This window comes from Primulina tabacum, chromosome 5, assembly GCF_025594145.1.
Source record: "Primulina tabacum isolate GXHZ01 chromosome 5, ASM2559414v2, whole genome shotgun sequence".
In the NCBI taxonomy this organism is placed as follows: domain Eukaryota; kingdom Viridiplantae; phylum Streptophyta; class Magnoliopsida; order Lamiales; family Gesneriaceae; genus Primulina; species Primulina tabacum.
Window position 1 is genome coordinate 14126401 of NC_134554.1, and position 70941 is coordinate 14197341.

Here is a 70941-nt window from a genome sequence, read left to right on the forward strand (position 1 = left end):
TATTGATATTGGATAATAAAAATTGAATACAATTATACACATTAAATAAGAGTATATTAGTTAAATAGTTTGTTAACAGTGGAGGCAGACGAGACGGATTGAGTTTCATCACTCAAGCTATTGGATGTACAATTTGGATGTGTTTCATCATATCTAATATATGAGTGACATTTTATTGATATGTATGAAGATGAGCACAGTGAGTGGGTGAACAACATATGAAACTATACAATTTTTTTTAACTTTTATCAATATATAACTTTATGACAACATATTACGGGAATTGGCAGAGTCCATTCAGTGATAATAGTTGGTACAACGACCACCTTATTACCAAATTTTATTTGAAACGACAACAAGACATCAATAGAAAAATGGTCTCCATGATTAAAAATGATAAAGTAATATTTTTTTTCTTATTCTTAATTATATTATCATTAATACAAAAGTCCCTTGAGATGATAAAATTTTTTTGGGTTTTGTTCTTTTCGTTTCTTGAAATATGAATCGCTACACTATATTAGTATATTAATATCTTGATTTCTCCTGTATTTTAACATTTTTCTAAAATAGACCGCACTCTATTAATTAAATTAAATGAATGAAATATCAAATGAATATTAATATATCGATAATGGTATATAAATCTACGAAATTAATGTGACAAAGGCAATAATTCAATGTTAAAGTCAAAGAAAGCAAAACGTCATGAATGGTAAATGAATGCTATTATGGATTCCAACTGTCGATGTGGTTCATGATTTTAAAAAAATGTTATTTATATTTCTTTTTATAATACTAAAAGTAGCACGAGTATTAATATAGATAAAATAAAATGCAAATGACTTTTTAAATACTATTTATTAGTAGCTTTGAACCACTATATAATGCAAAATATTTATTCCAATAATATGTGTCAGCTCGACAAAGATAATATTTTTTAAAATTATTTCAACCGGAACGAAAGGGAATTTTTGTTGAATATTAATCAATTTATTATATATACCACCGTTATTTTTAATAAGGGCAAAAACTTGTGTGAGACGATCTCACGGGTCATATTTTGTAAGACAGATATCTTATTTGAGTCATTCATGAAAAAATATTCATTTTTATGCTAAGATTATTAATTTTTATTGTGAATATCGGTAGGGTTGACTCGTCTCACAGATAAAGATTCGTGAAACCGTCTCACAAGAGACCTACTCATAAATAAATATGTTAAATTGTACTCACCGCAGTTCTTATTTTGATCCATAAATAAAAGTGAAAATAACTTTTTTTTTGGTCCATTACTTGTCTCATTTCAGGTTTTGCTACATTAAATATTTGAAGTTGATATTTGTACAAAAAAAATCGATTTTTTTGGTCTTATTTCGTCGAATATTATGTGAGATCGGAAAATGCTGACTTACAACCATGAATTTCCAACGTGTCACCAGAAATTGTTGACATGTATGGCGACAAGTCAACAATTTGAAAAATATAGATGAAAATTAAAAGTTAGTATATTAAGACAAAAAAATTGACAAGTTAATAAAGTAAAACCAAAATGGGACAAGATAAAAGATAAAAAAAATTATTTTTTTAAATAAAATTTATGTTAATGGGATCAAATTTAGCAACGAGTCAACTATGATTCGCAAATAGCTAATTTATCAAGTTTGAAATATATACCTTTTTATTATAAAATAATGTTAATTTTTTGTCAATCTTTTAAAAAAGGATTTTTTTTTAAAATAAAAATAAATTTATATATGCCAAGTTGCATTCAATAAAATTGAAGCCACATGGACAGATTGTTTCCCATAACGATGATAGTGTAACTACGATAATATTACTTGAAAAGAGTCAAACCCATAATCTATTAATTATTTCAAGAAAATACGTTAATTTTTCAAGTATATAATAACAAAAAAATTACTTTAAATAAAAAAATTGCACCTGTAATACAATGATTAATTAACAGCCTAAAAAAATATGAGAAGTTCTAAAACCCTACCAATCTTACGTAAGATCAATTCAGTGACGTCATCATGAGGGTGTTTAGTCCTCAGTTAGTTAGAACACGCTTTTATATAATAATTTGTTCCTTCACAAATAACTAATTTTAGATACGTCCAACTAATGGTCGGTCTCCTTCATTCGGCATATTGTCCTTTAATGACCACAGCTGTGTTCATCAAGACTTTGGACAATATTATCCATTCACGTTATAATAAAAATTAGTAATTGGTTTGCTAATTTTCATCCTCATATATATATATATATATATGTGTGTGTAAGCACGCGCATGCCATTTTACTAGTAGGCATAATTGATGAACAACATAATAAAACTATATATATATATATATATATATAAAACATAACATCATCCGGAGTTAGAAATTTCAACTTTCACACCTATGAGGGGAGGGCCATTGGTAAAAACTCGAAAACTTTGAGAATGTTGAAATCATGTTTTTTTGTGTCCATGGTGAAATCATGTTTTTGGGTATATTTAATATTGGAAAATTTATATGTTTTGTGTGTACTAAGTAGTAACAAGAATTAGGTGGATTAAAGGATTAATATATAGCAAATGTAATAATGTTGTATTTGGATTTGATGATTTAAATTTCAGATAGTATTTGAAAGAATGATTTGAAATGATTTAATGTTGAGATGAATTTAAAATCCACTGCACCGAAATTTGTCAAGTAAATTTACCAAGACAAACAAATTGATTTGTAATTATTATGAATTTGAAATTCTTTTCTTCAACTTCATCAATCCAAGTAGAACCTTAGTAATTTGAGAGAATTGAAGAATGAAATACATTTGAAGCAGTTCGAAGCATTCATTGTTCCGAGACAGAGAAAAAGGTGATATCTATCTATATTCCTTTTGTTGGCCACTCGATCTAAGGGCTCGAACAAACTCCAACATAGTGACTCGGAAAGTTTGATAAAACCATGTTATCAAATGTTTTAAAATTTCGTCAATAATTGTCTCTCCGCTGTGAGAGACGCTGGAGGTTTAAACCTTGGAGACAACGAAAACTATCCTCTCCGGAGGTGATTATTGCGGGCCGATCCAGGATTAAGTTTAATGGAATATACAAGAATATCAAAACTTCTGTATTTTTTTAAAATTATGTGGATACTTTTATTTTTCTTTTCTAATTTTTCCCTGGATGGACATGCTTCAATTCCCCCACCAAATGATACGGACCATCGCAAGAAATTAAAATATTCCAAGTAAATAAATAAGGCAAGTTGCTTTTTTTTTTTTGGGTTTTCGGTAGTCATCCACTTCTGACGTTATATCCTTTGCTAGGAAAAAATCAAGAACATGAAGATAACATAGAATCCAGGAATGAATAGTTGAACATGCCTTTCATATAATTGAATTTCCATAAATACCCTCCATGGACCTTTTCTTTTGTCCACTAATTAAACAATTGATTATCATACCAGCTCATTCTTATATATATATATATATATATACATACATATATGTGTGTGTATATATATATGTGTGTGTATAACACAGGAACACACAGATACTTACATATGTGCATATATTTTTTTCTTTGTGAGACTTGAACGATAAAAAAGACGAAAGTGTTTTTTCTTAATTGAACTATACGATCAATATTGTTAGGAATTTAATGGGTAAAAGCAAATATTCCTTTTATTGTTTCTTTGTTCTTGCTCGTTTTCTTCTCCATGTAGCTCATGCGGCAGCTTTCAACATATCCAATATTCCATTCTCCAAAGGATTCAGCCCTTTATTTGGTGATGCAAACGTTATCCCCTCCGCCGATGATCGATCCGTTCGACTTCAACTCAACCAGTACACAGGCATGTATAAATAATTATATTATGTATTTGATGACATATTAGTTAATCACATGTGTAATTAAGTAATGGAGTCATGATCGGTTTTTTCGTAATGTTTTTTTCCCCCACATATTGATTGATTTGTTCACTTTACAGGGTCAGGGTTCAAATCTTCAGATCTTTACAGTCACGGCTTCTTCAGTGCTAAAATCAAGTTGCCATCAGATTACACTGCAGGAATCGTCGTCGCATTTTACGTACGTAACATGTGAAATTTAGCATCAATTGTCCTCATAATTTCCATTTCGTAGTTAGATGCGATATGATCATGGTATTAATCTTAATCATCTAATAGTTTTTATGAATCTTAAATTGCAGACAACAAATGGCGATTTATTCCCGAAATCGCACGACGAGTTGGATTTTGAATTCTTGGGAAATATAAGAGGGAAAACATGGAGATTTCAGACAAATATGTATGGGAATGGAAGTACAAGTCGGGGGAGAGAAGAAAGATACTACCTCTGGTTCGACCCTTCTCAAGATTTTCATCGTTACAGTATACTTTGGACCACCAAGAATATTATGTGAGTTCAATTTTTAAAATTTTGTACTTTTTCCACTTTATGCAATGAGAAAATTCAAATATATTAGAAGGATATATATAACCCCAAAATTTAGATGATTTTATTCAAAAAAATAAAAATAGATGATTTTCGAAAAATTAACTAATATAAAAAAATATATATGGGAACTTTTTAAATTCTATCGATGCCTCACGCGACTTGGTCATACAAGTTGCGATTGAGACTCTAAAAATGAATATATTATTTTATATTTTTATTTTATAAATTATTATTTATCTCTAGTTTTTTATGTGATCAATATTTACTATTTTTAAAATTTCAAAGGAATAATTAATTTGATTGGAAAATATTATTAAAATTAGATTATAGTATTTTTCAAAATTTCATAGAAATAGGTAATTTGTCAATTCATGCCAATATTTTACAATTTTTTTATTAATATCAAGTCAAATAAATATCGAACAGTATTAAATTAAAGACTGAGTAATGTTACCATGACAGTGATGACCTTAATTCATGCCTAATTGAATTGACTTTTAGGTTGAATACCAAACCTAGATAGATTCTAGGGTTTGCCAAGATTTTAGAGAGTTGTTTACATCTAAATCACTCATGCGTGCCTAGAGGTGTAATCCCAGTCAATAAGTTATGCTAGGGTAGCTGGTTAATTAAAATTGGTTAATTAAGCGGATGACATGTATTGATATAATCGATCGGGAATAATATTGAGTTACAATATATCGGTTCTTGAAATATTGAATACCGATTAATTAAATCGATTTTGATTTTCAAACCAAACAGAAACGCTCAAAATAATAGTTCGTATGCAATATTTTGATATTTGAAAAATACACATAAAATGCTTCAACAATACATCTAAAAAACATTAGCAATAATAAGTAAATGCTATAAATAGACACGAATTTATTTATAGATGTTCAGATATTAATAATTCTCATGTCACCCCTTCTTCTCCTTGAGAATGATTTACTAGAAAACTTTGATTTATACAACTCATCGTACAAATATATTTCGACTTAGGACTTATCTATTGCCTAATTAAAATATATACAAGGTATGCTGAATCAGCCTTGTAGTTTCGTGGTCCTTTACTAATATCTTAAATTCTGATTTAGACTTTGACTTGTGAAGATGATTTGTAGATCATCGTCTTATTTTCGTAACACATACTAAATCATTCCATTTGGATACCGAGCTTACCAGTCTGACTAAAATACAACTACTACTAATGCCCAACTGATCCTTACTGATCATCCAAATCAATGAGCTTTGGTGCAATCAGTTTTCCTAGATAACATCCGATTTAGTCCAACTGACATTAAATACGACTTTTCCCAAATTGAGCTTTTTGTTATTCGTTTTGACGGTTGATCGTTTGTATCAACGAGTTGTGAGTTGTTATTGAAAAACTACAGCTACCCAAATTTTCATTTTGGCTTAATTTGATATTTCGCTTTCATCTTGAGTTAGCAACTGCACACTTGAATAAACGTGTTAAAAACATAATAACATGTTTTGTTATCATCAAAATAAAGATTATTAGATTTTCTAAATTCAACATGTAGCCTATATGAAATCAAGATCCCAAATCTAAAAGAAGTTACAGGTTTGAGATCTAATTATAGCAAAACTCTTATCATATTTTGATCTTTAATTCATTAATATTCTTTTCAATATTTTCAGAGAAAATATTTATTTAAGTTTATTATTAGCAAACTTTCATATTTGCTACAATTTTTTTGTTTCGCTATTATAGATTCTACATTGACGATGTTCCAATCCGGGAGATAGTACGCAAGGAGGCAATGGGAGCTGATTTCCCATCAAAGCCTATGTCTTTGTACGCTACCATTTGGGATGCTTCGGATTGGGCTACTTCCGGTGGCAAATATAGAGCAAATTACAAATATGCCCCTTTCGTGGCTGAATTCACCGATCTTGTCCTCCATGGATGCGCCACCGATTTGTTGCAGGAGGCGGTCGCCACCGATTGTACGGATACAGATCATAACCGATTTGACGGGGCTGATTTTGCCAATATGACCCCAAAACAAAAGGTGGCAATGAGAAAATTTAGGGGTAAATATATATATTATTCATATTGTTATGATACAATTAGGTATCCTGTGCCACCACCGGAATGTAACGTTGATCAGGTTGAAAAGAAGCGATTTAAGGACACAGGGCGACTGAAGTTCGATGAGAAACACCACCACCGGAGGTTCAAGAACAGCGGCCAGGTTATGGGAGTTAGGAAATATGAAAATCAAGAGGACATGTGATAAAATATACATATATATGCATACTATTGTCATGTATAGTATAGGAAATTTTTTTTTCTTTTTATTATTATTTGTTTTCGGCGGTTTTTTTTTTAAAGTTAATAGTACGTTGTCGCAAAAGAAGAAATAATATATTTGTTTTGATTGATATTAGAAAAAGAAAATTATTATATCATTGATGACAAAAACTTGTGTGAGACGGTCTCACGGATCGTATTTTGTGAGACAGATCTCTTATTCGGGTCATCCATTAAAATATTATTTTTTATGCTAAGAGTATTACTTTTTATTATGAATATCGGTAGAGTTGACCCGTCTCACAGATAAAGATTCCTAAGACCGTATCACAAGAGCCTACTCATAGTTGATTGCATGAAATGTGTAAAGTGAAAAACATATTTGTGATCATAAAAATATATTCAATTTTATTATTTATTTTAGTCAAAAAATTGCGTGAGACGCTTTCACATGTCATATTTTGTGAGACAGATCTCTTATTTGGGTCATCCATGAAAAAATATTATTTTTTATGCTAAGAGTATTACTTTTTATTGTGAATATCGGTATGGTTGACCCGTCTCACAGATACAGATTCGTGATAGAGTCTCACAAGAGACCTGCTCATTATTTTATATGTACAAAAAAGTAATCTTGATACACATATTGAATATATTTACATCTGCTACTAACAGTTCAACCGTGTAGATTTTCATCCTCTCATAATCGCATTCAATTTTTATAACTTCAAAAATAATCTCTAGTTTTGAAAATGGGAAGGCTATGTTTGTTTTGTTTTAAGATCCCATTCTCATCTTTTGAAAAATGGAAATGATACATTTTTACCTCATTTCAAAATGCATGCATTTCTGTCACATTTTCCCTAGTAATTAATTAATCTTTGTTTTAATATAACTTTTTATTCCAAACTTCTAAGTTATTAAATTATTCCATCCCAATAATTTATGACTATTGATAATTTAAATATTGAACATTATTTTCACGATTTGATATATTTATTTTAAAATAAATAAAAAAATCTTCAACGAAAAAATACCGAACATGTGTTATGTTATCCTGGCAATACAATTTACACATTGAGATGGAATTTAAGCCCAGAGTAGATTGGGCCTACTTATGGCCCATTCTGTACACAAACTTGTCCAGTCCACATTCGTCGTCGTCGCCGCCGCGTGTATCGTCGTGATGAGGGGCTACAGCGGTGAAGAACTTTTTCTTGTCATTCTCGGAGATTCCTACTTGTCATAAGCAGCGTATTAGGCTTTGGTATTTTGCATGGAGATCGCTTTCAACTAGAGATGAGACGCAAAATTGCATTTTAAGCTTGATCAGCTCTAAGAATTAGACATCTGGTGATTTGATTCCTGAGAACTTCGCTCCAAGAATTACTCTCCGTATCCGTTTTTTCTTTCTATTTCTTGATGCTTAGGTTGTTTAAGTCTGTTACTGAGTTATTAGCCTCATGAAAGGTTTCATTTGCTCAAACATGGAGGAGGATTATAGCACCTAAATGCTATTCCATTCCATGCTCTGTTTTCTCACTGCAATTCTAGGTGTTCGAGGATTGCTTGAATTACCTCGTCTGGAAGCCTAACAGAATGATACTTGGATCAGGGTCCTATGAACGATTAGTCTGATGGCGTGGTTAGATTGCCGCCTTAGATGTGGAATTTGGTTCTCCCTTTCCGCAGACACTATGCTACAGGAAGATCTTTACGCCATGTCCCCGATACTTTTTGATATTGTGGATCCCTTAGTTTTTTTTTTATGGGATTTCATGGATCTAAAGGCCAACATTTGTTCTTGTCATACAGGGAGAAACGATCCAAGAGTAGCGTAAACAACAAGGCTTCCTTTCTGCACAAGCATTAGGCATAGGGATAAGTCTCTTGCACTAACTAATATGATCAGATGCCCTATGTTATTGATTCCATTGATTGTTCTCGACAGCCTTTTCCTTTGTAGATGCTAGAGTGCCTCTGCCCGCGCGCCTTCCTCGTAAAGTCTCACCTTTTGGGCTCTAAGAGGAAGATATACATATCTCTAACTGTCACCAGTAGTTTACCAGTATTTGAAATATCATTCTACCTAGCTCGTTAAAAATTTGGTGATCAGATAGTGATGCCCTAAGCTTCAAGAGAGGCACCCTTGAGTTTACAATGTACGGCATGAGAAGGGTAAATCATGCGAATATAAAGATACATTCTTTTATAATTGAAAAAAGAAAATAACGTGGATAAGTTTACAATATGTTCACGCCTTCGATTGATACAGCTGATAAAATATAAACTTATATTTAAGTTTGGTGATTATTTTACGGCACTCAGAGTGTGTGCAACCAAGTTGTTTGAGGCCTTGAATAATATTGTACGGGCAATTACAAAACACTGAACAAATTCATCTGTGTGTCATCTGGTCGCCCTCCTTGTTTGTTATAACACCCTTGTACCAACTCATGATTCTTGCTATGAACTCTGAAGAAAGAGCATAGAGTTAACGTTGCACCACATTTACTCAGAACTAGATAGAAACTAAAGGTAGTGAATATTGTCGATTTTCCCATACACTGGATGCGGAACCGTTGAGAAATTATAATTTGCCGACAAGCAACAAAAATTGATACGGCGCATATAAGTTTTAGCCTTCAGAGTAAATCAAAGTTTGGCAATAACATATAGAATATCTTTCAACTTTTATCACATTATTGATTTGATTAATATTTATCGTACCTCCATCATCAAGTGTTGAACGCTTTTGATTAATGTTTATCATACCTTCGATCATCATGAAGTGTTGGACGTTATTTCTTGAGACATTCTGTCTCTTACCATGTTCCTCGTGTTGACTTTGTGAAGAGGCCAGGTATATTATTGCGTCATAGTTTTTCTGAAAGTAGGAAAATGATTAGAGGTCGATGCTATGCTATCTTTTTCATTAGCAAACTAGTCTACAAGAATATGGAAAGAAAAAAAGCTGATCAATTGAGGTTTGTACTCTATGTTCATCAGATAGCTTGTCAAATTGTGACTGTAACTGCTCAGGTATATTCCTCTTCAGTTCCTTTATTAGAGCCTGCATAAAGCATGATAGAGTACTGGGAATTGTGCTTTGGAGGGATGGTAGTTGGAGGGGGGGTCAAACAGTTTCGATCTCTCTTACTTCGCATATGCAGTCGGGTGCTACATTATGCTCTATAAGATTTTGCAAGTCTCCACGGATATTGTAAAGCCTGTGGTGAGCCAATGGCTTCTTGCCATTAGATTTAGGTCCTTAAAAACAGAATCTGTAGTTTTCTAGTTGATGTATGATTTGATACTTACTGCTTTGGACTTTGCTCCTGTATCACGTTTGTTGCAAGATTGGCAATTTTATATTCCCATCCGGTCTGGATATCTTGGTCTTCCTCCAAGTTAGAACTGCAGCAAAAAATAGCACATTTAAGATGTGGAGAATCCGGAATCCAAAGTAGTAACCAATTTCTATGTTGGGTTTGAGGGATGTCAAAAAGCTCTAAATTAACTGCCATTATAGAATAAGTTATATATGAAGATTATGGCATTATATTACTTGAAGTGCCAAGTAGCTTCAAATGAGCGTATGGCTTGTCTTAGGTTATTCTTGGACATATTGGCAATTTTATTGGCCAACTGCTGTGGTAGCTCTATCCCTTCTTGTGTTGCTATGAACATCAAAACTTCGACAATCTGTCAAAGATAAATGCAGTGGTGAAAGAAAAACTTTGAAGTTCATGTTTTTGGTGAGCACGTGATTTTGAGGCTTGAAAGCATTAGGTTGCTACCTCTTCATTTGAAGGCTCAAGAAGTTGGACAACTGTGCAAAGTGGCTTTAAGGGCAGTAGCTTCGACATGTCTCTGCAGCAAAAGAATACTTTGTTACACCCTTTAAACTTCCCCAAGATCCACTTGATGTATATTAGGGCATCAGTAGACAGCTTGTCTGCCTCATATAGAATGATAGCTGCATGTACATTTTTATGGCATACTATGTTATTGGCTTGCACCTTTGAATTTGAATAATCATATTAAAAATGCGTGGAAATGCCTTTGCAGTTTTCCTGAGTGCATTGCAAGGTTTTATTGGACAGCATCTCGTTTTCCTCTTTGATAAGCTCCACAAGTATATGCTTCTCGTAGCCTTTTAATTCGGAGATATTGACTTCAATATGTTGGGTTGATACCATCCAGTTTACAAGGACACTACTCACTGCTTCTCCCTGTATAATGGATAATATAAGGTCAATGTTGGAAAACAGGCCGCCTTTCTTGGGCATTTCATATTTTGGCGTGCAGGTAAAGGAACCCATAGGAGATTCTACCACTATCCAGTTCACCTTTAAATACCCATGTTTTCGGCTTATACACTAACTAAGTGAATAACTTATCAGCTCTAGCTTCAATTTTATGGCTCGAAATCATGACCTAGTATTATTTTTAATGCTTGTATAAAAATATCAATAAATCTACTAAAACTCGGGAATTATTAAAAATATTTTGGTGTGAAATATGTTTAAACATGGTTGAGCTCGGAGCAAATTCCTTAATTTAGAATTTGAATCAAACATTGCTTGACTAGGCTTGAAAAACATGAAGCTAACTTGAATCCATGATAAAATTTTGAGGATGAGTCAGATGTGTTGTTCTCATGATTTCATAACTTGTGAGGTTTATCCTTTTAGTTATGAATCATTAGTGGAGCTACATCCATCTATCTGAAAAATATGCAACTGGAATTGAATGTTTGTTATGTGTCAGAGGTATTGATGAACGTCTCCCTGTTCTGACTTTTTAAGCTTTTAGATGGGGTGCCGATTCAATTGAATGGAACCAATTTTTGTGATCAACCTGTGGTTGACTAAACAACAGTCAGTAATACAAGTATTTTCTCAGTCTTCAAGATGTTTCATCATGTGCAAGTGCTACCAACTTTCGACCCTTAAGCTTTCACCATGTAAGAATTGCGTCAGTTTAATATGAAAATTACCTTCAGGTGAAATTCCTTGGATTCTTCTCTTGCCTGTGGATGATAAAGACAACGAGGTTCAAGTTTTTTCACCGTGAAATTCCATTGTTTTATCTTATCAGATGGATGACAGTTTTGTCGTACCTGTACTTTGTCTGGCCCAAAGGCCTCTCTGAGCAAAGCCCAAATCATGGTTCTTTTTCCAACCCCTGGGCTTCCCTCAAATATGAAATGACCACATTCTTCTGCTTTATTATGCCAATTCCTAACTCTACTCTGTAGCCGAAGTGCTGTTGTCCGGTTACATATAAAATCTGGAAGCAATATAGGCCGATACTTATCTGCCCACACATATTTCCTTTCATTCTCCATCATTTTTGTTGTCTCCTTGTTCTTATATGTAACTCCTACAGCTGCTGGATGTCTCGGCAGTAGAGAGGGTGATGATTCAAATGCTGGTCGTACTGGTGGTGATGTTCCGGTACATGAGAGCGGTATTGACAGCAGAGAGGGTTGTGCTTGTGCCGTTGTTTGTGTTATCTGTGGTAGAGGACAATGCACATCTCCTCGTCGTGATCCTTCAGATTCTTTCTCCCTCAATGGCTTCTCCTTGGCTGACAAGTTGGCAGTTTCCACGCCCAAAACGGAAGGAAAAGCAACTTTTTTCCTCTCATATTCTAAACCAGTTTTTGTAGATTTGTCCATGATCTGGTTATGAGTTCTAAGGGGGGCCAAGGGGGCTCGGTCCTCCACATTTTCGGGGGCTGCCGCTCTCTCATTGGAGTTCTTTTCATGTTTCTTCAAAGCAAACCAATTAAAACCCCATTCCTGCACCTTCACAGCAAAAGATGACCTGGAACCAGAACCAGCGGAACTTGTTGCGTGAATTTCCCTTCCAGGACTAGACCCTGATAATCGTTCTCGATTGATTACGAGTGAAAAGTCTGTCAAGCCCTTGTAGTAAGGGCTGCTGGTAGAAATTCTTGCTTCTTCAAGTGCATTTCTTCTAGGTTTCTTTGTCCCTGAAGTTAACAGTGACCCGCCAGCCAAGGAAGATGATACGGACTTACCAGGAGGAGGAACATAGGAGTGGGAGGGAGAACTTTGAGTGTTGATGTCAGGTGCAGATTTGGAACGTGGCATCAAGGGACTTGGCATCGAAAGACCTGAGATTGACGAGGTTCTTTCTGTTTAACTACTTAATTTGAGAATACAATTATTGTTTCATGGTCTGACTGATCATGCGGAATATAGGACACGAAAATGATCTGTTTTTGTTACATTAAATCGTTATTACCGAGGGGAAATTAACGTGATTTTCTATGACTTGCCTTACACAACTTTACTTTAATTTAAGCTTGGCATTCTGTTGGACCAAGATTACTTCCACTAATAACATCAAGCCTAATTAATTAAGAACATGATACATAAAAATTAAATTAAAGATAGGATAATAATGTTAGGATAAATAATTTAATATGATAAAAAAGAAATAAAAAATGATAGTTAAAATATAATATTGGACTTGATTGATAAATAATAGTTTGTTTGATTTGATCGATTAAATTTGAGATAAGACGATAAGTTATTATTTTTATAATAATTAAAATAATATTATTGATTAAGGGTTATATTATAATTTAAATTCAATTATTTGATTGAAGCAAGATAAATAATTAATGATTTGACTGATGTAAAAAATAAATAATTAATAGATTGATAAATAAACATGTCAATAAAAAAAGAGATACGATAGATAAGTTATCAATTGATTAATAATATGTCACTTGAAACGGTGCCAAAGAATATAAAAGGTGTGAATTGTAAAATAATTAGAGGTCCAATAAAATACTAAACGATTTTAATATTCTTTTGATTTTAGAGTAGGTTTCTCGTGAGACGGTCTCACGAATCTTTATCTGTGAGACGGGTCAATCCTACCGATATTCATAATAAAAATAATACTCTTAACATAAAAAATAATATTTTTTCATGTATGACCCAAATAAGAGATCCGTCTCATAAAATACTACCCGTGAAACTGTCTCACACAAATTTTTGCCATGATTTTACGTGACCAGACAACTCTAATTTTGGTGCGATGAACATACTAAATAAACTTATGGAATTAAGCGAGCAATTTTATTTTTACATTTTAATACATATTAACCACATTTCATAATGTGTTGTACAATGCCATAATTTTTCCCATATATAAAATGTATACTTAGGATAATAAAAAAATATTATATAAAGCTTAAATATTAGAATTTGAAAATGTTGAATCGTGAAGAAGAAATCTTTGCTAGAGTAAATTTTGTTTCTTTCTTCAACATTGTTCAATTATACTTGTTTTGTTTCGTTTATATTTAACTTATTTTATTCTTCTCGACAAATTGTTTTCCTGGTTCCAATAATATTTATTCCATTTATCTTTCAAAGTTCCTCCTGTATTTAATTTGTTCCACGTAGGTTTATATATTTTGTCTTGGTTGTCCTTTGGTTAGAACTAGAAGAAACTTATTTTGTATTTGTTTTCCATATATTTGTTTATTAGTTCAGTTTAATTATAGTTATATATTGTAATGATGTTTGAAAAAATTGAATTGCCAAGTTTCAATTTTAAATTATTATTTTTGTGCGATAATTCATTTAAGCCTATATATTTCATTTTTCACTATGTTAGTCAACCAAAATTTTCGACTAGGAGAAATAGTTCTTAAAGGCATAGTTTGATATACATGATAGATAAACATGTGATATATAATATAAAGATAAGTTAATGATAAATAAGATGTAGGGTATTATATTTAATGTTTGATATGATTTTAATAAGAGTGATTAAATTTATATATTAGATTGTAATGACAAAATTAACCTTATTATAATAAATTTTATAATTTCAAAGTTGTTGCTTGAGTTCATATTTTTACCTAATTTTATATTTATATAATATGATAATTAAGCCTTTGATTTTGTGAGTCAAGTCAAATATCAATTTTTAATGTTAATCGAGTGATACTAATAATTTTTTTTGAGATTTACAAAAATCATTTATATAATTATCTCGAGTTCATTTATATAATTATCATATTACATAATATATAAAAATAAATAAAAATATTTATTTAATTTTTAATTTCTACCTACTAGTAGAGACTAGAGATTTATAAAAAATAATTTATATAATTATCATCTAGTGGTACTAATTTAGAACTTGATCATATGTAGGATTTAAGATTTTTATATATTGAGGGCAATTAAGTCATTTGTAGTGTTTTTTATCATTAAATTAAAATTATCACATCTCATAAAAGAGATATTTATCCTTGTATAAAATTATTAATTACGTGCCCATGATATTATCATGTGCTTTCTAAAAAGGTACCAAATGTCAGATAAGGAGGATTATTTATCAATCCCTCTCTTGTCCAGTGTACCAAACTATACCAAAGGATACGTAAGATCATTAATTATGTGGAGAAAAGTATTCCCTCACACTCAATTTACAATGTAAGAATCTCATACTTTTCCCCACATCCCACATATCAGTGTAAAATCAGAACTCCACGTTCAAATGTGACACTACGTACGTGTAATATTTTAATTTTTCACTAATTAATTAACATGATACATGTCCTAATCATGCACAAATATTTAAATTGAGTGATCATTATATAATTATTAGCTCCAAACTACATTAATATATCATCTCCAACGGGTTATAAAATTTAAAGTTGTCGAGGATCTCTTGGGTTACTGTAGTAAGGGCGAAGCACCAAAACACTTAATTTTTAAAAATCCAAAATAATACATATAATATCAGTAAATCCCTTACCACACTGCGGTTAGCATGCTAAATTAAACAAAGACTATAAGATCTTCATTACATCCTAATTATAATTAATTAATTTGTAGTAAGTCGATGGAAATATATTTTATAGCTAGCCTTTAATCTCTCATGCATTAGAGAAATGCAAAGCTAGCTCCTTCCATTGATTCTGCAAAATTAATATGAATAAAATTTTAACAACAAAGAAAATTGAATTTTCAGTAAAACAAAGACATATGGAATTTGATAATATCAATTTTCTATCCAGTTAATTATTTTATGAAACAGAAACTTATAAAGTAAAAAAAAAAAAAAAAAAAAAACTGGTCCCCTCGCAGACTAGCAAACGCCTTATAATCAACCTTTTGTAGCAAGGCAAGACTTCATGTACGAATTTTACTGCCTACTTTAAAAATTTGGACTGTATCTAAAGTTTGACCAAGTACTCGCGCTTTTTGAATTTTATTTATTCTGTCAATTACCATGTAAAAATAAAAATAAAAAAATAATAATATAGTAAGGAGATACTACTTCAAGGTAATTATTTTACGCCATCATAATGCCAAAAAAATTAAAATACGACTGAAATCTCCGACCCTCGAGTAACTATGTTACTTTAACATGCAAGTCATACGTGGGAGAAAATACTCTTCAACAAAAAATGTAAGAAAATAATAATGATAATTTTTGAATAAATAGTTAATATTGTCCAAACACGTGAATTTTAGAACTATAATTGTGTCTCTATATGTGTGACGATGATGAAATATTTGAAAACGAATTGCTTCGATTCGATTCGATATCGAGTGTATTTTTTATTTTATATTTAACTGCTCTTAATTCTGAACAAATTCCTAGTTCAATCACTCCGAATAAGTATTTTCAATCGGTACAAAAGATAAAAGAAGAATGCAACAAGTTTTGAAAAGGTGGTGCATACCTAGCTAGCTAGCTAGTAGCTATTAGTTGGTGGAACGGCTGCATATTGTTTATCCACAACTTCAATAAGTTTGTTAGCTATTGCACTTGCATACACTATGGAACCTTCACAAATCTGCAAAATAATGAACACGTTTTTACAAAAAAATATATATATATTATTCGCCATGGAAAGATGATCAATGACAATGTTTTAAGCCTGAATTCATGTATGTGTGTGTGTATAATCCCGTGATGATATTATATATAAATGAAGCACACACCAGAAATATTGATATATGGAAAAGATAAACGTATGAATTGAGCACCTTGGAGTTGAACAAAAAGCTATAGTAATCACCGATAAGCCCTCCAGCAACATGGTGGAGATCAAGCTGAAGGTCATCCAAAACCTTTGATACAAAGAGCAAGCAATTGATTCTCTTCTGCTGAACAAGTTTCACAGTGACTTCGTCATCTACAATTCGAACATCGACCTCGGTGTTCTTCGATTTCCGGTGTAGCCATGAGCTTCTGAGTGATGAACCATTGTAAGGCTGCTCCATTTCACCTAAAGAGTTTGACTCATTTCCCTCCATTGATATCCCATCCTTTTCTTCTGTTTTAGGCCTTTTGAGTCTCTCTTTGCTACACCTTTTCTTCTCAGTCAGAACTTTCAGCTCGTTCACAGTTCTTTTCAGCTCGTTTATGTAGTCAATAGCATCCCCCACGATCGAGGCTCTATCGTTCTTGAATGGTTCTCACCAAAAATTTCAACATATCAGATCAAAGATCAATATTTGTGTCGTAAACTTTATGGACATACTTGAGTAAAATGGATTTTTCATTGCGTATAGATTAAGGAACAAGATCAACAAACGGAGAATGGGATATTATATACATACCTTAGTGGGATTTGGAATCAATTTCCTCAGAGCTTGGTACTTGTCACTGAAGAGAACTCTTCTGTGCTTTTCAGTATTAGTAAAATGTTTAGTTTCTTTCCCATTATTTTTCATAATGCAATCAATTTCTCCAGCGGAGAACTCGAAAACCCCATTATCAAAATGCCTCCCATCATTGCCATCTTGATACAGAACACCATTAACATGCTCTCTTTCATCCACAATCCCACCAAACAAAGACCCATTTTTTACACCTATTGCGTACCCTCCTCCTTGATGAGGCAAAGAATGGAAAAGCTCCCTCAAAAACGGAGGCTGAGGAGAATGATTTAAAGGCAATAAAGGGTCATACACAACACTACCCGAAGCCATGGCAGATACATCCACGGCAGGGTTGAATTCTCCTAAAAGACCGAGCGACGCCAAGAAACTGGAAGATTTGTGGGCTGATGAATCAGGATTATTAAGCAGGAAAGACGAAGAACATCTAGGAAATGGAAACATGTTAAGCAGATCTGGTGTGGTGGGATAGGGAGTATCTGGAATTGTATTTTGGATATCAGTGATATTTGGGTGATATTGGTACTGATTGTGATCGCCATTAAAGCTACACATTTCATGCCAGTTTGAGTTATGCACCATTTCCTGAATCAAATGAGAAGCAGTACTACTATTATTGTTATCATTATTGGTACCCTGGAACTCCAAATCAAGTTGTTTTTGCATCTCCATCTCCATAACAGCAGCAGCAGCAGCTTCTTGTGGGGAAATAATCTGAGAGTGAATCTGGATCTGTCCCTCCATTGAAAAATTGTGATTATTATCACAATTTGGGATCTGGCCTTGAGAGAAATCATCTTGTTCTTGAACCAATCCTTCCTGTAAACTAGCTTGAAAATTATCAAAACAATCACTTTCGTGGTCATACATCTTTTCACCAGCTTTGAACAGTTCTCTTGTCTCCAATATTTTGGGATGTTTTGTCTCTCTACAACCTCAAGAAAATATTAAATTGTTAAAGAACAAAAAAGTACCAAGAATCATAACTAATGAAATAAAAAGTATTTCTAACAGAGAATCATAGTTTTTGCAGACAACCAAGAATTATAACTAATGAAATGAAGAGTACTAATAGAGAATCATAGGTTTTGCAGACAAATATCAGCTTTAAAAAACCCTTAATGACTTCCTTATTTAACTTTTTTTTTTAATATCTTTTTATTGGTTTCCAAAATCAAGAAAATGATTTCTCTCAAAAAAAAAAAAAAAAAAGGGAAGCAAGGAAACGATATTCTAAAAAAAGCTAAACAAAAAAACAAGGAAATGATAGTAGGTAGGTATATGGGTTTTTTGTTTGAAAAAAAAATAAAAAAAATTTTTTGGCTGAATTCAAGAACTGTGAGTTCAGTTCAGATTTAAATCCATTGTTGCATACAGTAAAGACAAAATTGGTACTTTTTTTAGTGATGGAAAAGTGAAGGAGGAAAGGCTTTTGGTTATGGTGTGGGTAAAAAAGCTATCAGAAATTATTGATTTAGTTTCAAAAGGTAGGAAAGTTTGCTACATTGGGATGCCAATGGGAGGGTCCCACTCAAGATCTTCTGCAAATTATTCTCTTCTTTCAGCTTTGTTTTATTTTATTTTTTAAAAAGTTACTGTATATAGTCTAATTTTTATCATATAAGTGAAAATTGTATTTTTTGGTATTGTATTTTTGTGTTTCGCAAGTTTTATTTTTTATATCTTTAGATTTCATTTTTATTTATTATTTTTTATTTTGATAATTTTAGTCATTTTTCTAAACTAACATGCGCAGCAGTGACACATCGACGTTCTTGATTAAAAAGACAAAATTGTAAAAAAATTGCAAAAATACAAGAATGCAGTTTGATAACACAAAATACGAAAATCACAAAATAGAAAACATATAGGACCGAAAATTAAATTTTCTGTATAAGTAAATTCAGCATATCTAAAACAAAAAAAATAGGAATGAAAGAAGTTTTGCAATGATCCATATCAATCAATGTATCATTAATCATATCAAACTCACTATTAATATATGTAAGCGCTTGAATTGCATAACATTATGCTCTTTTAACATTTCACAATATTGTGTGTATTGAACAAAATTACTTCAAATTTAATCGAAGGAGAAATCATATTTTTGATCACGTAGTTATAAACGGCGAATTTGTGATTTTCTCTCTATTCAAGTTGTAAATTTATTTATGAACGTGTTTTGAATAGAGAATTCGATCATGTATTATTAATGACAAAAAAAAAAAAAGTCTTGTATATATGTTCTAATTGGGTAAATGGTCGTGTATCTATATAAATTTTAATATATTATCTATGCTCCAATTAATATATTTGAACTGTCAAAAATAAGTAATTAAGGACATTTGATTTTTTAGAATTTTAATAAATCAGGTAGTCTTTAGTTTAAGTTCTTCTTTCTTAAAATCGCTGCATGTTCATTTCACTATGTCCAATTAACAAATTTAATTTATATACATTAGAATTTTCTTATATTAACTATCAGTTTCGCATGTAATTTATTTTAAGATTTCATTGTTGGAACACATAGAAATTTTAACATACTTTAGTATTTTACTTAATGATAAAAAAAAAATCTTATTGTCTAAATGGCAAACTCTCAAATGAATAAAAGTTACAACTCAATAATTAGGAACGCTACTGAGAATAATACAGAAAATGTTGTAGAAAATTTTTTCTCCCACAACCCAATACTAGCTAGAACACGCCCACACACAAAATATATAATAACAAAACGTAGATTTTTTGTGCAATATTTTCACGGGTATATATTCGTGAGACGAGTCAATCCAATTAATACCTACAGTGAAAAACAATATTTTTGATATAAAGTGTAATTTATATGAAACAATAGATTTTCACTCAAATCAGGATATATTATATGATATTTTTTCATAACATAATTAATAAAAATGATAATTTTGCAGTGGAAAATAATGTTTTCGACATAAAATAATATCTTTCATGGGTCGAGTTGGGTCAAATATTAGTCTCAGAAAATTCATTCGTGAGATGATCACATGGATATTTTTTAGATCATTATATATTTTTTAACAGTTGTACCGACTAAAATTGTCAAGGGATACTGACATGGTATAATTAAAGATAGTATCTTAAAATATATTGTGTGTTTCGCATACAAAATTAAACATGATTTTTAAAACTTTTGAACCATTGAAATTGAGAAATAATTTTTTTAAAAATACAGAAGACATTATTATTATATAGTGTTCCGTTTGTGTTTCATAATTTTGTGTAAAATACATATTATATTATTTTAAAGTAAGTTTCTTGTGAAACAATCTTAAGATTTTTATTCGCCAGACGGGTTATAATAAAAAGTAATACTTTTAGTATAAAAGTAATATTTTTTATGGATAACTGAAATAAAATATATGTCTCGCAAAATTGACACGTGTGACTGTCTCACATGAGTTTTTGTGATTATTTTATTAGGACATTATACTTATAGTTTAAAGATTAAATAAGATTTATTGAGATAGTAAATAAGATTTATTGAGATAGTTTGAACTGTTAGATAAAATAGAGATAAGTTGAAGAAAAAATCGAAAAAAATAGATATATATATACAAAAAATACTAATAAACTAACACCAACAAAATTAGCTTACAAATATTATGAAGGATAAAATTGTAAAGAAACTTTGATGTGATATATATATACCAAAATTAATTACATGAGGTGGTTAAATTTAATAATATATTATAGATACCACCATTTTTTTCCCATTTTAACGAAAATACAATTTGGCAGTGATCTCTTCATATTTTTTAATTTTTTTTAATTTTTAAGCTCGTCTGCTTGTTCATATGTGAAACTGTAATTCGAAATTTTGGCGAGGTGGGACCTACTGACAAGTAATTTTTTCTCCATGCGTTCAGACTTTCCTGCCTAACAATATAACTACCCGTTGATGTAAGTAGAATTATGCAAAATATTCCTAAGTTCAAGGGAGACTGGTCTCTTTTCATGTTAGATTAAAATATTTAAATTTATATAGAGTTTTAAATATAAATATCAACTCTCAAATATATTAAAATGGTCTGTTTATACAATTTCTTTTTTTAGAATATATTTCTCACAATCGAAAACTCTTAATTCACATGTTTGGCAGTTTGGTTCAAGTTTTAATAGAAAGAAATATGACTCTTGCATGTAGTTATAATTAAATGAATATTATTATAACTTGGATAATCGTTGTCACATTCCGAGCTCGGGCCCACGCTTGTGTGACTACACAATTAGCTCATATAACAACTACCTTTTATTCGTCATCTCTTTACGAAAATGATTAACCTAAGTTGCTATAAAAGTTCATTATAACTCTTTATAAATTCATTTTAAATATTTAATTTTTACCATGTGGACAAAAGGTAATACAATCATCTCTCTTTCTGATCGTGACGTCCTCGCCGTGGCCTGATCTCTCGATCTATCAGTGCCAAGAATCTAGAGGTGGCTCCTATAAGTTCAAGAGGTGACTCATGTCAAGAGGTGGCTCTCATGCCCGTAGCACTTTGCCCCGCATAGCACTTATTTCTCGGTATTTCTTGTCGGTGACCGTCTTTGATACCATATTGTCACGTTCCGAGCTCAGGTCCGCGCCCGCGTGAATGCATAATGGGCTCATATAACAACTACTTCATATTCGTCCTCGCTTTACGAAAATAATTAACATAAGTTGTCATATAAGCTAATTGTAGCTTATTATTAACTCATTTTAAATATTTAATTTTTACCACGTGGGACAAGAAATATCACACTCGTCACTGCTATAATATATTTTCTTAATTAATACGACTATTAATCTTTGACACATGATGAAAATTCTTTTAATATAACTACGTGGAACTAAAATTGTCGAAAAATAAAAGATTTTTGGCTATACTATCATGCCATAACGAAATCTAAATAAACATTATATATTCATTATCATGACATGAAGAAGGTCACAAGATAATTGAGTCGATACAATGTCAACTCTCATGCATACTTCTACTTTTCCAAAATAGACAATATTTGTTTTTTCAAGTGAAAAATTCCTTGTGTAGAGGTTGAAAAATGCGTAACATGCTTCTCAACAGCTCAAAAAACAAAAAGCAGAATAAGTATATGTTTGAAAATTATGTTTTAATATATTTAACAGCTAGCTTATTTTAATATATAATAAAAAAATTTCTAAATTTAAGACCATTTATGTTTTATTCGTACACTGTCAAACGTCAAAATCTGATTTCGCCTCTCATAAATTTTTTTTATATAGAAAAAAATAAAGAAATTCATCGTGAATTAAATTTATGGGATGGAAGGAAAAGCAAGAAACCTAGAATAACAACGGAAACTATAGTTCTTTTTTTCAAATTACATTTGGTAACAAAATTCATGTTAGAACATACGTGTTCATCCATCCGATGAGAGTTTGTTAAGTTAGGTATGCCTATGGTAATTTAATAACAAATTTTACAGCAAAAATTAAAATAGGGACAATTTTCGTTTTTGGTCAGAAAAAGACTAAAATTACAAATAAAACAAATATATATAACCGTTAGTTCGATTGAAATTTGATAACATATAAAACTAAAATCGCAAACAAATAAATATAAAAAAGTTTCAGCACCTAAAGGCGTCTTACGGGAGAAGTTATAAAGTTTTATAGGCATCAAACTGGACTCTTTTTGGGGAACAAAATAGTTGTGTGATCTCTTCCGTTTCTTTTGCCTTTGTTAAAGCGTAAACCTTTGCGTGAAAGGAATCGACAAAACTGCAAACTTAATTTTGCTTATTTGAGACCGTCAAGATTACACCAACTTGTAGGGAAGAATTTTTAATTATCAACAAATTAGAAACACGATCAATCATCGAATGTCAAATCTTGGCTGGGATTTGAAATGATGGGTGAGATGTGTAGATTTCAAAATACGTTGACTGTCATTTGAAATTAATCGAATGTCTCGAATTCAAGTACTCCTAAATTAGCTCAGCAGTTGAGGATACGAGCTAGAGTAACCACATCTGGTTCAACCCCTTCCACGAACTTCTTTCTAAATACACTCGAGGCTAGCTTCTTTATACTCACCAAATTTAAAAATGCATTACCAATTAACACATCAGATTTTACGCAAAAATGATACCGTTTTCGAGAAACATGAATAAATTACTATCATTTGCTGTATCAATCTCTTTGTATTCTATGTTATAGGAAAACAAATTTTATGCAAAAATGATACTGCGTTTTTTATTATGAGTTTTCCTTTATCATAAAACAGAGCATCGTGAGTTGAATTTATTGTCCATTATTTTTTATTATTATTATTATTATTATTATTATTGTTATTCTTTGTGTTTGACGTCGAGATTTTCCCAACATGTCTTATTTGTCCGGCCCGGAGATTTTCTTACGAACTTTAGTCGTTTTGTTGGGCTTCTGGCAAGATAATGCTGACCTTATCAATTACTCCAACTTTCCAACATTTGTTCCACATCTTAAAAATGAAAGATTTAAAATGAGTTTATAATGGCTTACAACTGACTTCTATAGCAACTTGGATTAATCATTTTCATAAAGCGAGAACGAATACGAAGTAGTTGCTATAGGAGCCCATTGTGCAGTCACGCAACCGCGGGCCCGGGCTCGGGGCGTGACATGAGTTGTCCCCTGCTCTTTTGTTCCGTCGAAGTATCTAGTTGTATAGTAGTATATTTTCATTCACTACTTTCGACATTCGTCTTATAAAAATCTTGCTTAGTTGAATCGTGAGATCTATACATTTTGTGTGTCCGGGCAAATGTTTCATTAATTGTCTCCTCTTGTGCCTTGAGAGGACGGACCCAAATATTTTCAACTTTATTTTTGGAATAACGATAATAAGTTCTGTGATAGAATGTTTGTTGTTGATGATTTAGATGTTGATGAAGATATACCGTGTTGTTGTTGATGGATATATTAAAGGTTAACTTGTACAGCTTTGCTTCTAAAAAGGATAAATCGGTATCCTATGACTAGAGGCCTGAGGAGAAAATGTCTGTTGATCATAGTTGTTATAATTCTCACCATGTGTTTCACCAACAACCACCCAGGCAAAATAGAAAACATTCGAACAGAGCATCACATCAACGACAACATCACTAGAGGCAAAATCACTACTTATTTTAGGGATAACAGATAACGATGGATGTACTCTCACAATGTAAATATGAAGGAAGAGAGGTTCGCCTTGATGCAAGCCTCTTTTCCCATCAAAATATCCATAGAATTTGACCATTGATCATAATAGAATAGGATGTTGTAGTCACGCATGCCATAATCCATTCAATGAACCAACAAGGAAAATTCAAACAAGTCAACACATCCATCAAAAAATCCCAGTCAACTGTGTCATAAGCTTTCTGTAAGTCCACTTTCAACGTGCCTCTCTTGCGAGCATATTTCCTTAACAACTCTTGTGCGATATGGATATTGTCCACAATAGAATGATCTTCAATAAGAGCCGCCTATGCCCCATCAACAAGCTCGCCCATCACATTTGTCAGCCTACTAACAAATATTTTGAAATGATCTCGTAGAAAACTGTGGAACAAGAGATTGGTCGATACTCATGGACCGAGGATCCACCCGCCGATTTTGGAACTAGCGCAATAACAACATGATTCCATTGTTTCAATAATTTATCAGTGGAAGATAACTCACAGACTGCTGAAACCGCATCATTTTTAATGATGCACCATGATCTTTTGAAGAATAACGATCCAAAAATTTGAATTTTCAAGTAAACTTATTGTTATAAATTTTTCACTCTCTCCACGGTCTATCAGTTTATGATAATCTCTATTAATTTAATACGTTAAAGATGCTTATTGTGATGCACTTAAACGTCCTTTAATGTGTCATATCTATTTCATTTCTATGGATTGAATTATCTTATTTTTATTTAATTAATCACAAATCATATTTTCCAGGAGAAATGATTGTAATGAATAAGTTCGTTCATGAACTCAACCAAAAATAGGAAAAGTAAACTTTATATGAATGTAGAAGCCAAATGTGTATATGAGATGAAATTATTTAATTAATTTCCAAACCATTTTCGTCACTTAATTTTAATTATTGACTTTGGCCCATAATCCGCGTGCTTTCCTACCAATCTCCACGCACTTTCGGCTCTAAGCTATTCTTTGTTATCACCATTATTATTAGTTTAGTGAATCACCACACTAGTTCTGTCGAGATTATAAAATTAATGTGGTATATATATATATATATATATATATATATATATATATTCTCATAAGTGAAGCAATAATATATGTATAGCTGTTTAAATGTGTATTTTTTTAAAATAAAAATTATTATACGTGAAGTTTAAAATTTTCAAGCGACGCAACTTCAGCAACTTGACAAAAATTCCCGGAAAATCACTCATGTTATTATTGCTCTCGTTCATGTAAGTTTAAACCAGCACTTTGTTTGGTCTAGTTGAGTTAAAAGAGTAATTAAGAGATGCAATAAATAAAAAAGTTTAAAATTAGGTTGGAAGAGTGACATTACTTATTTTATTGCAAAATATGGATTAAAAAAAAAACAAATATTCCTAGTCCGTGCTCATAATGGGTTCGACCCTATTCGAGTTCCGATTAATTTGGATTCAATGTTGAAAAAACACTTCAAAAAATTTCAATTTTACTGTAAATTTTGTTTCAATATCTTCAGATGGAACTTACATTTTTTTAAAAAAGTATATTTGACTTGAAGCTCAATTGACGCCGGTGTATGTAAGCATAAGCAAAAAATATTCTTGACGAAAAGCAAAGAGATACAGCTTATAATTAAGTACAAGATAACGATCGAAGCTTACTCAATTTTCCACAATAGATGTATAAAAGTAACATGGGCATGTGGAACCCCGTTTTCTTCCGGCGTCATTTGGAACTTCATAGTATCAAAATTAATATGGGTCGACTTTTATTTCTTCTTTTTCTTTGTTTTAAAGGAATTTTATTTCTTTTTACTCCAATTAATTAATTACCAATTTCGTATTTGAAACTAAAAAAATTATGTAAAAAATAGGTGAATATTATATCATTGATACTCACATAAATGTACACAGAAAGATATATAATAAATGGATAATATAATTTGATTCATGGCTAGTTGTCTATAGGTGTGAATCTGCTTACACCTGTAATCCAACTCCACTTAATTAATTTAATTAATAATTTAACTTTGATACTATTATATCTGTGTTGTATCAAATTTAAAGCAAATGTGAGGGCCGCCCATCTCTAAGCTTTTCAATAATTAATTACACTCTGGCATAGATGCATGCTTAAAAATAAATAAATATACGTAGAAGGGGTCGCCAATGACCTAAATATATCTCCCCTAACGTGAGGAAAAAAATCGTTTTTTATAAAGATAAGTAAGAGTTTGTTATCAGTTTTGAATTTGATTGTGATATATCATTCTAAATTGACAATCTTGGTGTTAAATGATGTATAAGTCATCCACAATAATTTTTTAAAATTTTTTTGTTTACTATTATGCCAAGACAAAAACTTGTGTGAGACGGTCTCACGGGTCGTATTTTGTAAGAATGATATCTTATTTGGGTCATTTATGAAACATTATTAATTTTTATGTAAGAGTATTACTTTTTATTGTAAATATCGGTAGGGTTGACATGTCTCACAAATAAAGTCTTGTAAGACCGTCTTACAAGAGACCTACTCTTATGCCAAATATAAGTTCATGGATAAAGTTATATATCCATCACCATGATCTTTCTTAAACTATACAGAAATAACTTTTCCAAGCAACAACCACCCTACATTTCGTCATAGGGCCGGGGGCCGTCTCTAGCAATTTTCGTATCCCAAAAGTTCAAAACTCTGGCCTAAGACAATATTATATGTTGATTCGTGTCTTATTTTGATTATGTTTTTCAAGACAGTAATTTATTTTTAAAAAAAAATTCAGAATCCTTCGATTTAAACTCTACATAAAACTCTCATCTCGTTCCATTCAAGCAAAATTATATTCAATTTTTATAATTCTTACTTATTATATATCATGCCTGTCAAAACTAATACAATATGCAAGACGTACGTAGAATATAATAAACCATATATGTACCTAAAAGATCCACATGCTTTCTATATAAATCATATATATTCACCATACACTCTGCCAAATCTTAATTTGCTCCATCTCAAAATGCAGTCCAAAAACCTCAACAATTATCAGATGAACTATATGTCGGACACTTACAGTTCATCTCCTCAATCCAATCTACCTTTACATTTACTGCTTTTCCTCCTCATCGTCATCATGTTCTTCGGTATTACTTCATACATCAACTCCTTCTTCGAAGGATTGTTCGATCAAATAAAGCTGGTTTTGATAGTGTCGCCACTGCTGTTTTTATTGGTTCTGCACTTGAACTCAACCTTCCAAAGTTCCCTCGTCTACGTGACCAGACTAAACCAAGATTCTGGTCAAGGAGGCAGCAGCACGCCGTGGGGAGTGGGGCTGCTGATGGTGCTTCTTTTCTTCTTGATTTCCTACTAGTCTGCTTTAATTCCACTTCGTTTAGTTAGTGCATGTTGTTTTGGTTCGAAAATTTTAATTTGTACAACATCATGTATTCATGTGCCATGATGAACTATGTTTATATATACTTTGTCTTAATGAAATATGTAATTATTTTCTTTTGCAACGAAACAATTTTCGGCTTTAGATTTTAAATTGAAGGTATTTAACTAGTATATGAACAAACTATTCTATCTTATAAAAGCATCTACATGGATTGAAAAATCATTAAAGTTAAATGTTCAAACTAAGTTTTAAAAACCCTCGACGGTGTAATTGTGATATCCTTGTCCCACATCTTAAAAATTAAAGATTTAAAATGAGTTTATAATGGGCTTACAATGGACTTTTATAGCAACGTCTTAAGTTAATCATTTTCGTAAAGCGACAATGAATACGAAGTAGTTGCTATAGGGGCCCATTGTGCAGTCACGCAGATGCGGGCTCGGGCTCGGGCTCGGGACTGTGACAGAATGGTATCAAGACCCGGTCACCAGCAAGAAAACCGAGAAATAAGTGCTATGCGGGGCAAAGTTCTACGTGCATCTCTTGAACCTGCGTGGCAAAGTGCTACATGACGGGAGCCACTTCTTGAACCTGTAGGAGCCACCTCTAGATTCTCGGCGCTGGTGGATCGAGTTGTCAGGCCGGGACGAGGACGTCGCGTTTCTGAAGGATGGGTGTTTGTGATACCCTTGTCTCACATCTTAAAAATTAAAGATTTAAAATGAGTTTATAATGAGCTTACAATGAACTTTTATAGCAACTTGAGTTAATAATTTTTATAAAACGAGGACGAATACGAAGAAATTGCTATAGGGACACATTATACAGTAACGCAGGTGCGAGCCCGTGCTCTGGGCGTGACAGTAATTGAGAGTTTTCAAATCCACCCCATATAAGTAAATTTGAAAGAAAAGAAATGGAATAAAGTTATTTTGTTGACTATTAATTTTGACGGGCTTACTAGTGAACGGGTGGCCCAACCCAGTAGAATCTTGGCCCATGTTTTATGTTGGCCAGGCCTCCTCCTGAGCCCGCATCAAGCTTGTCCAGACGAGTTGGCATGCCTATACATGTCACTAGAAATTCAAAACAGAGTGAAAAATCATTTTGGTGCATCAACAGTTGAAAATCGGATGTAGACATATCATTAGAATTTTAAAATAAATAAAATCGCTCCAGAAATTTAATTTCTATCCATAAGTTTAGAGTTTCATTTCCAATTTGTATTTTTATATCATTTTAATTTTAATTTTAATTAGCAGTGGCATAATTGTAACACCCGAGAGTATGAGAATAAGTATATGGGTTATGTTTGTATTTGTGTAGAAAAGTTCATCCATATTCATAAATATATAAAAAAAAATGTTATAATAATAATAACATAAAATAAATAAATACTAAAAATGACAAGTAATAGATATATATTAGGAAAATGTTATTGATTTCCGATCATTTATGAGCTACATTAATTAAATAAATGAATGATTATTAATAAGCCTAGACAAGGATCATAATCTACTGGACAATGTGTCTTTGGCCTGAAAAGTGAGTTTTAAGCTTAAATAAATGGTATATTTACTGCGGTGTAACTTTCGTTTGACAGATGAATATTATTTTGTAATTTTCAGCGGAAGAAAAAAAACAATCTGCGTCGCCTGAGAGATTCGAACTCTCGCGGGGAAACCCCATGTACTTAGCAGGCACACGCCTTAACCACTCGGCCAAAGCGACTACTTGGAATTATGCTTAAATAATAACTATTTTATAATATGTTAATAGTCATATTAGAAAACTGATTACATATATATAATTATCTGTGATTCAGTTATTTATTACCAAAAAGCTAATTTTATATTAAAATCATGTATGGTAATAAAAAAATTCCATTGTTTAGCTACGAAGATTCTAGTTACGAATATTTTGAAATGTCTTCACAATCTTTAAATTTGTTGAGGAGAATAAATGCGTTTATTTGTTTATGGGATGATATATATCGGTTTGATTAGCAATAAAGACGGTTGAATTTTATTAGCGATCCCGATGCGTTATTTATTAAGTTAATTTCATCTTCTTAGTTTGTCATTATTTAAGTTAATTAATTCAGAAATAAACATACATTAATTTATTATTCTTATTTAAAAGGTCAATCTAATTAGCGACCATAGTTTGAAATTGGTAAACAAAAAATAAAGAGTAGGTCTCTTGTGAGACGGTCTCACAAATCTTTATCTATGAGATGAGTCAACCCTATCGATATTCAGCATAAAAAGTAATATTATTTCATGGATGACCCAAATAAGAGATCTGTCTCACAAAATACGACTCATGAGACCGCCTCATACACATTTTTGCCAAAATTAAAATATATAATTTTTTAGAAAAGTAAATGGTTTAACATCAAATTTAATAACTTTGGTCTCAGATTAGATATCCATTTTTTTATTCGTTCTATAATTTTGGAGCAATATTGGGTGACTCGAGAACTACACTCTCCTATTTTGGAAAGGATTAGAGGGATGAAAAACAAAGTATTTGTCATTTGCTGGGAGACCAGCATCGACACAAATATGATACGAGTGCAATTCCCAGTTTACGCCATGCAAACCACTCCTATTCCTATGGAGTTTTGTTCTAAGATTGAGCAAATCATTAGTAATTTCTTATGGGGAGGAAAGAGTGGCGAACGAATTAAAAGTCATCTTGGTAAGTTGGAACAACGTCATTAAATCTAAAGCAGAAGGTGGCCTGAGGATTAGATCCATTCATGATATGAATATAGCTTTTTTGGCAAAGCTTGGTAGAGGATGGTGAAAGAAAAGGATTTTTTATGGGCTCCAAGTTCTTGTTGGTGATTACTTACGTACGACATGAACAAGATTAGCATTAAGAGGGGCTCTGCCGACATATGGCATAGGATTGCTAGAGCTGCGCCTCTCTTGAAGAAGGGTTCCAGAAAATAGTTGTCAATGAGGTGGACCTCTGGGAATGAGTCGTTATATGAATTCCTGCTCAAGGATATTAGTTTGATAGAGATGCACCATACAATATTCGAATATTGGAGGATTGGAGAAGATTGGGATTGGAACAAACTGTCTGGTCTTCTCCCATCACAAATTCAAGATAAAATTGCAGCAGTGATTTTGAGAGAAGACGTGACCTGCTCTGATAATATTTGTTGGGAGTTCATAAATGGGAAATTTCTCAATTCGATCAGCGTATTACTTAGCTATTAAAAGTATAGGGTGCACGGTGGATGGCGACTGGAAGAGAATGCTTCAACAAAAACACAAACATTAAAGAATATATAGTTTGTCAGTGTTTTAGCAGATCCTAGATAAGCCCCAATGAAGAGAGTTTTCACAAATTGCTAATTTGAACATTTTCTTCTATATTACCTAAGTCGCGCATACATGATTGTATATTATGTCCTGTGACAAAAAAATACATAAAACGTCCGATTATATAAATACACTCTCCATCTCACACATAAAATTTGTTCATAAAGTCATGCGGCCTATATAGCACAAATAAGGTGCCACTATTAATACAAAAAGCTTAAAATTTAAAAACATATATGTGGAAAAAATTTGTGTGAGATGGTCTCATGGGTCGTATTTTGTGAGACGGATCTTTTATTTGGGTCATTCATGAAAAAGTATTAATTTTATGCTAAGAGTATTACTTTTTATTGTGAATATCGGTAGGGTTACTCGTCTCACATATAAAGATTCGTAAAATAATCTCACAAAAGACATGCTCTATATATAAAACCATTCGAATGACATAAATTTATTTAAATTTATGTTTTTAATTTCTAATAATTTAAACTAAATATTACGACCTCTCATTCTTTTGTTCTCATGCATTAGCCGCCACTCTGAGGGTATGTGCAACGTAAATTTATAAAGAAACAAATATTTGTTGATTAATTACATACATTTGCCTTTCACATTTTATAAAATTTCCACCATTTTCACATGCTTTATCTATCTAGTCTATTCTTCATTTTTTGCCTGCATGCTATACTGCTGTACTAGCATTTTTTTTCGAATTTAAAATTTCCAAATTGTGTAACTTTAAAATTTTGGTATGACTTTCCTGTATCTATGACATATCAAAAAATCAAATACTCAAAATAAACAACATATGATCTCAATAAACACAACAACATAAACAAGTGTCGTTCAGGCACAATCATGAACAAAAAATATCATAAAAACGAAAGTTTCGATAATAATATAATATAATCCTCCAAATATATATAGTATCTGATATATAACAGCACTACGCATTACCTAAATACAACTTAGCACACCCTCAAGAAGCTATGATACTTCCTGATGCTTCCTCTCAAGCAACTTAAGTCGAACTATATGTATTGTCTGTCTTGTCCAGATACAAAAGACATTATGACAGTCCCCCTGATCTCGAGGGACATAAACCACAGTACGAGATATCAAGAAACCACGATGTATGACAAAGATATGTAATAATGTCATGATTGAATAGGTGCAAGATATTAGGATATCAAGATTCAAATGATCAGTATCAACAATCATACATAATATGTTCAAGCTACACGACTCAATACATGAATGAAAAATCTGGTCCCGTGGGGTAGTTTTTTTAATCAAAAAATGAAATAAAATTTGTGTTGCTTTCATACATTATTCGCCACTCCAATTTTGTTTTTTTCATTATTATGGGTCCAATGTATATTTATTGATTCATTGATCTCATGTATATTTTTTCTGATTTATTCTATAACCATATAAATTTTACATTTAAACGGAAGTATTGCTTATAAATGGTGTGTTCCAAATTCCAATCATTTTTTTTTAATTTATGTAGCTGTTCAATTCAATGAATACGTGTCTCATTCATACATCTAATTATATAGATCATTATCTTAAAAAAAAAATTATATATGATAATTAATTTATCCATAAAACCGCATGGTCAAACGTTTTGGTAGATTTAAACTTGACAAATATCAACATGCCTGTGTATCGGATTTGACCCATGGCGGATGTTTCCATCGTAAAAAAAAATGATACTTTTTAAAAATAAATATCTATTTCTTTTTTTTTTTTAAAGAATTCATTCCTTTTGAAAAGCAAGTATATATTAATCACCTTCCATTTTTTTATTTTATTTTTAAAGAATTAGTCCCATGTCAATGTCCTGGGAAGCTTCGTTACAACCAGTACTGTCATTCTCCGAAACGAAATTTTATTTATCCGTAATAATTTATTATAATAATTTTCGCGTGCAAGAAACGTGATTATAATTTAAACTATTAATTATTGGGAGAAATGAATATTAATTAATTAATCATTGACGATCACGTGTGAAGTTTTGATATTTATGAATACATCCGACTCCTAAAATTCCAGGAAACACTCGTTCCAAAATCTAAGTCAAAGAGGTCGCCAGATTCTTGCACCCCACCCTCTCTTTCCCATCTATAAATTCCCTCACATTATCATATCGTCTCCATAAATTCAAATAAAAACATAAAAATTATTCAAAGAAACTTTAATTCAATAATAATGGAGTTGGATCTAGGCAGCATACTGTTGAAGGTGGCGCTGTTCATTCTTGTTCAAGCTCTTGTTTATTTGATTCTAACTCAGTCTTCCAATGTTTTCTCCAAGACCCAGAGAACACATAGCTTCAAGCCCGCTCGTTCTCTCAGCATCCGCCGCTGGGCCGCCTCTCTCGCGGATATTCCCGCCGGCAGCGAGTCGTCCCCGTCCACAGGGGGTGGGTGATTCATTGACCGGAAATTAGAAGCTTAAAGATATATGATTCGTATAGTGGCCGATTGTGAATATTCTCACTTTTTATTTTTAGAAAAAAAAAAGATTATGAATCATGTATTAAGTCATTATGATCTTTTGGATATTGTATCGGTTTCCTCGTTTTTTTTAAAAAAAATATTTTTAATATACATAATGTTGAAAATGATTTGTACAATTATACTCATAAAAAAAGATGGCGAGCAGCCATCAGTTTAATTTTTATTTTTAGTTTTGATTTCTTATTCATTCTTGATATTCTTTTGTATTAGCGACACTATTTTGAACATAGATAGATGCTAGATATTGTTTGTCTTAAACTGCAAGTGTTTAAAATTTTATATATTTACGTTATTTTAAAAAATTATAAAGTGATAATGTTCCAAAATAATTTGTTGAACTGTTAAGAAAAAGAATAAGTCTTTTGTGGATGGTCTCACGAATCTTTATCTGTGAGACATGTCAATTCTACCGATATTCACAACAAAAAGTAATATTCTAAACATAAAAAATAATATTTTTCATGGATAACTCAAATAAGATATATATCTTACAAAATATGGTTCGTGAGACCGTCTCACACAAGTTTTTGCATAAGAAAAAATAAAATCATTGTAATATGTATTTCTAGATTGAATCTAAATTAATAAAATTAACAAGCCCAAATTATTATTCTTTATTTTTTCTCTTGTTATTTCACTTTCTGGCGAACTCAATATTTTTTCGAAAATCTACGATCTTATCTTATTTCTATTTGGCATGTTATCAATGCAAAAGTGCACATATTGTCTCTATCAGTACCATTTGTTGACATTATTGTAGGTGTCTTTCTAATGATCACGTACGTAACAATTTTGCAACATGTAGACTTACCATTTGCTCATTAGGTACGTGACAGAGCAATATGAAAATTGATATTCTATCGATGATTAAACAAAGAGGATAACTTAGATCATTTATACATGGGTAAAAACTTGTGTGAGATAATATCGCGGATCATATTTATGAGACGAATCTCTTATTTGGAACATCCATGAAAAATATTATTTTTTATGCTAAGAGTATTATTTTTTATTGTAAATATCGATAGGTTTGACCGGTCTCACAGATAATATTCACTCACGTTTACTTCCTACTGACAATGGGAATTTATTTTATAATTTAAAATTTTTTCTAGAATTTAGATAAAAATATTACTGGGAAAATATATATATTTAAAAAAATAAAAAATTTATTTTTATTAAATATTTCAAAGGGCCGCGGTCTGAACCCCGGGTCCTCAAAATGTTTTATCGGGCTGGGGTTTGAAACGTGGCTCGGCTCCTTTTGAATTATTTAAAATAATTAAAATTTTAAAATTAACAACAGCGAATAATTAATTGAATAATGTGAAAAAATTAAAATAATTATTATGTAGAAAGTTAAAGCGTTTAAAATTTAAAAATTAAACATAATCATCAAAATAAACGGGTCACACAGATATGAGGATTAAACATTAAAATTAACCAAGAAGTGTGAAAACGTGATGGGAGATCAGGATAACGTGAAAAACTTTTTTTAAAAAAATAGATCTATAACTAATTTAGGGATATAATATTCTGCCTTGCTGTACCCTTACCTACTTATTTATGGTAAAACATAATCAGTAGACTAAATAAATCCACGTCATGTGCAAACTGACATGTTATCTTTACGACATTATCCTAATTATACGTTTAGATATCGTTTGACTCGCTATATTTTTTATCTATATTTTTATCCTATCTAATATCATGTTTGATGCACCATATTATTTATTCATTTACTAGTCATTTATCTTACATCAATCAAATCATTAAATTGAAATTACAATATTACTCTTATTCAATAATATTATAAATATTTTATCAATATTTTCAAAAGGACAAAAAAATGAAAGAATATAGTGATATTCCAAATTTTACAATATGGTATGTAAATCAATAAAAAAAATCTTAAGATACAGTTGACGAGATGAATTTGAAATTCATGGATTTCAATTAGTTTTATTTTTTATAATAAAACAATATATCAAATCTTAACTTCATATCTTATTTATTTATACATTAGTAATATAAATTAAAATAGATTTCAAATGATATCATTACATAATATATTTGAAATTCATCTACATTAACATAAAATATTATATAAATTTAAAGTTTATGATCTTATTTATCTGAACAATAAAAATATAATTGAAACCCGTGAATTTGAAATCTATCAAAATTAATTAAAATGACCTATCAATCGAAGCATGTTGCACAAAAAAAAAACTATAAAAAGAGACAGAGCCTTCGCGTAAACGGCTACTTGCTTTTGGCAAGGCGTCATCAATTGGACATCAGCAACAGATCGATCCTTCATCAATTACATTGGTATCTGGTGATATTCAGGAAGCATAGAATTTGGTTTCACAAAAACATTAATAATTGAAGAAAATAATATAGTGTATTATTGAGAAGCTTGGTTTCTTATTTTATTGAATGTTTAGAAGTGGAGAGCCATTTCAACTCATCCATGGTTTTTATATATATAATAAAAAATGCATAAAAACGTAATCATTTCCCAAATAGAATAAATTTAGTGTATCAACTTGCCCAAATGTTGTGGTACATTTCTTGGTATCAAACCTTATTTTATCCCTACACAAAACTCCATCTTATGACATGAATATTGTCGAGGAAATTAAACACATTAAACTAATGAACAAACTTAACAATATAGTCATCGGCTATAACTCTTGTTTTGAAACTGGTGGAGCGCATACGTTCGAGACAGAACATGGTCCATTGTTACTCGACAGTTGTAGAAATTTATACAACCACCAGCCACGGTTACCTAACCCGACCCAAATCCTAAGATCCCATCCGGATGGCTAGCACACATAAAACCAAGCCATGGTTCATCATGTTCATCGAACTTCACTTGGTCTGACTAGATTATCACCTTTTCGGGTCAGATGAATTCCCATAACTCTTCTTTAATCCATATCGATGTTAAGAGGTTACATTAGACATGAGGACAAGCGATAACTAGATCTATTTGGATGCTTTCAAGATTTCTCCCCTTTTTAAGTGTAACCAAGACATTTCGCATTATTTTTGGACCCTCCAAAAAAAACATGCAAGAGACAAAAACTAAAGAATAAATCGTGGTTGTTATAAATGTCAACGCGGTAAATATCAAGTATCAACAAGAAACGTGGAGACAACCACCCCATACTCTTTCAAAAAAGCCTAGTTTGAATAAACAAAACAAAACTGAACAATCTAATATTTAAGTCAATGATTAAAATACGAGCAAGTTTAGGTAAATTGCTATGTTCAGGAAGATGACAACCATGCTTTCACATTGCTTATGTACTCGAAAATATCATTGACTTGATAAAAAAATGGAAAAAAGAAAAGGAAAATATCATTGACTTCTGTGGAACAGACTCTCTAAGGATTTAGGTTCATGAATATGTACAACAAGGTCTCCAAGTTCTCAAGAATCACAATATCACGTCGCAAATAAAATAAAACAAGGACGATTAAGAGCGGGGAGAAAGAATGTAGGCTTGCTGTGTGTGTGTGTGTGTCTCTATATATATATATATATATATATATATATATATATATATCCCGTACAGATGATGGAATAATTACTTTAAGAAAATCATTGACTAATTTAATCGGTTCTTTGCAAGTAAACTATACCGCGTGAATCATCAACATGAAGTTTTTAAATGGGTACAACATTTGAAATTGCATTGGTTGATAAGGTATTATAATGATAAAAAAAATTATTTTGTGGTCACCATCGTGGATATGTACGGTGATATAAAACTAGACTTGTTAGCCCGTCGAAGAAGAACGTATCTGATCATCATTGCCAAAAGGCCAAACATATTTTTTCCACCCTTATTGTGCACTTTCCCCATATCCAACTAGGCAACTCAAGTTGTTACAAGTTCTATGGTATAAATACAATCAAAGGTAGGTAATATATCTACTACACACCAGCATCTATGTATATATCCCTTCATCTCCGGCACAAAAACAAACTTCACTAACAACCTTGAAGATAACATGAAGTCGCACCCGTGTAGCACAAGTTTAGTACCGGCTAAGTTGGCCTTGCACAATGATTCCCACACAATCTCTAAACTCAAGCCCAAAATACGTATAATTCACATCGTTGCACCGGAAATTATAAAGACAGATGTTCAAAATTTCAGAGAGCTAGTTCAGAGACTTACAGGCAAACCCGAGGAAAGAAAAGAAAGCGAGCAGAAAGTGAATGACTTTCCATCCACAGCATTTCCCTCAAAGATATGTGGAAGAAAGCCAAGAAAGAACATGAAACTAGCAAGTGTACCTGCATTGCAAATGAAACATCTAATAAAGGAGAGTGAAGAAATAATTTGGGGTGAGAATCCAAGTGCACTTTTGGGTTTTCTTGGAGACGTAGATGGGTTTATTCATGATGTGAATGGGTTTCCTCTCCTTCCATTCAGGTCTTCTCAAATCAATACATTTGGTGAGATTCCACTTTTCTAGTTGAAAACTCATACCGTCTCTTCAGAGATACGTAAGATTCTATCTTGAGTTTGTGTGCAGAAAAGGGAAGTTCTATATATTTCATTCATTCATTTTCTACTTCTTTAGAGTAAGAACGGATTGTTCTGTTTGTGCTTAGCCGTCAAGCAAACATACCTTGGCTCTTCATTTCTCATGTTGTGAGCTGATGTATTTGGATTTAAACAAAGGTTTTTGGTATTTGGTATGATCTGATAAAATTTGGAACGGCTTTCTCGTTTTGTGAGTTAACTGGACTGCTAAAAGGACTGAGCAGGTGGCTATCACACGAGGGACCTAGAGGCCACAGATATCAAAATCATTCTTAATCACTAGTACTGAGGATGTTCTATCTGGAAGTCTTAGATGCGGTTGATCCATCAAAAATGGAATCGGGTATTTCCCATGGCACATGTTTTCACCACCATGGATGGACTCCAAATGGTCCCAGAGATTGGTTTTGTATGTTTGGCTCAGAACGGTATAGATTTGACCAGTTAACATGTAATGCTAAAAGGTCCAAAGATCATCTTTAGATTGAATAGAAAATCCATGTGATTCATGAAGTTTTTAGCTAATTTGTTTGGCAGTAGTGCTGGTCGTGTAATTTATAATTTTATATTAACAAAGAGATCAAGTGTATGCTCGGTTGTGTTTATACAGTTCTCCATACTAGGTAAAAAAAATTCATTCATGTAAAAAAAAATTTGCTTCTAAAGTACAATATCACCAACGGAAGCCTATTTTTGTGATTTAGCATTTTGGTCATGTCAACTAGACTAAGGTGGCTTCTCTAAGCCACTTGCACTTGATACAAAGAAAAAAGATTTCCACTTGCTGTATACATCACCTGTATATTCATCGTCCTGTATCATGAACATATTCACCCAACTAATTAAATAAAAGGAAAGTTACCGTCAAAGTCTGAAACTCTCAAAAGTAAGCTCCCATCGAGGCGACCTTGCAGTCTTCCCGCAAAATTACAAGATCAAATAAAATAAATTTTGTTAGTAACTAATTAGTGAGGCGAATCTTTTTAGGGTGTACAGTTAACTCTTTAAAATAAAGCATGGTAAGGGTTATATAGAGAAAATCTCACCTAAACCAGGTATCAAATATGGAAAAAACCACAAGAGTTATACTAAACAAAATACATATATAGACACAATATGATATCGTAATGAAGTAGATGTAAACTAACAATCACTGCACTTCGTATAATTTTGATGGCAAAGCCTTCAACACAAGAAGAAACATCTTTTATACCTAGAGCATTTGGGAAAACATAACAAAATGCATTTAACACCAAGCCAAAGCAGTTAGTGACTTGTTTCTGGATACAAGGAATTTTATGAGACCTAGATATTAGTGCATTGGTCAACATATATATCCATCAAGACCATTGTCACAGCATGGTAAGTTCATTTTGAGTACAAAAATTTAAAAAACACCTCTTTCACAAGAGGATCCCATACATTTACAATCTGGGATTTCGAGAAAATTGGTGACTACAGGTGTTCAAAATACAACAAACATGAAGATTAATTTACAGTGGCAAATTTGTGTCACATTCAGCCTAATCAGGCAGAGCCTCAGTATATTACAGAAGTGTGTCCTCATATATAGTATTTTGCTTTGTTTCCTCTTTCGTTTTACTCTCCATTCTTTATACTCCCACTTCCCTTTTGTTTGTTCAACTTATGATCCACTATGTGAAAGAGTGATTGCCAGCTACACATAACTTCACTGAAAGCTAGATTTGCTACCTGAAAACAAGACAATAATTGTCAGTAAAAACATCAGAATGAGCAAAGAAATAATGTGTGTGTCAGAGAATCAAGAGAAAAAAAAAAGAATTGGAATTGTGGCCCGGCGGAAAAACAGAAGTCGAGAGAAATGACCACACAATAAAATAACAGAATCTTCAGTTGCAGGCCAAGTATGACCCGGAAGACCAGAAGTGCACGAGTTCAAAAACCACTTAACTTTAGTTTTTCTTCAATCAGGGGAAATGAAAAAGATTTTCTTTAAGTCCACTCGGTGAAAAGGAACCGTAAAAAGAAAATTTAGAAGCATTTTCATAAAATTGCCATTTCAAGGATTTTGTGGCTAGGTGCGCTTATTAAATCCACAAGACTATTATTAGACCTAAAATTTCGCACAAGGAATTCAGACCTTAAGAAAAATCATTCACTTCAATTGAGAGAGAGAGTATTAAAAAATTGTACTTGTTCTTGCAAATAAAACAAGATATGGAAGACCAAGAAATATGCTCAGTTGAGGTATGTTGAAAAGTAGATATGTGCTAGCGGTTGAAACACGAAACGTACAAAAGAAAATAAGCATGCTGATGAGAATGATAGAAGTAGCAATCATCAGATAGAGACTGCAAAAGAGCCAATGAAAGTGGATATTACATTCATAATGGAGCGTCAAACGACTACTATCAATACATGAGGCAAAAAGGAGACAGAAAGATGCCACAGAAATATACCATATGTTTAGTAAAGTTGAATAAGATGCCATAGTTCAGTCCATAAGTATTCTAGTGCATGTGCCTGGTCTATGTAGTTGTCCAGTGGAGTATTTGTGCTGGCTTACTTAAATGGATAACGAGACCAAAATTTTGACAATCAGCCAATTCTTGCAAGACCGTAACAGATACGGCCTAAATGTACTGGGATAATATTAACAACATTTCATTTACTATAAATTTAATAGGTTGGTTGAATCTGGTGGAGCCTTTTCCATCAAAGAAGTACAAGTGTCGCCATCCTTTTCTGTTGAGTGGCACAAGGAAATGCAACTCTAAAAGCTCCAAGTAAAATAACTCAATACAGAAGAAAAGGTACAGAATAATGTAGAAGGGATACCTATCCTTAGCCACCAATATGTGTCATTGGTCTATTTGGTGTCTTCGCAAGGTCGAACATCCCAGCATGAGCCGCTTTCTTCCTCTTGACCTGGTGGTGAAACAAGGTTTAGAAATTAAAAACCACGAAGTACATAAACAAAAATCAATAATAAAACCCAGAACGGTAAAAGAGGACATGGCCACAAAAATTCAAACCCCACCACTGCCCTGCTTAAAAATCGCACAAGTCGTTATGGACTAGATATTGGGGTTTAGGTCTTCGAAACATTATCAAGCCAGCTAGAGTTACATACCGCCGCTCCTATAATTTCCTTCAGTTCATTATCAACAGCACCGTGACGCAAAGGATCCCTCAAGCTGACCTGACAGAAAAAAAAACTCTCAAGTTTAGGGCCTAAATTGATTGAATTCAAAAATTTAATTGGGATATAAATGCAATTTTTGATATTTTAAGGACTAAAATGAAGAATTTCGAAACTTTAAAGTTTGAAAAGCAATTTTCGAAAATTACTTGGGTAAATTCTTTGTTTTTCCGAGAATTATTGGGTAAAAGTGCAAGATTATCACTGATCATAAAAGTTTGAAGTACTTCACCCGAATGGTATCTGTAAACTTAACTTTCACAGAGCAGAAATTAAATTTAAAAACAAAGTCTTTCGTCATAATGCTAATTTTTTTACGAAGCATGCAATGAATCCCAAGCCAACTACTCCTGTGAGTCATTTAGCTAGAGACAATCTACCATACTCCAGATCATTGGTTTCAATGATGATGTAGGAGGAAGAATATTTGACCAATTGTCACGAAGTTTTAACCCAACAGCTTCATTGGATGATCATGAAGAGAAAAAGAAGCCTGTACATACAGCTACTCACAGCATATAAGCATTATCTAAATAGACTAAATTACAAGATAGTGCCATTAAGATGTATAAGAATATCTGTATAACAAGTGAGAAGTTATACCTCTGAGGGACCAAAGAGGCAAACTTTAAAGTTCCCATCAGCTAGAAGTCTGAGTCTGTTACAACCAGCACAAAAATGCTCCGTCATTGATGTGATGAAAGAAACCACACCCAAATGACCGTCTATCCTGAAGTTCTTGGCTGTTTCTGTGGGATCATCCTGAATCCTTTTAAGTCCTGTAAATTTTTTAACCTGCTTGGTGATATTGAGCCATTTAAGGAATGCTCAAGGAATTTTAAAAGTTAAAAAAAGGACCTGTGGGTTTCCACCTTACCATTATATCCAACATTTCAGAGTAAGGTACGAGTTTCTTCACATTCCATACATTCCCATCAAAAGGCATGAACTCAATGAACCGCACATTAATTGGCTTCTCACGTGTCAGTTCAACAAAATCACAAATTTCATCGTCATTGAATCCTCGCATAACAACACAGTTTACCTGAAATACAATATACATAAAGATATGGACATGGATAGTTTGGCTGAAGATCTTGAAAGCAGAAAAGTCCTGACTATTAATGCTGGATACTTGATTTAGCAGCTCGCAAAATTAAAAAAGAAGAAACAAAGCCAAAGTAATGATATATCGAGAATGCTATAAAACATACTTTGACAGGATTATATCCTAATTCTATAGCAGCATCAATTGCTTTCATCACTCTATCATGGCCTTTACGTCTAGTCATGAATTCAAACTTTGCAGGAACCAATGTGTCTAAACTTATATTCAGCAAGCTAAGTCCACATTCTCTTAATCTTGGAAGTTTATTTGCCAGGATAAGTCCATTGGTGGTCATTGCCAGAGTTTTTAATCCATTTAGACTTGACAGCCGTAAGCAAATTTCTTCAATGTCCTTTCTGATTGTTGGTTCCCCGCCGGTTAGGCGAATTTTTGTAACCCCAGAACTGACAAACAGATCAGCGAGCCGTATGATTTCATTCTGATACAGAAGTCGAGTGCTAGGAGTAAGTTCTAGACCTTCAGCAGGCATACAGTACTGGCATCGCAAGTTACAGCGTTCTGTCAATGAGATCCTTAAATAAGTATGTAGCCTCCCGAACGAATCAACCAACATATCAGATGCAGGATTATCTTTCTGTACATCTGGGGCTTGTTTTTCACATCGAGTAGCATATAACTTTGGCACAGTATCATTCATACAATCATTTCTCAGACCTGGACCTTTACCGCTTTTATTTAGAATCCGAGAGATAATAGAGTAGCTATCCTGTAAATTGCATTGAATATAATAAATACAATTGGCTGAGAATCAATCATAACAAGGTATAAATACCAACAGAAACATAAGAACTGACGCCATAAAAGTGATATAACAAATGGGAAAAGGAAATCAAAAAACAGAGGTGAATTCTTTTTATTTTTTTATATTACGAATATGACAGAAATATAATTTTCAATCACCAAATGTAACCTAAAGCTTAGGTGAAAGGCGCAAAGTTAGAGGCACACGCTTTATGGAAGAGGCAGTGTAAATGCAGCATATCTACACATGTAGCAGTGCATAAGAACTAGGGGACTGGGTTGGATAATTAACTTCGACGTTACCAGTAAAGAACCTGTCAATTTAGACTCTTCTCCAACCAATTTTTTTTTAAAAAAATTGCACCAATCACACCAACAAGATACAGTATTTCAACCATTTATAAATCAAAAATCAAGATCAAATTAATAAATAAATCAAACCCATAAATACAAGGACCATTTACCATCACCACACGAACTCAAAGAAAAAACCCTTTTATCCCGGAATCATAACAAACCATAAACCAAACAATATTTCACTTTTGTTCAATTTTTCCGACAACTATAACTACCAAACTGTCAAAATTTTGAAAAAAGAAAAGAAAAGAATAACCCACGGAGCTGAAAATTCTCAAACCCGAGTTCCATTCAGCAATCTTGGAGATGTAGGACCGCATATTGAATGCAAATTATGATCATTCCACTCCTTTTTTGTCCGATGAATGAAAAGGGAATTGGATTAGAATGAAGTATAACAACTGACAACCTCAGCCGACCCCGTCTCCCCACCTGCGTTCAAATCAAAATAGATAATATTGATTTTCACAATATATATATCTAATTATCATGTTGATATTTTATTTTTATTACAATCACAATTGGATTTTTCCTCCTATTCTTTCCCAATTAAAAATTACATCATCAATGTTTTTCCCTTTTTTAATTTAATTAACTTTGACTGAGTGTCGACGACTCAAACCGAAATCTCTAGGCCTGGAAAAAAACCAACCCGAATCCCATCACATTCTCATCCCGAAAAAATATTGATCCGCATTTTTCCCCTACTAGAGTTTTCGATATTTTTTTGGTCCAGATTAATGTCGGGAGAGGGATCTAAAAAATAATATCATGTCTCGACCCAAATATTTTAATAATTTTTTTTAAAAAATACTACAATATTATTAACATATTAGGTTGGAAGATTGTAATTTTAAATAAAAAAAATATTGAGTCGAAGCTCATATAAAAATTGATTAACATATTTAAAATGAGTTTGTTCATATACAATGATTTTAGGGCTTAAATTTAAATGATTAACTAATTCATCCAAAAAAATCAGATACACAAATATTATAATTCAAATAAAATTATACAAAATTAAAATGAGTTTATCGTCATTTTCTCTAATTCAGCCTAAACTTAGAACAATGAAATGAACACATTGTTGTTTTCACTCTTATATTTATCGGGATATCATCTCCTTATCTGACGAGATTTTGAACTTTCGGGATATCTTCTTCCTACTCGATGAAATCTTAAATATTCAAGTCTCGATATTTTCAGGTATGAGATAGGAAGAAAAAAAGTATCGATTCTTATTGGGACTAGAATTGGATAGAAGGGTTATGGGACGAATCCTGACCCGATCTCACAATAGAAATCTCGAGTTCAAAACTCAATGATAAAAATCTCCTCTTCAACTAACATAAATATAATTTGATAATTTTTTGAAGGTCAAAGTTTTCCTCATCAATTATCAAAATATTCCATTAATTATACAATATACTTTTTCATTAAATTACAAAAATTTAGAAGTTTTAGAGATTTATATTTTTATTTATTACAATTTAAATAATATTTCACTCTTGTTGTGATATACAGATTGAGTCATTTAATCAATACTATCATGAGATATTTAAAAATTTTGTGTGTGTATTGGATGATTGATTTTGTAAATAATATGATTAAAAATATGTTTTGGAAGCTGTCAACGAGTAATGAAAATATGGCCAAAACTTGTGTGATACGGTCTCACGTATCGTATTTTGTGAGACAGATATCTTATTTGGATCATCCATGAAAGTATTACTTTTTATGCTAAGAGTATTACTTTTTATTTTGAATATCGGTATGGTTGACTAGTCTCAAAGATAAAGATTTGTGATACCGTCTCACAAGAGACCTACTCTGAAAATATTCATGTCATAGACATGTATTTAAATCGAAATATTTAATCTAAGTCGGCTTGAGATATTTATGTTATACTTATATTTAATTGAAATCGTTAAATATTGTTTTTGAAACATTGTTTCGTGGTCTCAAAATATTTAATCAATGTTGACTTAACCCTTGATATATTTTTTAAAATATACATATATTTTTATCGATAATATCAATTCTATTTTTGAAATAGAATTTTGGACAAGAAAAAGTAATATTCGTAAATTTGGAAAACATTATGCTTTTATATATTATACTAGTGTCGGTAGGACCGAGTGTTTGCCGTTTTATCAAAAGCTATAGCTAGTGGTGATGGTGCAACTCAAATTTTTTAAACCGCACAGCAGTTCAAGCATCACGATTCGATCGCTCTACCAAGCAGGGAAAATTATTGCACCCAACAATCTCAAAAGATATAGCTAGTAGTAATGATTCAACTCTAATATTTTAAATCGCACAGCAGCTCAAACACCACGATTCGATCGCTCAACAAACAGTGACAATTATTAAACCCAACAGTGTCACTTCACGCGCGATGCTTGCATACATAAATTTTAGTGTTAAACAAATTAATTTTTGTTAATTCGAGATATTTTATTAAATTTTAAACTTTAAATTTATTTTTATAATAATTTTTATGTTATAGATAATACGATTATTTAATTTAAGAATTAAAAATATAGACAAAGATAAGAAGTATTTATAAGATACAAATTTACTAAAATGAATTTAACGACGTTTATATTAAACAAAAAATATTTAATTGTTCATATTTGTCTTGGGTTGAATAGCAGCTGTCCCCTCGTAGGCTTGTATCAGTATTTGATGGTCGCCGCGTGTGAGCCGTTTGATTGAGTTGTTTAATTCATGACTTGTTATAGCAGTCGTATATTTTTTTTAAAATTTCTCATTTAACATTGTTTATTCTTTATGTCCAAAATTAACAGTGTTTATCAAGTTAAATTAAGTCAATGACAAGTGTTTGTAATAAACTGTGTTATATATATTTTTTATTCATGACTTTGTTCGTTATCTTTATTTGATGTTTAGTGTAAATAGTAAAATTACAATTAATTAATGAAAATAATAAAACAATTCTGCAATAGATTCTGAGACAAATGTAGGGCTGAGCTTTATGCTGGCTTGTATATTAAAAATAAAAGATTTGATTTTTTTTTTTTTTTTTAGTGAGTGTGTCTTATAGATACATTTGTGGTTGTTGCGTGATTATAACTTATAATGTAATTTTTTCCTGATAAATTTTGTGGTGCAGTGATTTTGGTTCTACTGAACGATAGTGTTCTATAAGAGCGTTTCTCTATTATCAAAGCTGCGGACAGTCGTGTGCTATGACTATTTTCCAATTGTGGGAGAGTTTGAATTAATTTGAGTGGCAAGTCTATGTTTTGGGAAGTGATCCTACATTAAATAAATCTTATTTATGAAAATTGCTTCTTTTTTTTTAAAGATGCCTCGAGCATCCGAGCTAGATTGCCATTTGCCTCTGATAGCTGTTATCATCCTGGTTCTCATTTATTTACTAAAAATATACAAATTGGAAGATAAGTGATCTTATGTGATTTCAGCTGATTCGGTTTTCAAATAATACTAGCTGCATGGGCCATGAACTGTTGGCTTTAATTATTGTCGTTTGTGATATTGATTCACTCGAGCAAACTAGAAGTTGAAAATTTTTGAACTTGATTTTGTATATGCAATAGGTTCGACAACTTGGTCTTCGAAGTTCCATCCGTTGGCTTCAAGTTCAGTCCTCCTTTGATCTTGTAAGACTTCTGCGTCTCATGCGATGTTATTGCTTTCTCTGCATTGATCCATGGGCAGGGGTGCATGCTCGTTGTTGTGTGTTGTGCATTAATCATGATTTGGCATGTTCATGTTCTAACGGACGAAGAGATGACAGGATGCAATCTTACTGTGCACAAATTTTGTGATCATATTATCCTCGGACAAAATGCGGGTATTTTGTGTAGTATATAACGCGAAGGGAATAAATTTGAGGAAGAATTTTCGATCAATTATAATTTAAGGAAAATTTCAGAGGATAAAAAAATTCCCATTTTTCATTGTATTATGTCTTTTTCTGCTTAAGAATACTTGTGATTACTTCCTACTGCCAGTCCCATCTTACAAGGAGTGGATCTGTTCCCGTGAGATTATCAGTTTTCCCCTTTTACTGTCGTTTTTCCTGTTTTTCTTCATCAGATCTGCCAATTAGAAGTGGTCAGGGGGAAGATAATATTTATTCAGGGAATAGGGCCTGCTTGGAATCTATGACAGTGATATGAGACATGCATAAAATTACGTAGGCTTTAAAACAAACTGGCTTACGGAACATTGGTGTAATTTTTTTCAAATATAATATTTGTGATCAACTGCTGTCACCATTACCTTTTTTGTTTTAAATTTCACTTGTGAACAACTAACTTAATTTTTTAATCAATTTAGTTTCTAAATTGGCTCATCTATTGGACCTTCATTCTGAACTCAAGGAATTGGTTCCATTGGCATTTTTGCTCAGGTTTGTCCTCTTCCTTCTCAGTCTTCTTCTTGCCCAATTTGTTATAGTTCTCTGAACTCTCTTTTTTTTCTTGTTTTTGTTCGTTTAGCTAATATGGGACGATGCTCTTGGATTGGCGCTCGAGAGGCCAAAGAGTGTCACAATGGAGTGGCTTGAAAGTTACTGCAAGAAAGTAGTTTGAACTTGAAATTTCAAAGGCATAGATACGATAGTTTTAACTGTTTTCTTGGTAAAAAAACATGTGGTAATTGAAAAGATGTGGATAATACGTAGTGACGATGGGATTCTTTTAAACAATGTTCGATTTATTATTTAATCTGGTCCATTTTCAATAGCTGTAAAAGTGAGTTCTAAATAAATCCTCTCATTCAGAATCATTAACAAGAAAGATAAATGATCTCATAATTATTTATAAGATGACAAAAACTTGTGTGAGACGGTCACACGAGTCGTATTTTGTGAGACGTATCTCTTATTTGGATCATCAATTAAAAATTTTATTTTTTATGCTAGAATATTACTTTTTATTGTGAATATCGATAAAATTGACCCGTCTTACAGATAAAGATTCGTGAGACTGTTTCATAATAGATGTAACCAAATTACTATCTCATCAATTAATCAATTAACCCACAAAACCACATTGTCAATTAAAAAGATTTTTTAGAACAAAATCAAGGAGTGCCACGTGGCTTTTCATAGAGGTGGTTTCCTCATGGAAATTATCGGCACAAAAAAGTCACTCTTCCCTACCCCATGGGCCTTTTTTTTGCGACATTTTTCTGGAAGAGAACAAGTTTATTGCCTCTCTGCATTTTCCTGCACCAGCGTCTTACTCTGTCCCGACCCTCCGTCGTCTCTCCGCCAGAACTCTGGCGGCGCCGTACGTTGACGGCTTCTTTACATCTGTAGCCCTTGTGAAAATAAGGTACATTTGTCACCGTTGGCCCTCAAATTAGCTTGATTCAGCCTGTTAAGTTACCTGAATTATGCTTCAGGGCTTCTGGGTTTGGTGATTCTAGCTTATTTTGTTGTTTTGATTTCCAATTTACTGCTGGTGTTCGAAGTTATCGGAGTTTGAATTTCAGTGGTTGTTTGGAACTGATTTAATGATGTGGTGAATTAATCAAGTCTTGAATGCGGTTAAATCGTAGTGTACTTGGAGTGGCAAAACTTCAACTTTTAATATGACATTAGGTTTGGATTTTTGCATTTGAGGCGAATGTTCTTGCTGATCCAACTCTACTTCTAGTCTTTCAAGAGTTTGATCGATTGTGGTTATTTTATAGCCATTATTTTGAATTTGGAGTCTTGCCGTGGCTGATTCATGTTGTTTGTGGTTTCATTGCGTTTCACCACCTTATATCATTGGATGGTTTGCTAACTATACATCAGTGGTATTACTGAATAGCTTTGTCGCTAAAAAGATAAACCAGCAATATAAACTAGATTACTGGAGGCAAGTCATTGCTGTAGCCAGTTATCAAGCATCTTTCACCTACAACCTTAATAGTGGTGGTTCTAATCATCTTAATTGAATTTGGGGAATAAAAGTAACTCCTTTAAAAAGAAAAAAAGGAAATTTGCAATTGAAAAATTGGTTTCAAGGGACATTGTGGTGGGAACTATGTTTACAGAACTGTGGAAGGATGTTATTATATAACTTGGAGTTGGATGTCAGTTTACAGGTCTGCGAACAGTTGTGAACTATAGAAAAAATAAGGAGTATAATTTTTTCTATAAGATATCATTTTCCTATGATTTGGATGAGAATAATTCTCTACCAATATCTATGAAAACATTTTGTGGTCTTTGTATATATGTGCATAGTGTGTACATGACTTTACTCCAAAAACAAAATTTTGCTATTTTGGCTTTGCCTTTACAACATATAATGTCATTTCTTTCAGAAGTGATATCAAATTGAAGATTGTCTCTTCCATCCACGACCTATGCGGGGATAAAAGATAAAAGCGTTTGTAGTTTATCAAAAAACGTAACTTTTGACCCCAGTTCCTATGTTTTCAATCACTTGTGAATTACACAAGAACCTTTCTTGGCTTCGCCTAAAGCCAAATGCCGGTTTTGTTCCTCAACCAAGGGCACGCCATCATCTTTCTTCGTAAATGTCATCTTTTGGAATCCAACCACACCTCAACTAGATCAGAAATACAGAATATTACAAATAGTAATTAAGAACAACTATTTATGGTTTGTTACATGTGGATTGGTTGGTGTCTATCCCATCAAGAGTATCAAATATCATCAAAGTTGGACTGACCATTAACTGAACATTTTATTAAGAGGAAGACATCAAAAAACATCGCTAAGCCTCATTATTATTGATCTCATTGTGGTGCTGAGCTTGTTAGTTGACATTGTTTCTTCCACTCAGGTTCAAGAATGAAGCAAGAATTAAAGCAAAAGAGAGGTGGTGTACTATATTTGCCTCAAACACTAATCCACCAGAGGAATCAAACATCGCAAAAACCAGTGACACTGCCCGAGGGCCTCCATTCCTCACTATTTTGGCAGGTTTTGTAGTGTTATTTGGCATATTTTGGATCCTCGGATCCATTGTTATGTGGCTTTTTGGCTTCTTAGTCCGTCCACCTCATTGAAATGAGGCTGTTCTTTCACTCGTATTTGTACTTAATACCGTAAACAGCGTTTTGTTTGTTGGGTGAGTGTTGGATTATCAAATAATCATCCTAAGGCCTACACTGGAGAAGCATTTTCTTGATTAGTGATCACACTTAGGTGTTACATACCAAACACCTTCCAGTTGGGAGAATGTGAAGTAAACAGATTAAAATGTGGAATAGGGATAGTTTATTAGGCCGAAAATTAAAGAAAAAATGGCGTAAACGAGTTAAAATGCTTAATTTAGTCCCATCGTTAATTAATTAATGGAGATACCAAGAGGGGACCAATACTGTCCATTTCAAAAACATCAAGGGCCAAGAGCGCTTCAGTGGAAACATGAATAGCAAAAACATTTTAGTGGCAAATATTAAGGACAAGGAAAAGCGATGATACCCGTTCAATTGTTTCTTACCATCACTTCGATGTTTCTCATGTTATGCTATCACATGCGCGTGCTTTAAATTATTTATATTATTCAGTATTAAATTCTCGATAATTGTAGTTGTGTTTTTTACAAAATATAATAATGAGTTTACTAATACAGAGCATGGAGTGGGGGGACATAAATTATTTTATTTTGTTGGAAAATGTCACGTCTTCTCTCATCAAAATAAAATACTAAAAAAAATAAATTAGAAAACTTGATAGGATCACATTTGGAAATGAGTAGGTATCTTGTGAAACGATCTTACGAATCTTTATCTGTGAGACAGATCAATATTATCGATATTCACAATAAAAAATAATACTCTTAGCATAAAAAATAATACTTTTTCATGATGATCCAAATAAGAGATCTGTCTCACAAAATACGACACGTAAGATCGTTGCACACAAGTTTTTTTCTTTGGAAATTGGCTTCAACACTTAAAAGTTTAACTAAAAATTATGACCAACAAATTTTAATTTACTCATGGATCAGTGAATTGGCACCTTCTGGATTAGCAAAATATAGTCTAATTAAAAAAAACTATTTTATAATTTTAATGTTATTTATAAATATAGCGATCCACATATGAAGGAAATTACAAATTTTACATATTAATTTTTTTTAAGAATAAAAAATTTAAAATTATGAAGATGATGAAAATATGGGGCCACCACCATTTCTAAATTCTGATTGCACGTTAAAGTCGCGTTTTGGGCAGATTCATAAGAACACGCGTACAGCCTCGCAGCTCACCGTCGACTTTCTTGTTTAACCCTTTGCCGCTGCGCTTGTTTTCTCCTCTCATTCTCACAGTCTCTCTCGAATAATCCATAATTCCGCTGTTTTATTCTCTCTAAACACATGAATTGGGAATCCCACTTATCAAATCAATAGTGGATGGAAGAAAAATCAAAGAAAAAAGGGACAATGGGGATTCATTACAGATGAAGGGAAAAAATCCAGGTTCGATATCTCCTCTAGCTTTCTCTACATTTTTCGTGCTATTTTTATCTCCCGAGAAAGGCGTCAGAATATTTTAAAGTTTCGTCTTTTTTCAAGTAATGGGTTTTCTGGACCCTCTATATTTGTTAATCAAAGGTTGATTTTTTAGCCTTTTTATTTATTAGATAGAAAAATTCATTGGTTTCTGAGAATCAGTTCTGGAGTAAAATATTTAGTAACTGTGTTTTTGTCCTCGTTCCTGTCTGGGGTTAAAGTCGGTTTTTTTAATCTTGAAGTTTGGAGCTTTTGCGTGAGATGGGCGATGAAAATTTGATTGGTGAGAATTTGATGGATCTTGATTTGAATCAAGAACCTGTGGACCCACCGGTGGGTTCGGTTGAAAGATTTGGTTTCTTGTTGAATGAGTTGGAAACTGCACATGGTAGGATAGAGCAGAGGATTCGACAGCTCGAGGCTGTCACTGCTCGAGCAAGGCAACGCCAGAGGTGGCGACAAGCTCGAAATAACACGGAAACTGGTCATTCTTCGGGTGAATTAATGGTTGATTTGAATGGTGAGAGACTTGTTCTTGATGGAAGTGGTCTAGAAAGGACGATTGGGAGAGGTGAAGGTTATAAAAGAGATAGTTCTCATTTGGTGGCGAAGGCATTGGAGATGAATTTGGAGGTCAAGAAGGTTGACAAGGAAGGTGGGAGCTTTTACGATTGTAATATATGCCTGGATCTAGCTAAGGAGCCTGTCTTAACTTGTTGTGGTCACTTGTTTTGTTGGGTGTGTTTTTATCAGGTATCATATATTGATTCAACTTCGAAGGAATGCCCTGTTTGTAAGGGAGAGGTATCGGATAGCACGGTAATTCCAATTTATGGAAATGATAGTAGCGAGCATGTATCTGAGTTGGAATCTGGCTTGAAGATACCTCCAAGACCTAGAGCTCGTAGAGTTGAGAGTGTTAGGCAACAACGGCTAACTCGTGGTATGTCCAATCTTCCTGTTTCAGAAGCATTGAGGCGTATTAGGATTAGTCTTGGTGCTATGGGCGATCAGGCTCACGGGCAGGTTGCTGGTGTGGTTCCCATTATTGACTCAGGTTCTCAGGAGGCGCAAAATGCCGAAGCAGCTGGAAGCCGGCGTGAGAGGATCCAGCAAGTTTCAAGAGTATTAACAGAAAGTGCTGCATCTCTTTCTTCCCTTTCATCTGCTTTGAGTAACGCGGAAAGGTTGGTTGAAGACTTGGAGACTGTTATTAACAACCGGTTTCTACGAAGTGACTCACGAATATCATCAATTGCTGTTGGAAATCCATTTACTAGGAATGTTCCTGTGGTGCAGTCTGAACATCATCCTCCGGATTCAAATGGAGAGATCAACTCTACTTTACCTGTTCCATCCTCTGAAGTTTCTGGTTCTCTAGTGCACACCATGTTGCGGAGAAGTGGTGATGAGCTTGGTCTGCAGGTGCCCCCATCGTCATCTTCTTCTCCTTATTTTTCCCGAAGAAGAAGCATTATGGCACGGCTTAACGACCTTGATAGTCGCGATCTGCGCGAGACTAGAAGGAGAAGGTTGAACTGAGGCATTTCAATAGTGATGAAGCTGGTAATTTGGTATTTCCATGTGGACCTTTGTTTGATTATAAGTTCTCTTATGAACCCTTTATTTGTTACATATCCGCCAATTTGGTGGCTTTTATAGAACATGCTGCATTTGACAAAGTATTACTAGTTTTCTTCAGTCATTTGTTAGATATGCCCAGCTTTCGCAACTGGATGAGATGCACTTGAGACACCATGTATTGATCCATCGGATACATAAATTAGTTCAATAAAAACAATTTAAAAGTGAAATAAACTTTTAATAAAAATCATTTTGTTTTAGTAAATTTGAAAGTTACATGTAAAAATCATAAATTTCTCAAAAGGCTCTTCTTCACGACACCAAAGAGACTCAAAAAAAATCCTTCCAGGGTTTTATGTGCATAATGTTTTGTCTCCCTTATTTTTTCCTAATGTCACATTATGATTGTGCACAATTTTTTTTTTATTTGGAAGTAGCTTAAGCCCTCTGGAATTTTTATGGAACTAAATTTCTAAATCCTATTTTATAATTAAAATTATAAATGTTTTGAGATATTTACATTAAATTTTTAAAAATTGATCAGATTGACAAACAACAAATGCAATTTGAAATTAGAATTGGGAAAAGTTGAATATATAATAATAGCATATCAAGTCATGCACGCATAGAAAATTCAATCTAATAAATTTCTCAAAGACAACCGCATCCGATAATGCCATCTTATTGTGTATCTAGAATTTAGAAATGAATAATAATAAAGAAATATGTATACGTCACATATATTTCATGTCCAATATATTTTAGTTATCCTAAATTTCTCAGTACATTGAAAAAAAAAAATTAAAACATATATATCTATTAATTGTCTTTCTCCTTCATGTTTCTTATTTTCTTTTCATATTTTAAACAAATACTCAAAACTTTTTCAAGTTATAAAATTGATCATTAATCAGTAAGTATATTAATTTTGATATGATAATTTTAAAACATAATTTGAATGACAATTTACATTTGAGACTTATCAATATTTATAATTAATAGTTTATATATTAGAGTTTTTATTCTTTAGGGTGTGTTAACCCCAAAGAAGCATAGATTATCCATTTTGCATGTTTCTAACACTGCAACATATCCCTTCAACCGCTGTTAAAAAGACAAACTAATTGGTAAAGAAGAGTCAATGGATTCACACCAAACAATTTCATATTATCTAATGGCATATGAAAATAATTAAACTAAATTACATGAGATTAGGTCTCTTGTGATATGGTTTCACGAATTGTTATCTGTGAGAAGGGTCAACTCTACCGATATTCAAATAAAAAGTAATAGTACTCTTAGCATACAAAATAATATTTTTTCATGGATGACTCAAATAAGATATACGTCTTACAAAATACGACCCGTGAGACCATCTCACACAAGTTTTTACCATTGCATGAGAAATTCGTTACATATCTTTATAACATTTTCAAACTGCACGAATCGATCGACATTCCAATCCTCTAAAGTGCATTCTTTTGGTACATCATTTCCAATCTAACCATCACAATACAAATAAGAAAACACACACCAGCATCCAAAGCACCAGTGTTGTGCAGCAAACAACCAGGTTTCACCTTTCTCACATCTTCAATACGTGAGATGATTGGAATTGCATCGTGAGATTTTATGCAAATATGCAAGGACTGAGGTTACTCAATTTGCTGGACCAGAATCAAGTCTGGTTTTTTAAGGATCGTTCACCCATTTGGGGTAAAAGAAGACCAAGTCTGGTTTTATATCTGGAAATTCGTCGAAGTTTTTCTTCTTTTAACCTGCATAGAAGATGTCAATAGCATCGTCTTGTATCAGAATGTGCAAGCAACCAAAAGTACAGTGAAGTTGAATGTTTTAAGACAATCGATTAATAAAAAAAATGTATCTAGCATAAAAAAACCCTTTTTTTCGAAACTGAAGCAAAATTAGTGATATCAAAATGCAACACGTTTCAACCAAAAGCATCAATCCAGAATATACACAATGAATATTCCAGAATCTAAATCCCCAAGCAACAAGCTTATTACCAGTGCAGAACCTTGAACTCTTGTGCAGTACTTAAACAGCCACATACTTATATTCTCAAGATAAAAACAAGAACATGCCAGATCCAGTAAAGCCTCAGCAATATTGTTGCAAAGCAACAAAGATAATCTTCCATTCTGAAAGCCCATATGCTCATGTGAACATCAATTTATAAAAAACAATAAAAGCCAGTTTACCGTGAACGGACTGTCTTAGCACGTTTGACATGTCTATGCAACAGCACAGCCGTAGACAAATGCTCAACAGATTCCCCATCCTGGAATGACAGGCAATTTCTTACCTTTTAATACACAACATACTGCAGTCAAAAACATTAGAAAATGCATTTTTAGGCATATTGTGCGCGTGGACATGAAATTTCGAGAATCCAGATAAAGAGTGTTTTAAATTTCACGATCCATATATCCTCCCATTAGTTCAACCATATAACATGGCTTAAGGTTTAACACGTACAGTTTGAATCTTGTGGTAACAACAAATGTGGTATCCCATCCAGCATAAAATGTGAGTAGGCATATGATTATCGACATGGACCATAGAACTCTTGAATTATTTATTCTCAGAATGTGAATTACAGTTCATTTGCAGTCACCAGCCTGAATAGGAGAGAGTTATTGCATAAGAATTAGAGGTCCAAGGTCTGGCAAACTACTATTGCATCATCGACTACAATGAGGGCGTCACAATATGAATTCAGGGGATTGATGAAACACATTTCGAAATATCAATTAAAGATTAAACCAGACAAAGATCCCAAGGACAACCATAGGGCTTGCTAAAGAGCTTGAAGGCCCGCATTAAATGCTCAAAAGCTCTTAAGCCACCTCAGGAGCTTAAAATCAGTTGTCTAATATTTTATTACTTATATCAAAATAAAACTGTTATTATTTTTTGCATATATTGTGTATAATATCATTGTCACTATATTATTTTATCGCTAAAACTCATGAAACTATTCATAAGGTCAAATTCACGAGCTAAGCTCGTGATCTAAACTTACAATCATTTTAATATAAAAACTTGTCCACCAGACTTAACTCGTGAGCATGAGCATGAGCATGAGCATGAGCATGAGCCGTTTTATTTCAGACTTGATGAACTTGAGCAAACTTGGTTCATCTAATCGAGCTCAAGCCCGTGCCAATTAAATTTCACAAGTTCGACTCATTCACCCCCAATTAAGACCATAGCATTACATTTTAAAAATTAGCAGTTGATAAGAATCCCAAATTAACATTACATTTATAATAAACATAACTAGATTACAAACTGGATCCGGTCTTTCGTCCTATATATGCCATATGAACTCTCTTGATTAATCAGCTCATGGAGAGTTGCGAGGTTTGAGGATCAATGATTCCGCACATGCTTTAGGACTGTCATGAGCAGCTACAATTCTATCAAAATTACTTAACAACCATCAAACAATTACAGTATCATGAAAGCTTCTTAATTAAGTTGTACCATTTAATAAGACGTTTCCATGCAATTGAAATCAACAAAAGTATCGATCGATTTCCTTAGGTTGTGTTTAAATTCCAAGTTTGATGTAAGTAAAGGATTTGAAGTGAATTTCAATACACCAGTCACCATTCATTAATGATTTGAATCCATTGACATGTACGAAAAGAATGTAGAATTAGAACTCGATTTCAAATCCATGAATTTGATAACTATCCAAACAAGTTGAGTGGATTTCTATAGATGATTTGAAATCCCAGTCTTTCAAATCTTCTATCCAAATGCTGCCCCACATTATCAACATACACAATTAGAACAATTTTAATTGAATGAATATGAAGCTAATTTAACGAAAATAACCGAAAAAAAAAGGACAGTTCTAAAAAACGAAAAAATGGAAAATTGATATCTAAGGTACAATAACATCAATTTCAAGTACCAACATCATCCCCCTCTTCTTTGTTTTCTTCTTTTTTCTATGGAGAATCGAGATTAGTGGAGCTGCAGGCAAAGGTCTGGGAAGAGACTTTACAGCATCCACATACTGGGGCTGCTATCCAAGTGGAAAATGAGATTAAAGAATACATCTAAAACTAAACAAACACTCAAAATGACTAAAAACATCTTCACATTCTTATCAAAGATGTTCAAAATGCAAAACACAAGGCAAAGTGCACTTGGTGACTCAAAAAAAAAACCAAATAAATTCGATCAAACAAGCGAAGAGCGAGGATGAAACTATCATAATTTCATCAGATATGCATAGAAAACGTATGGGTCAAAATTCATATCATAGCAGGTTTAAGAAATCTTCAGTCTCAAAAGGAATTGAAGACAACCTCTACTTAACAATTTTTAAACAAAACTCTAGTATATTGAGAAAACAAAAATTATGAAGAAGTTGCAGCGGATAACTTATAATTTCCTTGAAGTACTCAACTGCCTCTACTTGAATTCCATGATGTATTTTTTGCCCACCATAAATGCTAGAAGCTTAATCAATCTGGTGGATGTGATGCTTTTTTTTCATGTTTGTGCCGGTTATTGATGTCAACCACCGATTAAAGAAGAAAGCATAAAAACTATGAGCAAAGCATGAGAATTGAATTGGAGAGTGTTTCCTGGAGCATGCCTGAGTTTCTTCAGGAAAACCATTCCTCAACCAAGACCGACAGAGGGAATAAATAGAAGCATTATCAGATATTCGGACCTGCGACACAAGGTTCACCAACAAAAATACGAAAATATTAGGCAACCAGTAGTAAACAAATCGTCAATTATTGTCTAGGACTACAAATTCGTCTGAATTTTTTAAATTACATTTTTTTACATTTAGTTATTGTATATGACTAACAAAAATCAAATTTCTGTGTCTGAGAAACAACTAAATCGATGACATTTGAAAATTTGACATATTTACATGTGTCTATGCTGAAAACCACACATCCAGAATTGCATAATCAATGTGATGATAAATTTACCTTTCGATCTCGGAAAATTGCAAAAGTGTCATCCTTATTTCTGTAGAGAAAAAATAAATAAAACAAACTTTGAGAAATTTAAAAAGAGAGGGAAGAGAGAAAGTGGTCGGAGCTATAAACATTTGAAAGCAAGATGAAGTAAAAATTCACCTTGGGTCTGTGTGGCTGTGCCTATCCAATGCTAAAACTGGAGGAAGACCTACCTAATTAGGCACAGAAAATAACTAATTAAAAATAATCAAGATAAGTGAACCATAAAAAATTGCATGCTTGTCATACTTCACCCGATTGAACTTTCCAGTAAAAAATTTGTTGAGCATTCTCTTTCATAAACTGAGTGGCTGAAACGGAAATCTCAGAAGAAAACGCAAATATATAGCAACTTTTATATACATATATGTGTTCAATACAATATCTCACGCATGCAAATACTGGGAAGAGATGGCAAATTGAGACAGTGAAAAAATGCAGCCTTATTATAAAGGTGTAAAGCCAAGATTACTGAAGGCTCAAGAGCAATCGAGAAATGCACCTTATGGAATTTGATACCCCAGGGATGGACTCATTACTCCTGGCCCATCCCTAGCCCAAATGGAAGACAGTCCATCAAGAGCCCAGGTATTCTCTTATAAATACCAGGTTTGAGTGTTAATTCATTCAATTCATTATATCGTTTTCAGCAGCACCCTTAGCTGCTCCCCTCATATATCCTCAGTTTTTGACTTGAGTGTCGGAGGGGTTACGCCAGGACACCCTCCTGGCCCCCTCCTAACGATCTTATTTGTGATTTCAGGCTCAGGATAATTTCAGAACCCGCATCTGGACTAGTGACACTTGCTGGAATCGGACCCTAAATTTCCCGTGAGTATCACTTGGCGCCGTCTATGGGAACACTTGAGTTGAGACGTAGAGATGGTAGGCAAGAAAGGAAGTAGAAGAGTTACCTCGGCATCATCGCGTCCTCAGAGGGGACCCGAACAATCTCATGTTGAGACAAGACAAGAACAACCGCGTCTTGAGACGAGACAAGAACAATCTCGTCAAGAGACAAGAACCGAGCAGTCCCTTCACGAGACAAGGGTCGAGCAACCCCGTCCCAATGAGAATGTGGGAAACTTGATCCTGGAACAATTGGACCAATTTATCACCCGGACAGTGGATGAGGCCATGAAAAGGAATCAAGAGTCAATGTTTGCAGAAGAGCAGGCCGCTCGTCAGGAGCGAGAGGAGAATGTGAAGGGCAGTCAGAGCAGGGTGGAGGAGACGCGACCCCTCCCAAGTGAGGAGAATCCGGAGATGGAGGAGATGTGGAGGGAGATACGGATGTTGAGGCAGCAGTTGGGAAGCAGAGCACCGGCACCTAAGAGAGGAAGTCCCTTTTCACTAGCCATTTTAGAAGAAGGACTTTCTCCAAATTTTCGACAGTCGAATGTGAGAGAGTACGATGGACATACTGACCCCGAAGAACACTTGGGGAGATTTGAGAATGCGGCCCTATTACATCAATATTCAGATGGGGTCAGGTGCAGGGTGTTTCTGGGCACGTTGGTAAGGTCAGCCCAGCAATGGTTTAATACCCTGCAACCCAACTCCATACAGTCCTTTGAGGATTTCGCTACAGCTTTCTCGCACCGATTTGCCAGCAGCAAGAGGCACCAGAAGAATTATTTGAGCCTGTTTGTGATGAAACAACAAGAGGCTGAAACTTTGCGAGAATTTGTCCAGCGTTTCAACAACGCAGCGCTGGAGATACCAGCGGCCACTCCTGACATCATGATAAGTGCCTTTACCCAGGGACTTAGAGGATGAGAGTTCTTTAAATCATTAGTAAAGAAACCTCCATCAAGTTATGATGAGCTGTTATCTCGGGCGGAAAAATATGTAAATCTCGAAGATGCCCAGCGGCATAAGAGGATGGAGCAGCGACTTGGGGGAAGTAGAGTTGAGGGAGCGGAAAGAGAAAGTAGGAAGAGAGGCGCGGGCGAGAGAGAGGATGATAAGGCTAGGGACAAAAGACAATTCTCATCACATGTTCCTCTGAATAGGAGTCGTGACGAGGTGATGGAGGTGAGGGAGCCCGAGGAGAGGTGGGAAAAGTCGCGAAGGGCTAAGAGCAGTGCTAGGTTGCCTTCGCGGGATAGACGAGAAGGATCTGCATCCAGGAGTCGACCGAGGTCTCGCCCGTCCCCTAGCCGTGGTCAAGGCCCTCCATGGTTAAATCAGAGGGTCGGGGAGCAGAGAGATGAAGGTCTAGGTCAAGGTGTTCCTCAGGAACTCGTCGAACCGAGGAGAGGAATGAATGAGGATAACCACCCTACTAGAGGAATGATTCATATGATCTCGGGGGGTGTTACTAATGGAGACTCTGGGCGAGCTCGGAAGGCACATGGGAGAAGGTTGGAGAACTTTGAGATATCTAGGGGTGCAGACTTACCACAAGACTCCGTCATCAGTTTTGGGGTGGAAGACCTTCGAGGCGTTATGACTCCACATAACGATGCCTTGGTGGTAACGACCACAATTGTCAATTATGATGTGGCGAGGATATTTATTGATAATAGAAGCTCCGTGAACGTCTTGTTCAAGAGCACGTTGGATCAAATGAAGATGGAAGGATTTGAGTTTGAGCCGGTATCCACCTCGCTGTATGGATTGGCAGGACATCCCATCCCGCCGCTCGGTCAGATTGTCCTTCCTCTATCTTTGGGACATGTGCCTCTGCGGGTAACAAAAATGACAACATTTACTGTGGTGGACACCCCATCTGCTTACAATAGAATTCTGGGGCGACCAGCCCTAAAGGATTTCAGAGCTGTAGCGTCCACGTATCATCAGAAGTTGAAGTTTCCCGTAGGGAAGGAGGTTGGAGTTTTATGCGGGGATCAGAGGGTCGCGCGTCGATGTTATGAAGGGGCAGTGAGGGAGGAAGGGAAAAGAGCGCGTTTGGAGGTTAACATGATTAGGAAAGGAAGAACTGTGTAACTTTGTCCTATGGAGGTACAAGAGGAGCAGAGATAAAAGTTGGAGAATGCGTCGGGCAAGGGTCTAAAGAGGCTGAGGAACGCTTGCCACCTTAGAGAATATTAATCTTGACTTGAATTTTGCCGTATTTTGTTTCTGAATTTATCTTATGTTATCAGTTGAAAGTTAATAAAGCCAAGTTCTTATATTAAGTTCGTGGATGTTGTTGTATTGTGAGGATGAAATGAATTAAATTTTTCTGCTAAGGCATCGCCTAGCAAAGGAGCGGAGTGGAGGAGAAGAATTTTATTTTCCTGCTAAGGCATCGCCTAGCAGAGGAGCAGAGTCGGGGATGAGAAAAATTTTATTTTCCTGTTAAGGCATCGCCTAGCAGAGGAGTTAGGGGGTGAGGGTGGAGAATCTTTATTTTCCTGCTAAGGTATCACCTAGCAGAGGAGTTAGAGGGTGGAGGGGTTGAATTTTATTTTCCGGCTAAGGTATCACCTAGCGGAGGAGTAAGGGGGTGGAGGTGTTGAATTTTATTTTCCTGCTAAGGCGTCACCTAGCAGAGGAGTTAGAGGGTGGGGGCATTGAATTTTATTTTTCTGCTAAGGCATCGCCTAGCAGAGGAGTTAGAGGGTGGGCGCGTTGAATTTTATTTTCCTGCTATGGCGTCACCTAGCAGAGGAGTTAAGGGTGAGGGTGGAGAATCTTTATTTTCCTGCTAAGGTGTCGCCTAACAGAGGAGTTAGGGGGTGAGCGGAGTTGGGGATGAGGAGAATTTTTATTTTCCTGCTAAGGTGTCGCCTGGCAGAGGAGTTAGGGGGTGAGGGTGGAGAATCTTTATTTTCCTGCTAAGGCATCGCCTAGCAGAGGAGCAGAGTTGGGGATGAGGAGAATCTTTATTTTCCTGCTAAGGTGTCGCCTAGCAGAGGAGTTAGGGGGTGAGCGGAGTTGGGGATGAGGAGAATTTTTATTTTCATGATAAGGTGTCGCCTAGCAGAGGAGTTAGGGGGTGAGGGTGGAGAATCTTTATTTTCCTGCTAAGGCATCGCCTAGCAGAGGAGCAGAGTTGGGGATGAGGAGAATTTTTATTTTCCTGCTAAGGTGTCGCCTAGCAGAGAAGTTAGGGGGTGAGCGGAGTTGGGGATGAGGAGAATTTTTATTTTTCTGCTAAGGCGTCGCCTGACAGAGAAGTTAGAGGGTGAGGGTGGAGAATCTTTATTTTCCTGCTAAGGCATCGCCTAGCAGAGGAGCAGAGTTGGGGATGAAAAAAATTTTATTTTCCTGATAAGGCATCGCCTAGCGGAGGAGTTAGGGGGTGAGGGTGGAGAATCTTTATTTTCCTTCATGCTAAGGTATCACCTAGCAGAGGAGTTAGAGGGTGGGGGTGTTGAAGTTTTATTTTCGTGCTAAGGTATCACCTAGCAGAAGAGTTAGAGGGTGGAGGTGAGAGGGTGGGGGTGTTGAAGTTTTATTTTCCTGCTAAGGTATCACCTAGCAGAGGAGTTAGAAGGTGGAGGTGTTGAATTTTATTTTCCTGCTAAGGTATCACCTAGCAGAGGAGTTAGAGGGTGGGGGTGTTGAAGTTTTATTATCCTACTTGGGCTGAGCCTAGTAGAGGAGTCAGAGGGTGAGGAGGTTGAAGTTTGATTTTCCCTGCTAAGTCCCGGCTTAGAAGGGGAGTTACGAGATGATAAGGTGAGAGTTTTATTTTCCTGCTAAGGCATCACCTAGCAGATGAGTTAGAAGGTGAAGAGGTTGAAACTTTATTTTTCCTGCTAAGGACTGTTTTAACAGAGGAGTCAAGGGCGCGGGGAAGTGAAAATTATTTCCCTTCAAAAGCTTAGTAGAGGACCGTGAAGATGGGGGCGACGAGGGCATATTGTGTTAGAAAAATTTATTTCATTTGTCGTTAACGAACAATGTGTGCAGAGGGAGTGGGGCGAGCAGGCGTGAGGGCGAGCTGGTGTACTTGCGGGCGAGCAGGCGTGAGGGCGAGCTGGTGTACTTGCGGGCGAGCAGGCGTGAGGGCGAGCGCTCGTGGGCGTACGTGGACGAGCGTGCGTACGGGCGAGCATGCAGCAAGGCGAGAGGCGAGCTCGGGACGCTCGGGCGAGCACGGCGAGAGGCGAGCAGGGCGAGCGCCCGGGCGAGTGAGCGATGATGGGCGCTCGGGTGAGCGTGGCGAGGGGAGAGCTCGGGTGCTCAGGCGAGCATGGTGGAGGGCGAGCTTGGGACGCTCGGGCGAGCACGGCGAGAGGCGAGCAGGGGGCTTGGGCGAGCGTTCGCTGTCGAGGCGCGCGCAGGCGAGGCATGACTTGGTGAGGGCAGGGCAGCTTGGCGAGGGCGTGGGGCGAGGCGAGCAACCGAGCGGAGGAAGAGCATGGGCGAGCGTGGCGAGGGGCGAGCAGGCCGGGGTGGTGGCTCGGGTGAGGTGGGGTGGTGGTTTGGCGAGGCTCAGGCGGCGGCTCGAGCGAGGCGGTGGCCAAGGTGTGCACGACGGTGGTGGTTAGGTGATGATGAAGCGACGTTAGGGTTAACATACAGATGAGACTTAGACAGGAGAGAGCTGGTGAATTGCAGTGGAAATTCTGTGTGGGAGAAGTGAGAATGAAGTAAGGAGGTGACCGTTGCAGGGAGGAAGCCCAGACCAAATCTTTCCCCGCAGAGCAGAATTGCGACTTGATTTGTTTCCAAAGTTTTGGAGACTGACGAGCGGCAGGAAGAAAGTGCACAACTCACGCCCCGTAAACCGAGGACAATACAATTAATCGAACTTCGAACCTGCGATTCAGTTCGACTCGGGAGGGGGAGACTGGTGATACCCCAGGGATGGGCTCATTACTCCTGGCTCATCCCTAGCCCAAATGGAAGACAGGCCCATCAAGGGCCCAGGTATTCTCTTATAAATACCAGGTTTGAGTGTTAATTCATTCAATTCATTATATCGTTTTCAGCAGCACCTTTAGCTGCTCCCCCCATATATCCTCAGTCTTTGACTTGAGCGTCGGAGGGGCTACGCCAGGACACCCTCCTGGCCCTCTCCTAACGATCTTATTTGTGATTTCAAGCTCAGGATAATTTCAGAACCCGCGTCTGGACTAGTGACACTTGCTGGAATCGGACCCTAAATTTCCCTTGAGTATCAGAATTGATACTCTTTTCCTCTTACTAACGATAATATAAAAAAGCAACACACACCTTAGGCAGACATGAACAAATGAAAAGGATTTGCTGCATTCTCCATACTCCGTTTCTTTCCGATGTTTAACTCCTCGGGAAAGTTTGGAATTTTAAAACATTATGATGCTTAACAATCTCTCTATGGAGGTTTAAAAACTGTGGGGAATAGTGGTACTGGTACCAAGGTGATGTGGAAAAAGTTCGTGAAGGCATTGCATATACATTTTACAACTTCAAGTGGAGAAGTGATGGTTCTGAAAGATCCAGGCACCAGATTATCAAACGAGCTTCACATTGAGATGCGACTAAGTCATTCAGATAGGATAGGAAATAAATGGAGGGTGTTGCTTATAGTTCCAAAATAACAGGAGTAGATTATTACATTGTTCTTCCAAGTTCCATCAACACATCCTACAATCTGCGTATTATATTCGATACATCTAGTTTTCATTTCAATCCTTCACTTTTCTGATCTGATCCGAAACCAAATGAAACAACAGCAGTTCTCAATCACTTAAACGACGTTTTTTAAAACATCGAGATAAACAAAGTCCATGTTACAAAATTATGGGACATCCACCACACAGCATCAATAAATTGGAACATATTTGAAATAAAAAAGATCTAAATAATAATTCAAATAAACCACGTATTATCTCTAGCTAACTAGACAGAGATGTATGTTCTTCATTCTATAATATTTAATCCATCTTTCTTATTATTATTTTTATAATTAAAAGTCTTTGTCAATGCACTAAACCAAATAAAGACTATTTTACACGCGTTGTAATCGACATGGTTTTCCGTTACATTAATTGGTATAAGCCAGCCTGGATCATTGATTGGAGGTAATCCATGTGTACGCCTTTTATATAGAAATAATAAATGGGATGGTTGAGTCATTAACTACACATCTCGATAGAGATATGATTTATTATTCTCGACAAAAACGAGATATTTATTTATTTATGGAGAAAAAATCAGAGTAAAATCCATCGGACACATGAAGAGTTGACTGGCTATTTACTCCATTACCAAACTAGGTTTATTCTATGTCGATAACGCATCTTTTCATTTTTTAATATAATATATTCAGTTAATTGATCAATAAACTCTATTTTGAACTAGGAAACTATCTATTTTAACCTTTCCTTTGGACCTATCGACTACCGACGGGCATGGAATTGGAACTTAGTCGATACTCCCACCGAAAATCAGCCACGGGCATGGAATTGGAACTTACTCCATTAATATTTTAAAAAAAAAAACCTAAAAGAAATTAAAACAATCAGTCAGGGCATGCTTTCAGGTCGCTCAATCTGCGTCACCCTCATCTGTAATATCATTGAAAAATACTAGCTTGTGGTTGAGAAATTAGAGAGGGTACAGTACAGTCATGTCCTCCTCCCACATATATAAATAAATATCATTAATGAACCCAATGGAATTATTTGTCTCGAATTCAATCTACTAATAAAGAGTGTATAAAATCTCATTTATATAATTCGTGTGACTCGACTCCGTTGAGAGCCGGCGACGGAAGGGGCAAAGTTTTTAAGGTGCATGATGCTATAATTTTTTTTTCACTCATCATGATGTCATTTTTATGTCGTATTTTCCGTAACACCGACTCTCGACGGGAACAACAATATTAATTTTAATTTATAAACTCAAAAAGTATATCAACCTAATTAAAATGTTTTTCTATTGCTTGGTGTAATCTTTCTGAGTTTATAAACTGTTTTTTTATTAGTGAATGTTTTTTAAAAAATTGTTCTCCGAGTAAATTTTTCACAAGATAACGGATAAATATTTTTTGATCTTTTTTAAATAAAAAAACATGGTCAAAAGGATAATAAATCAAAAACAAAAAAATGAAGAAAAATAAAATTACAATTAATTATTTTTTATAAAACAATTGTCCAAACATCTTCTTAATTATTTTCTAACTATAAAAATGATATTATATAATAGTTGTTCAAACGAATATTTTAATGTTGTATATGGGACGTTTTTAATAAAATTATTGTTTTTATTTAAAAAAAAAAATTAACAACTCGGGTGCCACTCGAAAGGCTCTATTTATAGTGGCATGAACCGAGGAGCTTTGCCAGTTGCCACCTCTAAATATAGCTAGCTAGCAATGGCGAATTTGCGGTGCCCTGCAGGGACAATGCTAGCCCTTCTACTCTTTCTCATTTGCTCATCGGTCACTCCCACGGCACTTGGATACGAATACGAACTCTCGAATTTCAGCCGGAGCGGTTTCCCGCCTGGTTTTCTGTTCGGAGCTGCCTCCGCCGCCTACCAGGTACTTAGTATATATATACTATATATATATAGCCTAGCTATCCATTTTATTTTAAATGAGAGGTACAGATTTACAAAATCTCAAACTCTTGAAAATTGCACCAAATGAGAATGAGAGAAAACCCTAGTACTTTTGTTTTAAACAATATATTGGAATGCTACACGACTTTGGATAAATTAACTGTCTACGTATAATAGTATGAAGGTGCTGCATTTGAAGATGGGAAGGGACCGAGCATATGGGATAATTTCACCCACAGATATCCAGGTCTAATTTCTCAATGTTCACATTTTTATTTATTTAAAGAAATATTTCTTTAAATATATTTCTTTTTTTTTATATTATTTAATGGGTAAAATGTGTCGATCATGCCCTGAGCACGTCGTTGGGGATTTTACGTTCAACAAGTTCGCACAAAAACTTGCTTTGAGAATTTTTTCAGTACTTGAACTACAAAGTACTATTATACATGGGGTCTATTTTCAATAATGTACTTTTAGCCCTTTATTTTTTTTCGCACGAAAAAATGAATTTATGTAAAAGAAATCTAAAAAACATGTTCAGAAAATGTTAAGATTTTTGAATTTTAGTTTCAATTTTTTTAACAAGAGTATTTATTTAAAAAATGATTAGACATATTCACGCAACATGTTCAGACGAAGCCTAGTATATATATATACTGATGAAGGCATAATTTACTACAACTGACCTTACATAATATTTAATTTTGTTTGAAAATATATATATAGTTTACATTTGTTAATTAAAACTTTAATTTATGTGTGGCCCTTGAATTCAGACGTACAGATTCCACTTAATAAGGTCATAAATTACTTTTCAAAAGGAGAGTTGTACGTTTTAATTTCTGTCCAAGCCCTGTTGTCCATGGATAAGAAATAAATGCATCGGGAGGCATTGGCAATCTTCATAAATGTGACAGGAGGATAGGATAAAACATTATTATAAAGTTTTACATTTTTATTAAAACGAAATATACTTCTTGTAATTTTAATTTTCCCTCTACTTTCAGCAAGAAAAAGAATCCTTGAATAATCATATCTAAGATCCTTGCATGATTCGTAAATAGAATATTATTCTATAAATCGATTAAGAAACATTAATCGTGTGACTAATAATAATAAATTTACATATTTTATCTGATCTTTTATTTTATGTATATTTAATATTTTGAAAGGGCAATTTGTCTTATTTGTTCGTTAATATCCATGTTTCCATATGGAGTAACATTTTGACAAATTTACAGAAAAAATATTGGATAGGAGCAACGGAGATGTTGCCATGGATTTTTATCATCGATACAAGGTGATTTATTAATCTATCTATATATGTGCTGATCGTAAGGTGTCTTATCCTTACCATCTATATTTATTTATTTGTATTTTAAATTAATTATGTAATTAGAGACCTGATAAAAAAAATTAATCAATCACATCGTAAAATAAAAATAAAGGTATGCCATGAGAATTGGAATATATATATTTAAAAAGTCAGGTAGTTACTCACTATCAAATGACAAAAATTTGTGTGAGACAGTCTCACGAGTCGTATTTTGTGAGACGGATCTCTTATTTGGGTCATCCATGAAAAATATTATTTTTTTATGCTAAGATGATTACTTTTTATTGTGAATATCAGTAAGGTTGACTTGTATCAGAGATAAAGATTCGTGAGACCGTCTTACAAAAGACATATTCCTATCAAATTATATTAGTTTCTTTTTTCTTTTTTAATTAAAAAAAATTATATATATACTAGTTTCATGTGAACGCTATTCATCTCATTTATGCCGTCATATATTTTGCACTAATCTCCCGAAATCAATATATTAAATACCTAAAAGCTTTTCAATTCTGATGAAAACAACCTTTTGTTAAAATTTTAATCCATTTGAATTTCTGTAAATGATCGAAATATGTATGTGTTGTTACTTTAAATATCAGTGTAAAAATGTTGACTCTATTGATGGAATCTGTCTTTTAACAGGGTGATGTGAAAATAATGAAGTACCTGGGACTCGACGTATTTAGAATGTCCATTTCTTGGCCTCGAATACTACCTCGTAAGAATTATTACGTCATTTATTTGATTATTTTTTAAAAAAAAATTAAATGATTAAATCAAGAAACGAGGGAAATATTGCTTGAGGAGTTGGATAAAAAGGTAGAATTTCATTAAATCAAGTGTGGCTTTTATTATTATATGATAGGTGGGAGTTTGAGTGGAGGTGTGAACCAGAAAGGGATTGACCATTACAGGAATGTCTTCAAGGAGCTCATAGCAAATGGTACACTAAATTCATTTACAATCCCTTAAATTTACCAACATTTTTCCCTCTTTACTTTTATATTTATTATGATTACTATTGTTACGGGTGATTGATTAACGCGCAGGTGTAACTCCATTTGTGACACTATTTCATTGGGATCTGCCTCAAGAACTAGAAGATCAGTACAGGGGCTTTTTAAGTCCTCTAATCGTGTTAGTTAGCTTCTTGAATTCTTCATCATTCTTTATTTTTATTCAAGACATGCATGAATTTTGAATTAATTTTTTACAATTCAATAAAACGATCAATTGTTATTGAACCCCCACCCACATGATCATGTTATGTTGTGCCAGAAATGATTATAGAGATTATGTGGAACTTTGCTTCAAGGAGTTTGGTGATCTAGTAAAGTATTGGCTCACAGTAAACGAGCCATTTTCTTTCACGGACGGCGGTTATGACGGCGGATTCATCGGACACCTTGCCCCGTATCGGTGCTCCCCATGGGCGAATTGCCCACAAGGAAATTCAGCAACAGAACCTTATATAGTAGGACATCATCTTCTCCTCTGTCATGCAGAAGCTGTCAAAGTTTACAAGGAGAAATTCCAGGTTATAATACTGTTGATTTATTTGAAAGATTTGTTGTTTTCCAATAATATGCTAAATTATTTGCGCACGAGTAAAATTCACTCTTTCATACGTCGGCAATTGTGCAATTAATTCCAGCAGACAAATTTGACAAAAGAAAATATGGTTGGCTGAATAAAAACGTGGGTTTGATTAATAATTCATAGTTCACACGGACAAGGAGCTCTATAAAAAAAATAGAGCTCTCCTCATTCTGAAATCATCCATTCTTCTAGTTTTCTCTCATCTTATGAGCATTTGAGTGCTTAGTTCTATAATATTTGTGAGGTGTTTTGTTCTCCTGTATCAAGAGAGAGTGTGTTCTCTTTGGAAACACAGTGAGTGAGTTGTACACCACAAATATTATAGTGGAATTCTTTTCATCTTGTCCGTGGTTTTTACCCTAATAATTTTTAGGGGTTTTCCACGTAAATTTCGGTGTTCAGTTTATTTTTATTTTCGGGTTTTATTATCTCATATTCCGTACGTGGGACCAACATCATAAACCTATTTTTTTAGATCTATGGGCTCTTGTGAGACGATATCATGTATCTTTATTCGTCAGACGGATCAACTCTGTCCATATTTAAAATAAAAAAATAATATTTTTGACATAAAAAGTAATACTTTTTCA

The 70941-nt window shown here is 33.9% G+C and overlaps 7 protein-coding genes, 3 long non-coding RNA genes and 1 other non-coding gene across 21 annotated transcripts in view; 6 read left to right on the plus strand and 5 right to left on the minus strand.

Annotated features, from left to right (window-relative positions):
- Positions 1-3516: 3516 nt before the first annotated feature.
- On the plus strand, positions 3517-6817 carry LOC142546869 (putative xyloglucan endotransglucosylase/hydrolase protein 30). The gene is made up of 4 exons (XM_075654828.1): positions 3517-3847; positions 3983-4083; positions 4205-4413; positions 6191-6817. Exons 1-4 carry the CDS (start codon positions 3655-3657, stop codon positions 6714-6716), a joined length of 1029 nt encoding a protein of 342 aa, XP_075510943.1. The 5' UTR covers positions 3517-3654; the 3' UTR covers positions 6717-6817.
- Positions 6818-7788: 971 nt separating this feature from the next.
- Positions 7789-13021, minus strand: LOC142546870 (replication factor C subunit 3-like). 3 transcript variants are annotated; one of them, XM_075654831.1, is made up of 9 exons: positions 11859-13021; positions 11736-11768; positions 10797-10968; positions 10534-10712; positions 10302-10438; positions 10055-10150; positions 9894-9963; positions 9729-9806; positions 7789-9620 (listed from the first exon to the last, which is right to left on the minus strand). In XM_075654831.1, the coding sequence occupies exons 1-9, from the start codon at positions 12870-12872 to the stop codon at positions 9372-9374; spliced, it is 2028 nt and encodes a 675-aa protein (XP_075510946.1). In that variant the 5' UTR covers positions 12873-13021; the 3' UTR covers positions 7789-9371. The 3 variants fall into 3 exon arrangements, with proteins under 3 accessions (XP_075510946.1, XP_075510945.1, XP_075510944.1); XM_075654830.1 differs by having other exon boundaries at positions 7789-9208; positions 9509-9620; positions 11736-13021; XM_075654829.1 differs by having other exon boundaries at positions 11736-13021.
- On the plus strand, positions 10963-12572 carry LOC142546872 (uncharacterized). Its single transcript, XR_012820530.1, has 3 exons — positions 10963-11791; positions 12128-12335; positions 12441-12572. It is a non-coding gene; the product is annotated as an uncharacterized LOC142546872 (long non-coding RNA).
- A 2479-nt stretch (positions 13022-15500) lies between the features above and the next one.
- On the minus strand, positions 15501-18513 carry LOC142544830 (transcription factor bHLH91-like). Its single transcript, XM_075651865.1, has 4 exons — positions 17370-18513; positions 16794-17213; positions 16487-16600; positions 15501-15715 (listed from the first exon to the last, which is right to left on the minus strand). The coding sequence occupies exons 1-3, from the start codon at positions 18297-18299 to the stop codon at positions 16499-16501; spliced, it is 1452 nt and encodes a 483-aa protein (XP_075507980.1). The 5' UTR covers positions 18300-18513; the 3' UTR covers positions 15501-15715; positions 16487-16498.
- An 11177-nt stretch (positions 18514-29690) lies between these two features.
- Positions 29691-29772, minus strand: TRNAS-GCU (transfer RNA serine (anticodon GCU)). The gene has a single exon. It is a non-coding gene; the product is annotated as a tRNA-Ser (tRNA).
- Positions 29773-36981: 7209 nt separating this feature from the next.
- On the plus strand, positions 36982-39330 carry LOC142546875 (VQ motif-containing protein 25-like). Its single transcript, XM_075654839.1, has one exon. It carries the CDS (start codon positions 37934-37936, stop codon positions 38402-38404), a length of 471 nt encoding a protein of 156 aa, XP_075510954.1. The 5' UTR covers positions 36982-37933; the 3' UTR covers positions 38405-39330.
- A 373-nt stretch (positions 39331-39703) lies between these two features.
- Positions 39704-44367, minus strand: LOC142546874 (GTP 3',8-cyclase, mitochondrial-like). Of its 7 annotated transcripts, none has more exons than XR_012820531.1 (7): positions 44147-44367; positions 42874-43494; positions 42537-42704; positions 42263-42454; positions 41591-41654; positions 41296-41385; positions 39704-40188 (listed from the first exon to the last, which is right to left on the minus strand). XR_012820531.1 is itself a non-coding variant. In XM_075654833.1 (7 exons), the coding sequence occupies exons 1-6, from the start codon at positions 44204-44206 to the stop codon at positions 41302-41304; spliced, it is 1194 nt and encodes a 397-aa protein (XP_075510948.1). In that variant the 5' UTR covers positions 44207-44362; the 3' UTR covers positions 39704-40188; positions 41296-41301. The 7 variants fall into 7 exon arrangements, 5 of the variants coding, with proteins under 5 accessions (XP_075510948.1, XP_075510952.1, XP_075510951.1 ...); XM_075654833.1 differs by having other exon boundaries at positions 41591-41659; positions 44147-44362; XM_075654837.1 differs by having other exon boundaries at positions 41591-41659; positions 44167-44359.
- A 4653-nt stretch (positions 44368-49020) lies between these two features.
- On the plus strand, positions 49021-51009 carry LOC142546877 (uncharacterized). Its single transcript, XR_012820533.1, has 2 exons — positions 49021-49216; positions 50684-51009. It is a non-coding gene; the product is annotated as an uncharacterized LOC142546877 (long non-coding RNA).
- A 1072-nt stretch (positions 51010-52081) lies between these two features.
- On the plus strand, positions 52082-54072 carry LOC142546878 (uncharacterized). The gene is made up of 2 exons (XM_075654840.1): positions 52082-52327; positions 52603-54072. Exon 2 carries the CDS (start codon positions 52622-52624, stop codon positions 53900-53902), a length of 1281 nt encoding a protein of 426 aa, XP_075510955.1. The 5' UTR covers positions 52082-52327; positions 52603-52621; the 3' UTR covers positions 53903-54072.
- Positions 54073-55294: 1222 nt separating this feature from the next.
- Positions 55295-59469, minus strand: LOC142546879 (uncharacterized). Of its 3 annotated transcripts, none has more exons than XR_012820534.1 (6): positions 59083-59469; positions 58933-58972; positions 58401-58661; positions 57895-58004; positions 56167-56246; positions 55295-55722 (listed from the first exon to the last, which is right to left on the minus strand). It is a non-coding gene; the product is annotated as an uncharacterized LOC142546879 (long non-coding RNA). The 3 variants fall into 3 exon arrangements; XR_012820535.1 differs by having other exon boundaries at positions 57895-58001; positions 58392-58661; XR_012820536.1 differs by having other exon boundaries at positions 55298-55722; positions 57895-58001; positions 58584-58661.
- Positions 59470-67175: 7706 nt separating this feature from the next.
- Positions 67176-70941, plus strand: part of LOC142546881 (beta-glucosidase 13-like) — a 5782-nt gene continuing 2016 nt past the window's right edge. The window contains exons 1-7 of the mRNA XM_075654841.1: positions 67176-67390; positions 67588-67657; positions 68655-68713; positions 69395-69470; positions 69618-69695; positions 69802-69889; positions 70031-70289. Of these exons, the coding sequence (XP_075510956.1) occupies positions 67223-67390; positions 67588-67657; positions 68655-68713; positions 69395-69470; positions 69618-69695; positions 69802-69889; positions 70031-70289 (798 nt within the window). The 5' untranslated portion in view covers positions 67176-67222. The remainder of the gene's footprint in view (positions 67391-67587; positions 67658-68654; positions 68714-69394; positions 69471-69617; positions 69696-69801; positions 69890-70030; positions 70290-70941) is intronic.

Bases quoted from the DNA above. Each gene is read 5' to 3' on its own strand.
- LOC142546869 (XM_075654828.1), top strand. From the start codon at position 3,655: ATGGGTAAAAGCAAATATTCCTTTTATTGTTTCTTTGTTCTTGCTCGT. The intron at 4,084-4,204 runs GTACGTAACATG...CTTAAATTGCAG, and splicing joins GAATCGTCGTCGCATTTTAC to ACAACAAATGGCGATTTATT. The intron at 4,414-6,190 runs GTGAGTTCAATT...TCGCTATTATAG, and splicing joins TGGACCACCAAGAATATTAT to ATTCTACATTGACGATGTTC.
- LOC142544830 (XM_075651865.1), bottom strand. From the start codon at position 18,299: ATGTATGACCACGAAAGTGATTGTTTTGATAATTTTCAAGCTAGTTTA. The intron at 17,214-17,369 runs GTATGTATATAA...GAACCATTCAAG, and splicing joins TGATTCCAAATCCCACTAAG to AACGATAGAGCCTCGATCGT. The intron at 16,601-16,793 runs GTGCTCAATTCA...ATTATTTTGCAG, and splicing joins GCTTTTTGTTCAACTCCAAG to ATTTGTGAAGGTTCCATAGT.
- LOC142546870 (XM_075654829.1), bottom strand. From the start codon at position 12,872: ATGCCAAGTCCCTTGATGCCACGTTCCAAATCTGCACCTGACATCAAC. The intron at 10,969-11,735 runs GTAATTTTCATA...TCCATTATACAG, and splicing joins CCAAGGAATTTCACCTGAAG to GGAGAAGCAGTGAGTAGTGT. The intron at 10,439-10,533 runs GTAGCAACCTAA...TATCTTTGACAG, and splicing joins TTGAGCCTTCAAATGAAGAG to ATTGTCGAAGTTTTGATGTT.
- LOC142546875 (XM_075654839.1), top strand. From the start codon at position 37,934: ATGAAGTCGCACCCGTGTAGCACAAGTTTAGTACCGGCTAAGTTGGCC.
- LOC142546878 (XM_075654840.1), top strand. From the start codon at position 52,622: ATGGGCGATGAAAATTTGATTGGTGAGAATTTGATGGATCTTGATTTG.
- LOC142546874 (XM_075654833.1), bottom strand. From the start codon at position 44,206: ATGCGGTCCTACATCTCCAAGATTGCTGAATGGAACTCGGGTTTGAGA. The intron at 42,705-42,873 runs GTATGTTTTATA...ATTGTATTTCAG, and splicing joins TAGGATATAATCCTGTCAAA to GTAAACTGTGTTGTTATGCG. The intron at 41,660-42,262 runs GTATAACTTCTC...TTTTTCTGTCAG, and splicing joins GCCTCTTTGGTCCCTCAGAG to GTCAGCTTGAGGGATCCTTT.